The following is a 72,089-nucleotide window of genomic DNA, read 5'->3' as shown; positions in this document are numbered from 1 at the left end:
GTGCATCCAATGTTTATTACTCCTCTCTGAACTTGCCTGGCTTCCAGAGCTCTAACGCTGAAACTTCCACAGCCCTGAGTGAAAGTTATTTTCAATTTTCCAAATTGAAGACCCCTTGGGTCTCCAAAACATTGACTTATGGTGGGCACACAACTCCTGATTGCTCTAGAAAATTGCTCTTCCTTCTTCAACAAGCAAAAGTGTGTTCCTTTGCTATAAAACCATGGGTACAATAATCCTTGGATTCATAATTCTTCTGAGAAATCAATAGGAGTTTAGTGTTTCTAATACAGGTTTAAAGTTGACATTTAGCCCTTCACTTTTAAAACATTTGGTGTTATAAGAGATCTATTTAGGGGCGCCTGGGTGGTGCAGTCGTTAGGCGTCTGCCTTCAGCTCAGGGCGTGATCCCGGCATTATGGGATCGAGCCCCACATCAGGCTCCTCCGCTATGAGCCTGCTTCTCCTCTCCCACTCCCCCTGCTTATGTTCCCTCTCTCGCTGGCTGTCTCTATCTCTGTCAAGTAAATTAATTAATTAATTAATTAATTAATTAAAAAAGCGATCTATTTAGACCTTTTAATGCACCATGGGCTGATCTCAGAATCTTATATGGTTTGTCTCATTTATTTTTGCAAAAGCCATTCTATGAGGACCATAAAATGATAAGCCTCATTCCACATCTGTAGAAATGTGACTTGGAAGGGTTGAGTGATCAACCCAGAATTATGAACTGGGTCATTATGAACTGATGTGCTTTGACTGGAATGCAACAAGATAGGACAGTGGTTCTCAACCAGGGATGATTTTGCCTCCAGAGGACACCTGAAAATATCCAGAGAAATTTTTGACTTCGTAGCTTGGGAAGTGCTACTACTACTATGGCATGTCTAGGGTGGCCCAGAGAGTCTGCATCTGTAACTTGATCCCAGTCATTGATGTTGTCTGTCTTGGTCTGTAGACACTTTTGTACATTAAGGCTGTGGTCCAGTGTCAGAGTCAGATGTGATCTTCTTCTCTCAGAATCCCCTCACCCTCCTCTGATCTGACCTTAGGCAGCCAAACAAGTTTACAGGTGTCACTTTTCCCTCATGACAGGAAATGAACCTTCTAAGCCTTTGTTCCCTTATCTATAAACTGGACAAATTCCATCTAAGGATTCGGTCTGAGAACTTAATAATACTTTAGAGCTCACAGGAAATTCCCTGGCACAGAGCAGGTGCTCCATCCACAGGGACCTCTGTGACCATCTAAGTTCCACATTTCCTAAGCTCAGGATGACATCAGAAAAGGCCTCCTCTAGGACAGGAAGTGAGTCCAGGATTCCTCTGCCTCTGGGACAGTTTTCTGGGTGAGTTGGGAATGAAGTGTGTGTCACTGGCAGCATCCTGCACAGGTGAGGAAATCAGGCGCTCACTCACACACTCACATTCATCCACAGGAGAAGTCTCTGGACAAGAACATCTCCCGTGGCACTGAGTGTGCTGCGCTGGGATGAACGGTATATGGGTAAGGTATAATTGTTCCTCTTACTCTCTTCAGAGTGTTCAATGCTGGCTGTATTTTGCTCCAATTTTAGGCTTGAGTTTCTTCATAGGACCCTTGTACTTCCACAAAAGTACTCTCAACCATGAGTTGTCAAAAGAGGTGCCCTTTGGGAAAAGATGTCAGAAAAATCTTATTTCATCATTTTGAGGATTTTTTTTTCATTAGGAAAATACATGTTTTCCTAGATGCTCCACTAAGAGATTTCAGCTCACATACATTTGGGCATATTTGTGTCACATGGTATATTAGGCAGAATGATGGCCTTCCAAACATGTCCTCATCCCAATCCTCGTAACCTGTGAAAATATTAGGTTACAAGAGAAAGGGAATTAAAGCTGTCAAAGGAATTAGGATTGCTAATCACCCAACCTTAAAATAGAGGTTATCTGGGGTTACCTGCATAAAGTCAGTGGAATCACAAAGATCTGTGGATGGAAAAGGAGGCAGCAATAACAGTCTGATAGATGAGACATGAGAAAGACTCAGCCAGCCACTGCTGGCATTGAAGATGGAGGGTGGGACCATGTGACAAGGGATGGGGGTGGCCTCCAGAAGTTGGAGAAGGCAAGAAAGTGGGTTACCTCTTAGAGTCTCTAGAAAGAAATGTAGTCCTGCAGACAAGCTGATTTTTATCCCAGGGAGACCCATTTTGGACTTCTGATCTCCAAAATGATAAAGTAATACCTTTATGCTCTTTTAAGACACTAAGTCTGGGATCACTGGTTAGCACAATAACGGGAACCCAAGGCACGTGATCACCCCTATATTGATGTTTTAATCTGAATATATGGCCACCCTTATGAAATTAGTGTCCTGCCCCTAGGAAAAGCAGAGAATCAATATTGGAAAGGCCACCTAGTCTCTGTTCATGATTTTAAAAAGTGTAATAAACTTTTGCTTATCAAAGCATTGTGTTTCTTTTTTTTTATGTTGTTAGTCACCATACAGTACATCATTAGTTTTTGATGTAGTGTTCCATGATCCATTGTTTGTATTTCTTCCTGTTTCAGTTTCTGTAGTTTAAATGTTTGCAGGAATGCATCCATTTCTTCAAGATTGCCTAATTTGTTGGCATGTAATAGCTCATAATATTCTCTTACAATTGTTTGTATTTCTTCAGTGTTGGTTGTGATGTCTCCTCTTACACTCATTATTTATTTCTTTGGATTCTTTCTCTTCCCTTTTTGAAAAGTCTGGCTAGGGGTTTATTGACTTACTAATTCTTTCAATGAACCAACTCCTAGTTTTGTTCATATGAACAGACCCATGAGCAGCAAAGAAACTGAAGCAGTAATCAAAAATCTCCCAGCAAACAAGAGTCCAGGGCCAGATGGCCTGCCAGGGGAATTCAACCAAACATTTAAAGAAGAAATATTAACTATTCTTATGAAACTGCTTCAAAAATGGAATAGAAGGAAAATTTCCAAACTCATTGTATGAAACCAGGATTATGTTGATCTCAAAAATAGACAAAGACCCCACCAAAAAGAAGAGTAACTGACAAATATCTGTGAACATAGATGCAAAAATTCTAACCAAGACACTAGCTAATAGGATACAATAGTACATTACAAGGATTATCCATCACAACTGGGTAGGATTTATTCTTGGGATGCAAGGGTAGTTCAACATTCACAAATCAAACAACATGATAGAGCACATTAATAAAAGAAAAGACAAGAACCATATGATCCTCTCTCAATTGATGCAGAAAAAAATTTTTTGACAAAATACAACATCTGTTCCTGATTAAAACTCTTCAAAGTATAGGGATAGAGGGACATACCTCAATATCATAATATCCATATATGACAAACCCACAGTGACTATTACCCTCAACAGGGAAAAACTAAAAGCTTTTCCCCTAAGGTCAGGAACACAACAGAGATGTCCACTCTAAACACTCTTGTTCAACATAGTACTAGAAATCCTAGCCTCATCAATCAGACAACAGAAAGAAATAAAAGGCATCCAAACAGGCAAAAAAAAAAAAAAAAAAAAAAAAAAGGAGTCAAACTCTATTTTCGGAGACAACATGATACACTATGTAGAAAACCCAAAGACGCCCCTAAAAAATTACTACAATTGATACAGTAATTCAGCAAAGTCAAAGGAAATAAAATCAACACACAGAAGTTAGTTGCATTTCTCTACACTAACAATGAGGCAGAAGAAAGAGAAATCAAGGAATCAATCCTATTTAAATTGCCCAAAAGGATAAGATACCTATGAATAAACCTAACCAAAGAGGTAAAGAATCTGTACTTTGAAAACTTACAAAAAATAGAGGATGATAGAAAGAAATGGAAAAACATTCTATGCTCATGGATTGAAAGTACAAATTTTGTTAAAATGTCTATACTACCCAAAGCAATTCTATACATTCAATGCAATCCATATGAAAATACCATCCACATCTTTCACAGAGCTGGAACAAATAATCCTAAAATTTGTATGGAACCAGTAAAGACCCCAAATCACCAAGGGAATGCTGAAAAAGAAAACCAAAGCCAGAAGCGTCACAATACCAGACTTCAATCTGTATTACATAACTACAATCATCAAGACAGTATGGTACTGGCATAAAAAGAGACACATGGATCAATGGAACAGAATAGAAAACCCAGAAGTAGACCCTCAATTCTATGGTCAACTAATCTTTGCAAAGCAGGAAGGAATATTCAAAGGAAAAAGACAGTTTCTTCAACAAATGGTGTTGGGAAAATTGGACAGACACATGCAGAAGAATGAGACTGGATCATTCTCTTACACTGTACACAAAGATCGACTCAAAATGGATGAAAGATTTAAATGTGAGACAGGAATTCATCAAAATCCTCGAGGAGAACACAGGCAGCAACCTCTTTGACCTCAGCCACAGCAACTTCTTGCTATACTTCTCTCCAAAGGCAAGAGAAACTAAACCAAAAATGAACTATTGGGACCTCATCAAAATAAAAGGCTTTTGCACAGCAAAGGAAAGAGTCAAGAAAACTAAAAGACAAACTACAGAATGGGAGAATATGTTTGAAACGTCTTATCAGATAAAGGGGTACCATGCAAAATCTACAAAAAATGTATTAAACTCAACACCCCTCAAAAAAAATTCAGTTAAGAGATGGGAAGAAGACATGAACAGACATTTCTCTGAGGAAAATATACATTGGCAAACAGACACATGAAAAAATGCTCAACATCACTCATCATCAGGGAAATACAAATCAAAACCACAACGAAATTCTTCCCTACACTGGTCAGATGGCTAAAATTAACAACTCAAAAAACAACAGATGTTGGCCCAGATGCAGAGAAAGGGAACCCTCTCACGCTGTTGGTAGGAATGCAAACTGGGGCAGCCACTATGGAAAGCAGTATGCAGGTTCCTCAAAAAGTTAAAAATAGAGCTACCCTATGACCCATCTACTCAGTATTTATCCAAAGGACACAAACAAAGCAATCTGAAGGGGCACTTGTACCCCAATGTAGATAGCAGCAATGTCCACAATAGCCAAACTGTGGAAAGAGCCCAGATGTCCTTCGACAGATAAATGGATAAAGAAGATGTGGTGTATATATATATATATATATATATATATATATATATATATATATATATATACATACACACACACACACAATGGGATATTACACATCCATCAACAAGAACGAAATCTTTCCATTTGCAATGATGTTGATGGAACTATAGGGTATTATGCTAAGTGAAATAAGTCAGTTAGAGAAAGCAAATACCATATGATTTCACTCATATGTGAAATTTAACAAAAGAGATGAATATGGGGGAAGGAAGGAAAAATAAAATAAGACGAAAATTGAGAGGAAGTAAGAGACTCTTAACTATATGGAACAAACTGAGGGTTGCTGGAGGGGAGGTGAATGGGGGAAGGGATAATTGGGTCATTGGCATTAAGGAGGGCACTTGATGTATGAGCCCTGGGAGTTATTTGCAACTGGTGAATCACTGAATTCTACTTCTGAAACCAATTTTTAAAAATTGTGAAATTGGCTTAAGCCTAAACTAGTGTTAAGACAGGAGAATGAGTAAACACAAATCCTATAAAATAAAAAAACTGTTACATTATAAAAGTGGGTATTAAGGAGGGCACATATTGCATGGAGCACTGGGTGTTATACACAAACAATGAATCATGGAACACTACACAAAAAACTAATGATGTACTGTATGGGGACTAACATACCATAATAAAAAATTATTATTAAAAAATTAATAAATACATAAAAATAAATAAAAGTGGAATTGAAACCAATAAGTAGGGGCATCTGGGTGGCTCAGTTGGTTAAGCATCCAACTCTTGATTTCAGCTCAGGACATGATCTTGAGGTTGTGAAATCAAGCCCTTCATGGGTTTTCCTGCTGGGCATGGATCCTTCTGGAGATTCTGTCTCGCCCTCTGCCCCTTCCATCCCTGTACCCCGTTTGCACACTCCCTCTCTCTCTCTATATATATATCTCTGTATCACTCAAAAACAAACAAACAAGCAAACAAACAAACTAAAACCAATGAAGAAAGCAAGCTTTTGATACAAATTATGTTTGGACAGTTTTTATTAGCCAGAAGCAAAATAACATTAAATTTCTATCTTCTTTTCTTTTTGGCATTTTATTTTTTCATTTTGTATTATGTTCAATTAGACAACATATAGTACATCATTAGTTTTTGATGAAATGTTCAACGATTCATTAGTTGTGTATATTAACATGAACCATTTGTTGGCATAAAGTGAGTAAAGTTACAGAAAAATAACGTGACTAAAATAAACTTGTTGAAAAAATATAAAATAGCAGCTGACTTGTGGGAGACAGATTAGATTAATCCACTGATCATAAACCAGATGGAAGACTGAGAACATCATTGATGGATTCCTGTGGGTGAAAACCTAAAGGTCCAACAATAAAAAAGATATAAAAACAAGTGTAAAACTAGGGAAAATATTTATAACACATTGGATATTGCAAAGCAAAAAGTATAGACATGTAAGAAGTTCTTTTAAACCAATTAGAATAAAAATACTTAAGATGAGAAATGATCTAAGGATACAAACCAAAAATATGCAAAGAGTACATGTGAATAAATATATGAACACGAAAATGTGTTAAACTTTATAACAATCAAATGGAGTGAAAATATAATATTAAGGAAATCTTAGTAAATCTCAGTACAAGGTTGGATTTATTTCTAAGACTGCAGCCCCCAGGGACAGAACATTTCTTAGCTGGATAGCTGATTTCTAGAAGCGTGCATTTATGTGTTAGGGGTTAAACTGTTATTATAATAAGATTTTACTGGAGGCAACATAACATGATGCCTGAGAGACCATCTGAATCAGGCAGCCCTCCACATACCTCAGAAGGGGTGAGCCTTTTCACCACAGCCTTGACCTTGAGTGAGTCGGCTAGATTCCATAAGCTTCACATCCTCCATAACATAAGGGAATGATACTAATCATATAAGTATTATTGGAAAACTTAAATGAGATAATGTGTGCAAACACTTAAACAGTGCAGGCAGAGTGTTATTATTATTTTGTGTTATCAAGATCCACATCACTAACCAAATTTCTTAGGGCACCTGGGTGGCTCAGTTAACTGGCTGACTCTTGATCTCAGCTCAGGTGATGATCACCAGGTCCTGAGTTCAGCCCATGAAACCTACTAAAAGCAAACAAACAAAAAACACCAAATTTGTTTTCTAACTCAAAAACTTTCATTAGATCAATACATTTTATTTTCTGGTCCTGACTATATTTAACCACCATTCATCTGTTTTTCACTCAACAAAAATTCGCTGAGTGTAAACACCGTCCTGAGAACTGTAGTAAGCACTGCACTTTCAAAGATAGGTAGGAGACAGTTCTGAAATTCAAGGCCTTGATATTGTGCATGAATAGAAAAATTTAGTGAAGTTGATGTGACTGGATGGAAATTGAATCAGATCAGGAAAAAAGGGGGGGAGAGTCAAATCTTTGAGTTGGTTTTATTCACATGATCTGAGAAAACATCTTTGTAAGTGAATTTTCAGGACATTTCCAAAATAAGCACTCATCCTATCACTTTGAGTATAGATATTAACTACATGAGATTTGACTTATTTTATCAAGAAATCCAAACCATTACCAAAGATTACTGAGAAAATCAGGTTGTAGTCACACCAAGTGAAAATGACTGGTTATAAAGTGAAAGGGGGAACCCAGATTATAACCTGAAGAAAAATAGAGAAGACAAGGAAGACCCAGAGAGAGAACTATTTTAAAATGTGTACACCTGGGGAAAAAATTAAAATAGTGGATGGAGGAAGCCAGGATCTCTAGGCTTCCATATTGTGTGCCCAGCTATTCAGGAGAGTCCTGTGATGGTCCTGACACTGAGAGGCACCACCCTGTGGAGGAGCCTGCTCAGGGCCCCCTTCATGTCCCTGTTCCTCAGGCTGTAGATGAAGGGGTTCAGCATGGGGGTGACAATGGTGTACATCACCGAGGCCACCAGACTCATCCTAGTGGATGAAGTTGCTGCAGAACTGAGGTAGACCTCGAGGCCTGTGTCATAGAACAAGGACACCACCGAGAGGTGAGACCCACACGTAGAAAAGGCTTTGTACTTGCCCACAGCTGATGAAATACTGAGTATGGAGGAAACAATTTGATAGTAAGACAACAGTATTACATGGAGAGGAATCACAGCCAGAAGTCCAGTTGCAGAATACACCACTACGTTATTGATGAAGGTGTCAGAACAGGTGAGCTTCAGGACTTCAGGAAGATCGCAAAAAAAGTGTGGGATTTCCATGTTTGTGCAGAAGGACAGCCTCAAAAGAGTTAAGGTCTCAAGCAGGGAGCCCATGACACTGATGCACCAGGACCCCAGGGCCAGCAATGCACAGAGCTGGGGGTTCATGATGACTGAGTAGTGCAGGGGGTGACAGATGGCCACAAAGCAGTCATAGGACATCACAGTCAGGAGTAAATTGTCCAGGCATCCAAATACAATGAAAAAAAAAATCTGACTGAGGCATCCTTCATATGTTATGGCTTTGCTTTGAGTCTGGATGTTCAGCAGCATCTTGGGGACAGTGGTGGAGGTGAAGCAGATGTCTACAAAGGACAGGTTGGAGAGCAAGAAGTACATGGGGGTGTGGAGGCGGGAGTCTGAGCAGATGGCCAGGATGATGAGCACGTTCCCAGTGAACGTGACCAAGTACATGCACAGGAACAGCCCAAAGAGCATGAACTGAGTCTCCGACTTTGCTGAAAACCCCAGGAGGAGAAATTCTGAGGCATGTGTTTGATTTCCTGATTCCATGTGGATGAAAAAACTAGCAGAAAAGGAAAAAAAAAATCAGCATTCAATGACCATCACAGTGACAGCACAGAAATGTGATTGCCTTTAATTTCAGGTGAGTGGATTAATAAAGCTTCCCTGTTACAATTGCCTTAGTTGGGGAATTGGAGATGCTCCATCCTTCCCTCTGCTGCCACTGCCATTTGGAAATGTAGTCCTAGTTCCAAAGCAGTCGTGCCCTTTATAGCCCGGCTACTCAGAGTGTGGTACCTGGACCAGAAGGTGCAGCATTTCCCAGAGCTGCTTTGAATGCAGAGTCCTAGGCCACTTTCAGAATTGCTGAATCACAATCCACATTGTGACAAGACCATGGTGGTTTCCCCTGCTCGATCATGACTGAGTTGTGCTGGTCTAGAACATCTGTGCCTTTCAGTCCTTCAATTTTTATCTCCTCACTTTTATTTTCCACTACATCTTCCTTCAAACCTCCTTACTTTCTATGTAGGAAAAATAGGAGCTCAATAAATAATAGGAGCTTAATAATTAGCTCAATAGGAGCTCTTTTTTCTGCCATCTGTGTGGAGTCAATAATTTTCATCCATTTGTCTTAACTGTTTCAAAAACTGTGTATGAATCCTATATTTAGTTTTTCAATGCAAATATCTATAATTTTCACAATGATTTGTATTTCTTCTGACCAGATTATACTATTTTGCATGCTCATTTTGTGACACTCTGGTCTATGTCATTTGAAAACCTGCCATTATGCCTTCTTTCTTTTATCCCTGAGTAGAATTCTTTAAGTATCATTTTTAAAAGTAATATAAGCACCACAGTTTAGGCTGATGTTATATTTGGGCATTTTTTGTTTTTAAGGTAAGGATTCAGAGCTTGGTATACATACATATTCATACTTGTACTTTAAAAAGTGTTCTCTGGGTGCCTGGGTGGCACAATCAGTTAAGTATCCAAATCTTGGTTTTGGCTCAGGTTGTGATTTCAGGTGGTGAGATCAAGCCCCAGATCAGTCTGTGCCCTCAGGGCAGAGTCTGGTTAAGATTCTCTCTTCCTGGGGCGCCTGGGTGGCACAGCGGTTAAGCGTCTGCCTTCGGCTCAGGGCGTGATCCCGGAGTTGTGGGATCGAGCCCCACATCAGGCTCCTCTGCTGGGAGCCTGCTTCTTCCTCTCCCACTCCCCCTGCTTGTGTTCCCTCTCTCGCTAGCTGTCTCTATCTCTATCGAATAAATAAATAAAATCTTTGAAAAAAAAAAAAAGATTCTCTCTTCCTCTCCCTCTGCCCCTCCTCCCCCCACTCAAATATATCAATAAATCTTAAGAAAAAGAAAAAAAGGAAAAAGTGCCACAAAATAGTTAGATAGTCAATGACAGAGGAAATGATGAAGTAGGGAATTCCAACTCACAAAAGCATTGAAAATACTGGGGCAAACTAGGCAGTAGCAACATTATCTGGAATCTAAAAAAAAATAGTTGATGGTTTTCAACAAGGAAGTGAACCTTTGGTTCCTCATTAAATTCACTTAAAACATGTGTGAATCCAAAAGCACAGGGATTCTTTCATAGAGGAAGCACTTCCCCCATCAGCTTTGGCCTCCCCTGTGAAGGATGCTCAAAGAAATAGTCCCAGAGTCCCTGAGCCAGGACTTCTCCATACTCAAAGGGAATGATATACACATTGGTTCAAGGCCTATCGAAATTCTGGTACCTTCATTCACGGTTATGGTGATGCCCCCTGAATACACCCAACCTCACCTAAGACAGTGCCAAAAGCATTCCCATGTCTCTGATGTTATCTGAGGGAGGACCCCAAAATGGAAATCATTTCAAAAATAAGAGACAAAGAAAAATGACACCCATCCAGGATCTGATAATAATGTTTTCAGGTTACAAATTGCAGGGCAGAGAGATCTGCCTTGTCAATTCATATAAGATCAGTATTTAAAACTTACAACAGTCAAAAAAACTAAGAGGCAGCCCACGGAATGGAAGAATATATTTGCAAATGACACTACAGATAAAAGACTGGTATCCAAGATCTACAAAGAACTTGTCAAACTCAATACACGAGAAACAAATAATCAAATAAAAAAAATGGGCAGAAGATATGAACAGACTCTTTTCCAATGAAGACATACAAATGACTAACAGACACATGAGAAAATGTTCAAAATCATTAGTCATCAGGGAAATTCAAATCAAAACCACACTGAGATACCACCTTAGGCCAGTTAAAATGGCAAAAATTGACAAGGCAAGAAACAACAATTGTTGGATAGGATGTGGAGAAAGGGGAGCCCCCTTACACTGTTGATGGGAATGCAAGTTGGTACAGCCACTTTGGAAAACAGTGTGGAGGTCCCTCAAAAAGTTAAAAATAGAGCTATCCTATGACCCAGCAACTGCACTACTGTGTATTTACCCCAAAGATACAGACATAGTGAAGAGAAGGGCCATATGCACCCCAGTGTTCATAGCAGCATTGTCCACAATAGCTAAATTGTGGATGGAGCCGAGATGCCCCTCAACAGATTAGTGGATTAAGAAGATGTGGTCCATATATACAATGGAATTTTACTCAGCCATCAGAAAGAACAATTACCCAACATTTGCAGCAACATTAATTGGACTAGAGGAGATTATTCTAAGTGAGATAAGTCAAGCAGAGAAAGACAATTATCGTATGGTTTCACTCATTTATGGATCATAAGAAATAGCAGGGAGATTGGTAGGAGAAGGAAGGGAAGAATGAAGGGGGGGTAAACAGAAGGGGGAATGAACCATGAGAGACTATGGACTCTGGGAAACAAACTGAGGGCTTCAGAGGGGAGGGGGGTGGGGATTGGGATAGGCCGGTGACGGGTTTTAAGGAGGGCACATATTGCATGGAGCACTGGGTGTTATACGCAAACAATGAATCATGGATGCTACATCAAAAACTAATGATGTACTGTATGGTGACTAACATAACATAATAAAAATTTAAAAATTAAAAAAATAAAATAAAACTTACAACAGCTCAAGGAATTATTAATTTGAATATCAAGGTAGGATCAGTTGGTGCCTTGTGATTTGGAGCCACCAAAATTAATGTTCATACAGCTGACCAACATGGAGCCATTAGTCTTTACTACTCAGGAATCTGAATACTCTTGTAGCTCAGATGGGTTAAATGCCTTTAACTTTGGTCAAGGTTTACTGCTGATTTTTTTCAGCACTCTTTAATACCTGAACCATGATAGTAGTGGTCCTGCCTCACCTCTCCTATGGTGTGGCCATTACCATATGTGTGATGCCTCTAGTCTACATTAAGAAACATTTTAAGTACCTTAAAATGTGTTTTGGATTCCTTGAAGGGAATTGGCTGCACACATTTCTCCTTCCCTCACACAGTGTGACTTTCATGAAAATTGGGGAGATCACTGTCTTTTTGCCTTAGTGTCAGGAAAGGCCAAGCTTCTAACAAACAATTGTATGCTTTCATGTTATGGATACTGTGACTCTTGTAATTGATCATTGAGCCAGAGATTGCCTATGTAACATATTCATTCTCCTCTTCCCTGTTCTTGGACCCTGATTATATTTGGATGTGTTCACACACCCAGATAAGATGCTACATTTCCATGAGAGACTATGGACTCTGAGAAACAAACTGAGGGCTTCAGAGGGGAGGGGGGTGGGGGAAGGGGATAGACTGGTGATGGGTAGTAAGGAGGGCACGTATTAAATGGTGCACTGGGTGTTATACGCAACTAATGAATCATCAAACTTTGCATCAGAAGCAGGGGATGTACTGTATGGTGACTAACATAATATAATAAAAAAAAACATTTAAAAAAAAAGGCTTCAGAAAAAAAAAGATGCTACATTTCCCAAGTTCACCTTAAATCATGGACAGTTGGTAGAAAGTATGAGAATTTATTGAGTAGGAATACTTGAATGCTCTTTAGAATTATTTCCCTTTTCTATCTCCTCCTTGCCTAGAATTCACATGTGACACTGGGACTCCCACAGTGGACATATCTTGCAAAACCACACACTATGGATGTGGAAGCAGAGATGGAATGAAGCCTTGTCTCTCATGTTAGCATAGAAACATTATACCCCTTCTTTGACGATGGAGACAAATTACCCCTAATTGAATATGGATAATTTTTCTTCTTAGTTTTTCCATCTACATAGCCAATTTCCTGCTAACAGTACAAACTGCGTCCTTTGTCTTCGCTGGAATTATCAGAGTCCTATCAGATGCCCAATTTTGGCAACAATGTAACATTTCAAGGTAGATTTTTTTGTTTACTCATGTAATTATTCACCTGGTTTTATGTCTCATTTACTTCGACCATAATTTTCTCTCATCATAAACATTTAAGGTGTTTTGGATTGTCCTAAGTATCATGTAGGTTCCTCAAAAGTCTTTTGGAATGTGTCATGTGAATGAGTGAATGAGTAAATAAATGGCGTTTTTCAGATGGTATCATGTCCTGGACTTTCGATCCATCACATCTGCCCTCCCATAAGCATTCTCTGAGACCCCCTAATACTCACTCTGTCCTGATGTGGAAAAGATCCACAGAATAGAAAAAAATATTGCCAAGGTCCATCAGGCACCAGATGGAAAATGGCGATTCAACCTCACATCTGCTTGACTGCAAGTCAAGGTTCTTCTCACTCCGCAGGGCTGCTGCAGTCAATCAGTGCTTCACAAGTTAGAGGAGAAGCTAATGTTGAAATAAAGCAGAACCCTAGAGATAAGCAGATATATGGGAGAGTCAGTTCCAGCTGCCGGAGGAGAGGGGCCCTACAACGACGCGCTAAGAAGAGAAGCAAGAATAGCTGAGAAGGAATGAGGACCAAGAATCCTCTTCAGACAAGAAATGTGCAGGATTTAGAATCAATCTCATTTCACTACCTCATCAACCTGACCGTTTCCCTGGAAGACATGGTTAATAAAAGCTTTCGTTCCCTCCACACCATTTTCCCAGAGTACTTACAGGACTACTCTGGACTCCCCTAATGCCTTATTCAACGTGTTTGGCTCTAATGGTCCTTCCTTCCAAAGACAATTGATGTAGAAAGGACAAAACAATGGGGGTCATGCACTGGTTCCTTGCAGTGGTTGGACATTTCAGAGAGGCACAAAGAGGATGTTCTTAGCCTGCAGCTGATGAGCCTCAGGTGAGCTCTGCAGAGGGCGATGCAGAGGCTGAATTCTCAGAGCTCCCTATTAAATAAATTCCCTCCATGTTGCTCAATTCTCAAAGCAATTCAGCTCTCCTGTAGCTAAGGGATCATAAATAAAGGCAAATTTTCTGCCACACCAGTCCTTATGTGTCCACCTTGAGGACCAGGTGTCTATTTCCTTCTACCAAGGGTCCATCTCCCCTGGAATGGACATCTCTCCAATGTATATAACCACTCATGCAGGCACATCAGAAAGACCACTCTGTGAGCCTCTGAGCTACTGCGAGTGACAGTGTTCAGTGACTGACTCAGAGATATAGCTATGTCACCTTACCACCTCCGTTCCAACTAGGATCTCCTCTTGAACTTTATCCTGACTTCTGTTAGAAAATTTCAGATAGAGTTTGAAGAAAATGCATGAGTCATTGCATTTCGTGGATGGCAAATTCTTTGGCTACAGAGGTAGACTTTTCTTCATACATGTTCCCCAGATCTAGTTACTCAGGTTTTCAACTAGAGTAAATGCATTTACATCTTTAAACATAGATAGGTATTTTTTTCTGGCTGTATACACAAGTAGGCTATTCAGAGCATTCTTTTCCAATGAGAAAGAATACATTGTGTGTTTTCTTGTTGTCATGTTTATTTGAGTATGGTTGACACACAATGATATATTAATTTCAGGTATACAACACAGTGATTTAACAACTTTATACACTATGCTATGTTCACCACAAGCGTAGCTGCCTTCAGTCCTGAAACATTGGTACATCGCTGTTACAATATCATTGACTGTATTCCTTACACTGTGCCTTTTATTCTCGTGACTTATCCATTCCATAACTGGAAGCCTGTATCCTCTCCCCTTCACTCAGTCAGACCATCTGCACACACTCCTTCTCTCTAGAACCATCAGTTTGTCCTCTGTATTTATAGATCTGATTTTGCTTTTTGTGCATTCATTATTTTTTAGTCTCCACTTATGAGTGGAATCATATGATATTTCTTTCTCAGTCTGACTTATTTTGCTTAGCATAATATATTCTAGGTCCATTCATATTGTCTCAAAATGCATGATCTCATCCTTGTTTACGGGTGAGAAATATTCCAGTGTGTGTGTGTGTGTGTGTGTGTGTGTGTACGCCACATTTTTCTTATCCATTTGTCTATTGGAAGACACTGAGATCGCTTCCATGTCTTGAATTATTTCACTTAATACAATACCCTCCAGTTAGATGTGGTTCATATATACATATACATATACATATACATATACATATACATATACATACATATACACACATATATATACACATACATATACATATACATATACATACATATACATATATACACACACACAATAATATTCACCCATCAGAAAAGTTTTGTCTTTAAAACCCTTTGGTGAAATAAGTCAATCAGAGAAAGACTATTATATGATTTCATTCATATATAAAAAACAGCACAAAGGATCATAGGGCAAAGGAGGGAAAACTGAGTGAGAAGTCATTAGAGAGGGAGAAAAACCATTAAATATTCTTAATTATAGGAAACAAACTGAGGGTTGCTGGAAGGGTGGGGGATGGGGTAACTGGGTGATGGGCATTAAGAAGGGCATGTGATATGATGAACGCTGGGTGTTATAAGCAACTGATAAATTATTGAACACTACATCTGAAACTAATGTAGAATATATTGGCTAATTGAATTTAAATTTTAAAAATATTTGGAAAAATCTTTTATTATTTCATCTTCAAAATCCCCTTCTATTGTCATACACTGTATATTTTCTGTTGTAAATTACAGGTTTATTTCCTTTGCACATTTTCCTAGAGGGATATTCAGTCAGTTAAATATCTTGACATCATAAAAATACTACTCAATTCTTGTTCGTTTCCTCCTTTGTGAATTGTTCTGGGCATCAGGGGATGTGGACTGGGGATGGAATGCTTCCAGAACCAGGGAAGATTTCTGCTCATCAGTCTCTCAGGGACTGCCTGAGTATATTATATCTCTTTTTCCCCTTGTGTCCATTTCTTTCCTCTCTCTGTTTTTGGAACCTATTTTTTTATGTTTATTTAAATAAAGGACACAAAGTGATCATATTAAAATAGAGCCCCATGTTTCCATGTCCACGGGAGGCTTACTAACTAGAATTAAAGTACTATTTACAAAGTCTTTGGGGTAAAGGTAATCTCGTGTTGACAGTTTGCCTTGTATCATTTCCTTCAAAATTATTGTGACTGAGGACAAGAAAAGCATGATAGTAACACAGTGCCAGGAGGTCAGAGCGCATTTTGTGCATGTGTGTGTGTGTGTGTGTGTGTGTGTGTGTGTGTGTGTTGTGGGGCATGAGCAGTCCTCAGGACAATGGTACCAGAGTTCATATAGTCCAATATGTGACCCTTAAATGCAGACTGTTAACCAACAGATGGAAATAAGGAAGGGATCCATCTCTATTCACAGATTGCCTTGGAACACAATTAATAAACAGGCAAAGAACACCATGTGAAAGAAAGACTCCCTATGTCTTGAAGTCCCATCAGTGGCAGGAAAGCCACCTCGGTCCTCAACATTCTCTGCCACCACCTCTCCTCTCTCTCCCTCTTGCTCATTCCACACCGCACTGACTTCATTTTGAGATCTGCATATCTGAAGTAAGCGCTTTCCGCAGGGTCTTCGCTCTTTTCTCCCTCCTGGGCAAATACCTAACCCAGATATCCTCCTGCCTCCTGCTTTATCTTTCTGGAACCTCTATTAAAATGTTACCTTCTTTGCAGCTCTTCCTGAACTCCTATTAAACTTAGCATCCTCCCCATCCACTCCTTTTTTTTTTTACCAATTTTTATACCAATTTCTTTCTTCATAACACCTACAGCTGTCTGATATGATGTATAATTTCTTCTATTTTTTTAATTTAAATTGAATTAGCCAATGTATAGTACATCATTAAAGTTCCATATAATGTTCAATGATCCATTAGTTGAATATAATACCCAGTGCTCATCACATCACGTGCCTCCTTAATGCCCATCAACCAGTTACACCATCCACCACCAAGGTCCCTTTCTGCAATCCTGTTTGTTTCCCGGAGTCAAGAGTCTCATATGGTTTGACTCCCTCTCTGATTTCTTCCCACTCAGTTTTCCTTCCCTTCCCATATTGTCCTCTGCACTAATCCTTATATTCCACAAGTTAGTAAACGGTATGATAATTGTCTTTCTCTGCTTGACTTATTTCACTTAACATAATACTGCCCAGTTCCATCCATGTCAATGTAAATGGTAGATATTTATCCTTCTGATGGCTGAGTAATATCCATTGTGTGTATGAACCACATCTTCTTTATCCATTCATCTGTTGAAAGGCATCTTGGCTCCTTCCACAGTTTGGCTATTGTGGACATTGCTGCTATGAACATTGGGGTGCATGTGGCCCTTCTTTTCACTACATCTGTATCTTTGGGGTAAATACCCAGTAGTGCAATTGCTTGATTGTAGGGAGATTTGTTGTGGCATGCACCAGGGAGGCTGCAGTTTTCAGCAATGCATACAGAAGTGGAGACTGTCCTGGAGGTTTGTTAAAGAGGGCAGACTGCAAATTTTCTACTCTGGACCAGGGGTTTGGCTGAGGCCCATTTTGCTCTGATCCCAGGGATCATTTGCTTTGATCCCCCAGGGAACAAAAACCACACAGAGGAACAGTTTCCACCGAGCCCATCCCCCTGATGGGGGGGGTGGGGCAACTCCACCCAGACAGGGTTACCTGAGAAATAGCTTGGCAGGCCCTCCCCCAGAAGATAGGCTGGAAGAACAAGAGGAGGACAGCCCTTTGTAACCCATAAGACTAAAATCCCAACACCAGGGTAAAATAGTATATTGAGGTGCCTCACAGCTTGTTGATTTTTCAGACAAAATTCTCTTTTTCTTTCTTTTCTTTCTCTCATACTTTTTCTCTGTTTTTTCTTTTTACCTTTTTCTCATTTCAACTAGATGTTTATTCTATCAACTTTCTTTTCATAGTAGCTTTTTCACTATTCAATTTTACCTTTATATAGATATATATGTTTTACCCTTCTTGTAGTTTTTGAATATAGTGTCCTCTAACACAGAGACCAAATTACACCCAGAAACAACTGAAACACTCTACTTTGTCCACACTGAGAGATTATAGCCCACTTTCCCCTTACCCATTTTTAAAATTTTTTAAATTTTATAACTTTTACTCTTGTGTCTCATTTTGGCTTTGTTTTTTTGGTTGTGGCTTCTGACCACACCTGATTTTCCTAGGGTGCATCCTGCATGGCTGCTAGTTGATATTTTGGACTAGGCTCATTCACTCAACCATCCCTCAACAAAATGACTAGAAAGAGGAACTCTCAAAAAAGAAAAGATCCTGAGACAATGTCATCTGCCACAGAACTAAAGGATATGGATATAAACAAAATGTCAGAAATAGAATTCAAGATAGCAATCATGAAGTCAATAGCTAGGCTTGAAAAAAGCAGTAGTGACAACATAGAATCACTAAAAGCAGAAATGAGATCTAATCAGGCTGAACTTAAAAAATGCTATGAATAAGATGCAGTCTTTAAATTGGATACTCTAACAGCCAGGGTAATTGAGGCAGAGAGAGAATTCGTGATCTAGAAGACCAACTGATGGAAAAGAGGGAAGTGGAGGAAAACAGAGATAGGTTGCTAGTAGCACATGAGAAAAGGATTACAGAGATTAATGATGCCATGAAAGGTTCCAATGTCAGAATTATTGGGATCCTTGAGGGTGTGGAGAGAAAGCGAGCAATAAAAGGTATATTTGAACAATTCATAGCTGAGAACTTCCCTAATATCGGGTTGTTGATCCATTTTTATTGATTTTGGGAGGGGTCCTCTCTGCCTCTTGGAGTCCCATACTTCTTTCCTTCCCCAGATTAGGGAAGTTCTCAAATATACCTTCTAGCCCTCTCTATATGCTGTCTACAAGAAACTCATTTTGAACATAAAGACCAATCCAGATTGAAAGTAAGGGAATGGAGAACACTGTGCCATACTAATGGACCTCAAAAGAAAGCTGAGGTAGCAATCCTCATGACACAAAAATTAGATTTTAAACCAAAGACCATAAAAAGAGTTGTAGAGGGACACTATATCATACTTAACTGGTCTATCCAACAAGAAGATCTAACAATTGTAAATATCTAGTCTCCCAACATGGAAGCATCCAGTTATATACACCAAATAACCAGAAGCAAGAAACATACTGATAATAATAATTAATAGTAGGAGACCACAACACTACACTCATAACAATGGACATATCATCTAAGCAGAGGATAAGCAAAGAAACAAGAGCTTTGAATGACACATTGGAGCAGATGGACTTCATAGATATATACAGAACATCCCACCATAAAACAATAGCATACTCATTCTTCTAGAATGCATATGGAACTTTCTCCAGAATAGACAACATACTGGGTCACAAATCAGGTCTTAACTGATACCAAAAGATTGAGATTATTCCCTGCATGTTATCAGACCACAATGCTTTGAAACTGGAACTCAATCACAAGAAAAAATTTGGAAGGAATTCAAACACTTGGAAATTAAAGAGCATCCTGCTAAAGGATGATTGGGTCAACCAGGAAATTAAAAAAGAGCTTAAACAATTCATGGAAACTAATGAGAAAGAAGACACATCGGTCCAAAAACCTATGGGATACTGCAAAGGTGGTCCTAAGGGGGAAATACATAGCCATCCAAACCTCTCTCAAAAAAGTAGAAAAATCCCAAATGCACAAGCTAACCCTACACCTAAAGGACCTGAAGAAAGAACAGCAAATAAAACCTAAACCAAGCAGGAGAAGAGAAATAATAAAGATTAGACCACAAATCAACGAAATAGAAGCTAGAAGATCAGTAGAACAGATCAATGAAATTAGAAGCTAATTCGTTGAAAGAATTAATAACATTGATAAACCTCCAGCCAAACTTATCTGAAAGAAAAGGGAAAGAACCCAAATCAATAAAATCATGAATGAAAGGGAAGAGATCATGAATAACACAAAGGAAATAAAAACAATTATTTGAAATTATTACCAGCAACAACATGCCAACAAATTAAGCAATCTGGAAGAAATGGATGCCTTCCTGGAACCTTACAAACTACTAAGACTGAAACAGGAAGAAATAGACAATCTGAATAGATCAAAAACCAGTAACAAAATTTAAGTAGTAATCAAAAATCTCCCTTAAAAAAGTGCCCAGGGCCACATGGCTTCCCAGGGGAATTCTCCCAAACATTTAAAGAAGAATTAATACCTATTCTACTGAGGCTGTTTCAAAAAATAGAAACAGAAGGAAAACTTTCCAATATCCTTCTATAAGACCAGCATAGCCCTGATCCCAAAACCAGGCAAAGACCCATTCAAAAAGCAGAATTACAGACCAATATCCCTGATGAACATGGATGACGAAATACTCAAAAAGATTCTCTCCAATAGGATCAAACAATGCATTAAAAGGATTATCCCTCATGACCAGGTGAGATTTATTCCTGGGACCCAAGAGTGGTTCACCCTTAACAGATCAATCAATGTGATAGAGCACATTCATAAAAGAAAAGACAAGAAACGTATGATCCTCTCAAAGGGTGCAGAAAAAGCATTTAACAAAATACAGCATCCTTTCCTGATTAAAACTCTCCAAACTGTAGGGAGAGAGGGAACATACCTCAATATCATAAAAGACATCTATGAAAAGCCAACAGCAAATATCATTCTCAATGGGGAAAAACAGAAATTTTCCCTTAAGGTCAGGAACACGACAGGGATGCCCATTCTCACCATTATTGTTCAACATTGTGCTAGAGGCCCTAGCCTCAGCAATAAGAAAACAAGATGAAATAAAACATATTCAAATTGGCAAAGAAGAAGTTAAACTCTCTTCATAGATGACAAGATATTCATGATACTTTATGTGGAAAACCAAAAGAGTCCATATGAAAATTACTAGAACTCATACAGCAATTCAGCAACATGGCAAGATACAAAATCAATGCACAGAAATCAGTTGCATTTCTATACACTAACAATGTAACTGAAGAAAGAGAAATTAAGGAATTGATTCCAATTACAATACCACCAAAAACCATAAGATACCTAGGAATAAACCTAACCAAAGAGGTAAATGTTTTATACTCTAGAAACTACAGAACACTTATGAAAGAAATTGAGTTGGACACAAAAAGATGGAAAAGCATTCCATGCTCATGGATCGGAAGAATAAACATTGTTAAAATGTCTATCCTGCCCAGAGTAATTTACACTTTCAATGCCATCCCTATTAAAATACCATTGGCATTTTCAAACTATAGAAATGATCCCTGAAAGTATAGTCTTGGCATTTTCAAAGAGCTGGAACAAAAAATCCTAAAATTTGTATGGAACCAGAAAAGACCCCGAATCACCAAGGGAATGATGAAAAAGAAAAACAAAGTGGGGGTCATCATATTGCCTGACTTCAAGCTATCTTACAAAGCTGTGATCACCAAGACAGCATGGTATTGGCACAAAAACAGACACACAGAACAATGGAAGAGAATAGAGACTCCAGAAAAGGACCCTCAACTCTATGGTCAACTAATCTTTGTCAAATCAGGAAAAATACCCAATGGAAAAAAAGACAGTCTCTTCAATAAGAGGTGCTGGGAAAAATGGACAGCTACATAAAGAAGAATGAAACTGGACCATTCCCTTACACCATACACAAAAATAAACTCAAAATGGAAGAAAGACCTCAATGTGAGACAGAAATTCATCAAAATCTTAGAGGAGAACATAGGCAGTAATTGTTTGAAATCGGCCACAGTAACTTCTTTCAAGACATCTCCAAAGGCAAGGGAAACAAAGTCAAAAATAAACTTTTGGGACTTCAAAAGATTAAGAGCTTCTGCACAGCAAAGGAAACAGTCAACAAAACTAAGCGGGAACCCACAGAATGGGGGAAGATATTTGCAAATGACACTACAGATAAAGGGCTAGTATCCAAGATCTATAAAGAACTTCTCAAATTCAACACCCAAAAATCAAACAATCCAGTCAAGAAATGGGCAGAAGACATGAACAGACACTTCTCCAAAGAAGACATCAAACGGCTAACAGACACATGAAAGATGCCCAACATCACTAGCCATCTGGGAAACTCAAATCAAAACCACATTGAGATACCACCTTACACCAGTTAGAATGGCCAAAATTAACAAAACAGGAAACAAGAAATGTTGGAGAGGTTGTGGAGAAAGGGGAACTCTCTTACACTGTTGGTGGGAATGCAAGCTTGTACAGCTACTCTGGAAAACAGTACAGAGGTTCCTAAAGATGTTAAGAATAGAGCTACCTGGGGCGCCTGGGTGGCTCAGTCATTAAGCGTCTTACCATCGGCATTATCCCAGGGTCCTGAGATCGAGCCCCACACTGGGCTCCCTGTTCTGCTGGGAGCCTGCTTCTTCCTCTCCCATTCCCCCTGCTTGTGTTCCCTCTCTCCCTGGCTGTCTCTCTCCATGTCAAATAAATAAATAAAATCTTAAAAAAAAAAAAAAGAATATAGCTACCCTACGACCCAGCAATTACACTACTAGGTATTTAACCCCAAAATACAGATGTAGTGAAAAGAAGGGCCACATGCACCCGAATGTTCATAGCAGCAACATCCGCAATAGCCAAACTGTGGAAGGAGCCAAGATGCCCTTCAACAGATGAATGGAAAAAGATGCGATGCATATATACAATGGAATATTACTCAGCCATCGGAAAGGATGAATAGCCACCATTTGCATCAACATGGATGGAACTGGAGGGGATTATGCTAAGTGAAGTAAGTCAAGCAGAGAAAGACAATTATCATATGGTTTCACTCATATGTGGAACATAAGGAATAGCACAGAGGACTCCAGGGGAAGGGAGGGAAATCAGAAAGGGGAGAAATCAGAGAGGCAGATGAACTGTGAAAGACTATGGACCCTGTGAAATGAACTGAGGGTTTCAGAAGGGAGGGGGGTTGGGGGAGAGGGCAACAGGGTGATGGGTATTAAGGAGGGCATGTGTTGTGATGTACACTGGGTGTTATACGTAACTAATGAATCATTGAACATTAGTGGCTAACTGAACATAATAATAATAAATAAATAGAATTTTAAAAAATTAAATGAAAATTTTTCTGAAGTAAAGTAATCATACAAAAATTAAGAGTATGTTTTCATGTATTTTTCCACACTTAAATACATTACTTACATACTTTTCAAAAAAGTGCACAAAAGCTTTAAATATTTGTTATATAACTGTAAATACTACAATCAACCTGAAACTTCTGCTTCCTTATATCTAATTCAGATGGGTATTGCTAAGAATAAATACTGTGTTTAGAAAAATTTGGTGAGTCCACATGACTTTCATGGGAAGGAGCATATATACATATATGTATGTGTGCATTTGTACTTCATACAAAACACTCTTACACATGTATGTACAACACAGATTCAATAATCCCATCTTTTGTGTTGAACAGAAATTTGAAAAAAAATTAGGAGAGGATAGAAATCATATGAGAGCATGTTTGAATAAGCATGAAATTAAAAATATAGATATTTAGAAAGAAAGATTTAAAGTAGAATGGGCGCTCGGGAGGAGTTAAGATAGCAGAGGAGTAGGAGACACCTTTTTCAGCCGGTCCCCCAAGTCGAGCTGGATAGGTACCAGACCAGCCTAAACAACCACAGAACCAGCCTGAGACGCAGGAAGATGCATCTGGATCTCTACAAATGAACATCTCCAGCGCTGAGTATTGAGGTACGAAGCGGGGAGCCATGAAACCATGCACAGATATCGGAAGATAAATGGAAGGGGAGGGAGCCTCCACGTTCGGGCCAGGAAGCAGTAGCCACTTGCACGGGAGAGCGGGCGGGGCTCGCGGACGGCACCCGCAAAACAGCAGACAGACCGGAGCACCGGAATCCCGGTGTGCTCACTTGATCCAGACTGAGACCAGGAGCTTCCGGAGCACACGGGGCGGCTGGCGGCTGGCGGCGTTAGAAACACAAAGGACAGAGACACCGGCCCTGGAAGTGAGGGCTGGGCCGCCAGGTGTGGGGCGCACATCCCGGGACGCTGCAGGGTTGAGCAGCACCAACAGAAACAGAGTTAAAGTGGCCAGAACATTAGTAGAGAACGGGCCGCAATCCCTCTGTTCTGTGACAGAGGCTGAAATTCGGCCGCTGCTGCTCTGACTTTCAGAAGAGGCACAGCAAACCACCAGGGAAAGTCGCCAGAGAACAAAAGCCTGGAAATACCGGCTCAGAGAGTGCCCATCCCCATCCCCCCTCGCAGGGGACAGGAGACTCTACCCAAACAGCATTGCCTGAGTATCAGAGCAGCAGGCCCCTCCCCCAGAACACAGAAGGCAGGCTGAAAAATCAAGAAGCCCACAACCCGGGTGCCTGGGTGGCGCAGTCATTGAGCGCCTGACTTCAGCTTAGGGCATGATCCCGGCGTTCTGGAAAGGAGTTCTTCATCGGGCTCCTCCACTGGGAGCCTGCTTCTTCCTCTCCCACTTCCCTGCTTCTCTTCCCTCTCTCGCTGGTAGGCTGCCACATAAATAAATAAATAAAATCTTTAAAGAAGAAGCCCACATCCCTAAGATCCCTGAAAAACAAGGGGCACGGCCTGGGACCCAGTCAATAATTTGGGCTCTGGACAACCCCGCAACCTCTCCTCATCAGAATGACAAGAAGGAGAAGCCCCCCCCCCCAGCAAAAAAAAGACAGTGAGTCTGTGGCCTCTACGACAGAAATAATGGATATGGATGTAACCAAAGTATCAGAAATGGAATTCAGAGTAATGATGGTCAAAATGATGAGTAGAATTGAAAAAAGTATTAACGAAAAGGTTACTGAGAATATAGAATCCCTAAGGACAGAAATGAGAGCAAATCTGACAGAAATTAAAAACTCTATGAGCCAAATGCAGGCAAAACTAGAGGCTCTGACGGCCAGGGTCACCAAAGCAGAGGAAAGGGTTACTGAATTGGAGGATGGGTTAATAGAGGAAAAAACCAAAATAGAAGCTGCTCTTAAAAAAATCCAAGCCCACGAATGTAGGTTACGGGAGATTACTGACTCAACAAAACGATCCAATGTTAGAATCATCAGCATCCCCGAGAGGGTGGAGAAAATCAGAGGTCTAGAAGAGATATTTGAACAAATTGTAGCTGAAAACTTCCCTAATCTAGCGAGGGAAACAAACATTCGTGTCCAAGAGGCAGAGAGGACCCCTCCCAAGCTCAACCACGACAAACCTACGCCACGTCACGTCATAGTGTAATTCGCAAATATTAGATCCAAGGATACAGTATTGAAAGCGGCCAGGGCAAAGAAATTTCTCACATACCAAGGCAAAGGCATCAGAATTACGTCAGACCTGTCTACACAGACCTGGAATGAGAGAAAGGGTTGGGGGAGCATATTTAAAGCTCTTTCAGAGAAAAACATGCAGCCAAGGATCCTTTAGCCAGCAAGGCTGTCATTCAGAATTGATGGAGAAATAAAGACATTTCAGAATTGCCAGTCACTAACCAATTTCGTAACCATGAAACCAGCCCTACAGGAGATATTATGGGGGGTTCTATACAAGTAAAAAGGCCCCAAGAGTGATAGAGAACAGAAAGTCAAAGCCAATAAAAACGAAGACTTACTGGCAACATGGCATCATTAAAATCACATCTCTCAGTACTCAGTCTTAATGTGAATGGCATTAATGCTCCCATAAAGTGCCACAGGGTTGCAGATTGGATAAAAAGAAATGACCCATCCATTTGCTGTCTACAAGAGACTCATTTCGAACCCAAAGATGCATTCAGACTGAGAGTAAGGGGATGGAGTACCATCTTTCACACAAATGGACCTCAAAAGAAAGTCGGGGTAGCAATTTTCATATCAGATAAATTGGATTTTAAACTACAGACTATAGTTAGAGACACAGAAGGGCACTATATTATTCTTAAAGGAAATATTCAACAAGTAAATATGACAATTATAAATATATATGCCCCCAACAGGGGAGCAGCAAGATACACAAGCCAACTCTTAACCAGAATAAAGAGACATATAGATAAAAATACATTAATAGTAGGGGACCTCAACACTCCACTATCAGAAATAGGCAGAACACCCTGTCAAAAACTAAGCAAAGAATCAAAGTCTTGAATGCCATACTCGACGAGTTAGACCTCATAGATATATATAGAACACTACACCCCAGAACCAAAGAATACTCATTCTATTCTAATGCCCATGGAACATTCTCAAGAATAGACCATGTTCTGGGACACAAAACAGGTCTCAACCAATACCAAAAGATTGAAATTATCCCCTGCATGTTCTCAGACCACAACACTCTGAAATTGGAACTCAACCACAAGGAAAAATTTGGAAGAAACTCAAACACTTGGAGACTAAGAACCATCTTACTCAGGAATGGCTCGATAAACCAGGAAATCAAAAATCAAATTAAACAATTTAGGGAGACCAATGAGAATGAAAATAAAACAGTCCAAAACCTATGGGATACTGCAAAGGCAGTCCTAACGGGGAAATACATAGCCATCCATGCCTCACTCAAAAGAATAGAAAAATCTAAAATGCAGTTTTTATATTCTCACCTCAAGAAGCTGGAACAGCAACAGAGGGACAGGCCTAATCCACGCACGAGGAAGCAGTTGACCAAAATTAGAGCTGAAATCAATCAAGCAGAAACCAGAAGTAGAGTAGAGCAGATCAACAGGACTAGAAGCTGGTTCTTTGAGAGAATCAATAAAATTGACAGACCACTGGCAACACTTATCCAAAAGAAAAGAGAAAGGATCCAGATTATTAAAATTACGAATGAAAAAGGAGAGGTCACGACGAACACCATGGAAATTGGAAGGATTATTAGAAATTTTTATCAACAGCTATATGCCAATAAACTAAGCAATCTGGAAGAGATGGAATCCATCCTGTAAACCTATAAACTACCAAGATTGAAACAGGAAGAAATTGATTTCTTAAAAAGGCCAATTAATTATGAAGAAATTGAGTCAGTGATAAACAACCTTCCAAAGAACAAAACTCCAGACCCGGTCAGTTTTCCTGGGGAATTCTACCAAACATTCAAAGAAGAAATAATACCTATTCTCCTAAAGCTATTTCAAAAAATGGAAACAGAAGGAAAGCTACCAAACTCATTCTATTAGGCCAATATTGCCTTGATCCCCAAACCAGCATAGACCCCCTCAAAAAGGAGAATTACAGACCGGTCTCCCTAATGAATATGGATGCCAAAATCCTCAACAAGATACTTGCTAATAGAATCCAACAGTACATTAAAAGGATTATCCATCACGATCAAGTGGGATTTATACCTGGGATGCAAGCGTAGTTCAATAATCGCAAATCAATCAGCGTGATACATCATATCAACAAGAAAAGACTCAGGAACCATATGATCCTCTCAATCGATGCCGAAAAAGCATTTGACAAAATACAGCATCCTTTCCTGATTAAAACCCTTCAGAGTGTAGGAATAGAAGGTACATTTCTCAATCTCATAAAAGCCATCTATGAAAAGCCTACTGCAAATATTATTCTCAATGGGGAAAAGCTGGAAGCCTTTTCCTTAAGATCAGGAACTCGACAAGGATGCCCACTCTCGCCACTATTATTCTACATAGTACTACAAGTCCTTGCAACAGCAGTCAGACGACAAAAAGGGATCAATGGTATCCAAATCGGCAAAGAAGAAGTCAAACTGTCTCTCTTCACAGATGACATGATACTCTATATGGAAAACCCAAAAGAAGCCACTCCCAAACTATTAGAAGTTATAGAGCAATTCAGTAACGTGGCGGGATACAAAATCAATCCTCAGAAATCAGTTTCATTTCTATACACGAATAACGAGACCAAAGAAAGAGAAATTAGGGAATCCATCCCATTTACAATAGCACCAAAAACCATACGTTACCTTGGAATTAACTTAACCAGAGACGTAAAGGACCTATATTCTAGAAACTATAAATCACTCTTGAAAGACATTGAGGAAGACATAAAAAGATGGAAAGATATTCCATGCTCATGGATCGGAAGAATTAACATAGTTAAAATGTCCATGCTACCCAGAGCAATCTACACTTTCAATGCTATCCCGATCAAAATATCGAGGACATTTTTCAAAGAACTGGAACAAACAGTCCTTAAATTTGTATGGAAACAGAAAAGGCCCCGAATCTCCAAGGAACTGTTGACAAGGAAAAACGAAGCTGGGGGCATCACAATGCTGGATTTTGAGCTGTACTACAAAGCTGTGATCACAAAGACAGCATGGTACTGGCACAAAAACAGACACATAGACCAATGGAACAGAATAGAGAGCCCAAAAATGGACCCTCGGCTCTTTGCGCAACTAATCTTTGATAAAGCAGGAAAAAACATCTGGTGGGAAAAAGACAGTCTCTTCAATAAATGGTGCTGGGAAAATTGGACAGCTACATGCAAAAGAATGAAACTTGACCACTATCTCACACCATACACAAAAATAAACTCCAAATGGATGAAAGACCTCGATGTGAGACAGGAATCCATCAAAATTCTAGAGGAGAACATAGGCAGCAACCTCTAAGACATCGGCCAAAGCAACCTTTTTCATGATACATCCCCAAAGGCAAGAGAAACAAAAGATAAAATGAATTTATGGCAATTTATCAAGATTAAAAAATTCTGCACAGCCAAGGAAACAGTCAGAAAAACTAAGAGGCAGCCCACGGAATGGGAGAAGATATTTGCAAATGACACTACAGATATAGGACTGGTATCCAAGATCTACAAAGAACTTCTCAAACTCAATACACGAGAAACAAATAAACAAATCAAAAAATGGGCAGAAGATATGAACAGACACTTTTCCAATGAAGACATACAAATGGCTAACAGACACATGAAAAAATGTTCAAAATTATTAGCCATCAAGGAAATTCAAATCAAAACCACACTGAGATACCACCTTACACCAGTTAGAATGGCAAAAATTGACAAGGCAAGCAACAACAATTGTTGGAGAGGATGTGGAGAAAGGGGGTCCCTCCTACATTGTTGGTGGGAATGCAAGTTGGTACAGCCACTCTGGAAAACAGTGGGTAGGTCCCTTAAAAAGTTAAAAATTGAGCTACCCTATGATCCAGCCATTGCACTACTGGGTGTTTACCCCAAAGATACAGATGTAGTAAAGAGAAGGGCCATATGCACCCCAATGTTCATAGCAGCAATGTCCACAATAGCTAAATTGTGGAAGGAGCCGAGTTGCCCTTCAACAGATGACTGGATTAAGAAGTTGTGGTCCATATATACAATGGAATATTACTCAGCTATCAGAAAGAATGAGTTCTCAACATTTGCTACAACATGGACGGCACTGGAGGAGTCAATGCTGAGTGAAATAAGTCAAACAGAGAAAGACAACTATCATATGATTTCTCTCATCTATGGAACATAAGAACTAGGATGATCAGTAGGGAAAGAAAGGGATAAAGAAAGGGGTTGTAATCAGAAGGGGGAATGAAACATGAGAGACTATGGACTATGAGAAACAAACTGAGGGTCTCAGAGGGGAGGGGGGTGGGGGAATGGGATAGACCAGTGATGGGTAGTAAGGAGGGCACGTATTGCATGGTGCACTGGGTGTTATACACAACTAATGAATCATCGAGCCTTACATCGGAAACCGTGGATGTACTGTATGGTGACTAACATAATAAAAAAAAAAGGAAAAAAGAATAAAGTAGAATGGGCATCAGAAACCAGGGATGTACTGTATGGTGACTAACATAATATAATAAAAAAACATTTAAAAAATATAAATAAATAAAGTCGAATGGGCACACTTAATTGTAGTAATGAATTATTTTTTTAATCTTAATTCACAAAGGGCTCAACGTCAGAATTTATACTTTTTTAAAAAAGAGTTAATATTTAAATCTAAAGTCACAAGTCACCTGGCTCACTCAGTCAGTGAAGCAAGCAACTCCTTTTTTTTTTTAAGATTTTATTTTTAAGTAAACTCTATTTCCAACGTGGGGCTCAAACCCACAATTCTGAGATCAAGAGTCATGCATTCCACCACCTGAGCCAGCCAGGCAGCCTGAGTATGCCTAAAATATCTCAATATATATCTTATAATTAACAAAATTTTATAACGACATTTTAATAGCTCTGCACTTGTGATAGAACTGTGAAATTCCTAATTGTTTTGGCAAAATTGTCATGAAGCCCAGAGAGTGTAGTGCCTCAGGGGTTTATATTAAAAGAACAAACTTATTATCTTTGTTGAAAAAGGGAAAAGTAACCTTCTAAAGATATCAGGGGTATCATCCACCCCAAGTCAAAGCTTTGAAGGACCCAATGGACCCAGTCAGGATCAATTCCTCAGTCTTAAACAGAAGAAAATGTTCACTCAGGAGTGAGATAAGGGGCTGGGATGTGAGATCTCAGAAAGGCAGAAGAAGTCATAGAAAAAGAGTAAACAAACAAACAAACAAACAAACCTGACTTCACCTGGTTTATCATCCGGTCTCCTAGCAACAAAATTTTAACAGGAAAACTCTCCTTTCTGTCCACACTAGTGTCCCGCAGGGAAATCATGTGCCTACAGGTGGGAGGAACAGAGGGAAATGTGCCTAATGAGCAGACCGAACCGGCTGTAAATACTTCCTATGTTGCAGTCCCGCAGCACAGGCAACCTCGGACTGGACAGGACCTGGTCGTCTCTTGTGCAGTCCTGATTCTGGATGGGGCACTGAAGTCTGACCCATTCCTGCTCTCTTGTCTGGGGACAGAGCTCCGTCCTCCATCATCTACCAACCAGACAGGTAGTTTGATTTCCATGTAGAGACCTTCCTTGCAGAGACCCCATCTAGATGAGTTTTACTGCCCAGTAGGGACTGCAGTTGGTCTGAGAATGAAAGTCAAGAGCATTTACCTGAGGTCACCTGGGGGCCAATTCAGCCCAGACCTGAGGTTTTGCTGTGGCTGTTTGCCACCTTGATTAAGAAATTTATTGATGGGTATTAAGGAGGGCACGTATTGCATGGTGCATTGGGTGTTATATGCAAGTCATGAATCATGGAACTTTATGTCAAAAACTAGGGATGTTCTGTATGGAGACTAACAAAATATAATAAAAAATTATTATAAAAAATTCCCTTGGACCAAATAAAAAAAAGAAATTTATTAATGGACTCATTTATGAATTTCTTATGCTAACAATAGAAGTGAATATTGAACTCAGAAAGGCAAGATTCAATGTTAACAAGTAAATAATAATAACAGAAGCCCAATCTTATTAGAGATGGGAAGTGGAAAAGTAGAACATGAGACCAAGGATCTTTGCAATTAACCAGAGTAGAAAAGTCAAGTATTAGCTGTGGAGGGATATACAGTGAAGTGAGGACATGTCTTTTCATGTTTAAATTGGGACATATTAGACTACATTTCCATACCAAGCAGAAAAATCCAGACGAAAGAATTCTTGCAGGTCCATCTATGCAAGAACAGTTTATCATGTTGATCATTTTGCAATATACACAAGTATCCTATTACCATGCTGTACATCTGTAACTAACATAGTATTTCATTTCAATTATATCTCAATGAAAATATGCAATACACCATCAACTGAACATGAAAAAAAGAACAGTTTATGAAGCATACATATCACAGTACCTCCTGTCTCGAATATTCAAATGAAATTTTTTACACGTATTATGTGAAAAAGAGTCAGCTAACGAGCTTCTTTTACAATTACCTCATTACCTGTGAGCCTGAACATGGTCTGGGTTAGCTCGCCACCCACTTTCTCTGTTGAAAATGGTCTGTGGGAGTCCTTGGTGTTTGCATAGTGGGGTCGGAGGGGTTTTATTCCTTTTTTTTATTATGTTTTTCAAGCAAAGGATTGCTGTTTATTTCACCAATTTAGCTACTTGCCATTTTGCTTTTTTAAGTATGTGTAGATGTATTTGTGCAGAATGTGCGAGAGTGTATAAACGTTGTCTGATAAAGTCGGAGTTGCTCATAATATATTCCCTCCACCGATTTTCTACTTTTTTTGGTTTGTTTGTTTGTTTTGCTAGAATTGGTCTGTCACCTTAATATTCTTCATTTGTTCATACTTGTTTTCCAAACACTGAAAGTGCATGTCCTTCTGCACACTTATTACTCACAAATCACCCTTTATACATATATTCCAACTAGTGTTCATGTCTCTGTATTCCTTACTGTTCCTTTTGGCCTTTTATTATTGGATATCTTTCTAAAATAGAAATGCCATCACTTGGAAGGGATTCTTCTTGTTATGTTTGACCACGAAACACCTATACCTTCCATAAGCACACTTCTCCCACATCTCTTTATGTGAGATAAACTAAAACTTCAGACACTGCTTCTCTCCACATTAAAAGACTTTTTCAAATTATTTTATTCATGAGTCCTTGGCAATCTAATTTATATTTGAATAGGCCCAGGAAAAGCAATCTTCTGCTGTCTGCTATCTGGTGATAAAAATGCCCAAATTTTGTGAAATTTTGGTTTATTCTTTTTACTCATTTTTCCCTTGTGATGTTCATTCTGTAAGGTGTTTCACACCATAAAGATGTCACTACCTTGTGTTGTGGACAAATTTAATTTTGCTCTTTTATTATTTTTGCTGGGTATAAATGGGATGTAACCAGGACTGGATGCCACTAGTTCCAAGGAAACTTTCCTTCCTCACAGTCTCTCAGGACAACTGAGCTTATTAGATCATTTTACTTTTTATGTCCATCTCATTTCTCCTTCCCTCTGTCTGTCTGTCTCTCTCTCTGTCTATTGAACAGAATATTTTTGCTGCTGTTATTTTTGTAATTTCTTATTTAAATTCAATTTAATTAACATATAGTGTATTGTTAGATTCAGAGGTAGAATTTAGTGATTCGTCAGTTGCATATAACACCCAGTGCTCATTCCATCAAGTGCCCTCCTTAATGACCATCACCCGATTACCCCATCCCCCCCAACCTCCCCTCCAGCAAACCTCAGTTTCTGTCCTACAACCAACATCTCTTATGGTTTTTCTCCCTCTCTGATTTTATTTTATTTTATTTTATTTTATTTATTTTATGTTTCCTTCTTTTCCATTATGTTCATCAGTTTTCTTTCTTAAATTCCACACATGAATGAAATCATATGGTGTTTGTCTTTCTCTGATTAATTTTGCTTTGCATAAAACATGGTAACTACAACCACATCATTGCAAATGTCAAGATTTGATCCTTTAATGGCTGAGTAATATTGCACCGTGTATATATACCACATCTTCTTTGTCCATTCATCTGTGGGTGGCATTCCACAGCTTGGTTACTGTGGACATTGCTGCTATAAACATTGAGGTGCATGTGCCCCTTTGAATCACTATATATCCTTTGAATAAATAGCAAGCAGTGAAATTGCTGGTCATAGGGTAGCTCTATTTAAACTTTTTGAGGAACCTGTATGCTGTTTTCAGAGTGGCTGCACCAGTTTGCATTTCCACCAACAGTGTGAGAGGGTTCCCCTTTCTCTGCATCTGAGTCAACATCTATTGTTTCCGGAGATCTTAATTTTAGCCATTCTGATTGTGTGAGGTGGTATCTCACTGTGGTTTTGATTTGTATCTTCCAGATGTTGAGTGATGTAACCATTTTTCTATGTGTTTCTTAGATGTTTACAATTGTACCAAAAACCATGAGATATACAGGAAGAAACTAACCAAAGAGGTGAAAGATCTGTACTCTGAAAATTGTGGAACACTTACGAATGAAATTGACGAAGACACAAAGAAATGGAAAAACATTCCATGCTCATGGATTGGAAGAACAAATATTATTAAAAATGTCTATGCTACCCAAAGCAATCTACACATTCAAAGTAATCCTAATCAAAATACCGCAAGCATTTTTCACAAAGATGGAACAAATAATCTAAAATGTGTATGGAACCAGAAAAGACCCCAAATGTTGAACACAATTTTTTAATGTTTCTTTACACACAGGTCAGAAAGTGGCCATTGCAAAATGGAACCCCGAGAGGACTTGTCTCTGGGAAGCTATGAATAGACATATCTGGGTACTATTTCTGCATTCCTTATGGAAAAGGTAATATGATGTGTATGCATTCATATCCTAAACAGTGTGTTGTAGAGGGTCGGAGAGAAATGAGAAGGACATAGAAGTAACACACCAGGAGGACATGGTGTGCTGTGTTGTGTGTGTGTGTGACAGTGTGTGTGTGTGTGTGTGTACATGGGTGCATGCACCTTGATGAGTGAGTGCAGTCCTCAGAGCAGTGATACACAGGCTCCTCTATTTCAAGGTGACCCTTATAATAAACACTCCAAACTCAATCAACAGATATTATTAAGAAGGGATGTTCAATAGACAGGACCCTATTGCAACCATCATAAAGTGTAAGACGTACATAGTGTGGACAAGAAACTCCCTGTGTCTTGAACTTTAAGCAGCTATGAAGTCACATCATTCTACAAAATTCACTGCCACCACCTCTCATCACTATCACTCTTGTCCTTTCCCCTCAACATAGTGGCTTCCTTCTAACCCTTGATTTACTCACAGAACCACTTCCTTAGGGCCTTTGCACCAACCAGTCTCTCTACCAGGAAGACCTCCCTTCTTCCACCCTTTCTTCCATGAGGTCTCTGTTTGAATGCCACCTTAGCCAAATTTGACTGAATACCCAACATAACACCTCACTCATTATCTCCCTTAACCTGCTTCTGTTTTGTTCTTAGCGTCTGTCACCATCTCATGATCATTTAATTTTTATATACGCATCTACTCTATCACCAATATAGAATTGTAGGGATTTTTCTTCTCAGAACTCTCTACTTTATGATAGAATTTCCAAAATATGGTCAACACTCTATATATTCCTCAAATGCATGAAATAATTTCTTACTAAAACTGTACAATACCCAACCTTTTCAGGAACATCTGATGTTGTGAGGAACTAAGAATCCTTTCAAGGGGACCAAATCCATTCACAAAATATTGCAATTAGTTTCTTGACTGGAAAATATAAATTGTGCTTATCCACAAAGAGAGCAATGACCACCAATGTCATTGTAAGCAATGTGTGAAAATTAGTCATGTTATTTTCCCCTGTGCCAGTAGTCACCTCCACCACATGGACCCAGGAAACAATACGGGAATTTCAGAGTTTCAGCTTTGGGGATTTTCAGAGGACCCAGAACTGCAGCCCCTCTTATTTGGGCTTTTCCTTTCCATGTACCTGATCACTGTGTTTGGAAACCTGCTCATCGTCCTGGCTGTCAGCTCAGAATCCCACCTCCACACCCCCATGTACTTCTTCCTGGCCAACCTGTCCTTTGCTGACATCTGTTTCACCTCCACCACCGTCCCCAAGATGCTGCTGAACATCCAGACTCAGAGCAAAGTCATAACCTTTGTAGGCTGCATCACGCAGATGTACTTTTTCATGCTGTTTACAGGAGTAGACATGTTCCTCCTGACTGTGATGGCTTATGATCGCTTTGTGGCCATCTGTCACCCCCTGCACTACATGGTCATCATGAACCCCTGGCTTTGTGGACTGCTTGTCCTGGTATGCTGGGTTCTGAGTGTCTTTAATTCCTTATTACATACTTGCATGGTGTTGCGGCTGTCCTTCTGTACAGAGGTGGAAATCCCCCACTTTTTCTGTGAACTCAATCAAATGATACAACTTGCATGTTCTGACACGTTTCTCAATAATATTGTGATGTATTTTGCAGCTATGTTGCTGGCTGTTGGTCCGTTCATTGGGATCCTTTACTCTTACTCTAAGATAGGTTCCTCCATACTTCGTATCTCAACAGCTCAGGGCAAGTATAAAGCATTTTCCACCTGTGCATCTCACCTCTCGGTTATCTCCTTATTCTATTGTACCAGCCTAGGAGTGTACCTTAGCTCTGCTGCTCCCCAGAGCTCCCACACAAGTACAGTGGCCTCGGTGATGTACACGGTGGTCACCCCCATGCTGAACCCCTTCATCTACAGCCTGAGGAACAGAGATATAAAGGGGGCTCTGATGAGATTCTCTGTGATGGCAGCTCTGAAAGGGACAATCATCCTGGAGCTGAAGAAGTGCCCATGACGGCAGCGCCCAAAGCCTGAGCCGAATATTGGGATACTTTGATCAGATTGTGAAAGTGGAACATGCTTCTTTTATTTTTTTTCCTAGAATTTCTATTTTTACCTGTCTGAATAATTTACATAACATACTTTATTAAGTTTTGGGATAACTCTGATACCCAAGAGATTTTCTCTTTGTCATCTTCATACTCTCTCAATGCCATTGCTAACCTAAGATGTGAAATATAAAGACGTTCTCACTTATCTAAAAGACTATATAAATCTGCTAAGAATAATTTTCTCAAATAAAATATATCACAGTGAGTATTTTTTTTCTTTTGTTTGACTGAATACTACTCCTATGGAAAATCTACTCTTGGCCACCACAGCTGTTTATGTAAGTTCATAACAGAGAACAATCTGAGACCATGTGCTTCACCTCTGTGAACAGCATTCCTTTGTATCTCACTACCTTCCCTGCTCTTCCTGGGAATGCAGACTTTGACGTACTGGTAGTTATAGATAATCAAGGGATTTTTCTGCACATTAGGATTGTGTCCTGTTACACATACGTATCTGCCATGCCTACCATAGTCACTGGCAAAAAAATGCTAATAAATACATGTCTCCAAGTGGAATCTACACAGAGAAGCAAATATGGAAAAAATACGTTGACATAATGTAGCCTTAGAATTGAACTTGGCTTTAAGAATGATAAGAAATATATTAAAGTGCACATTTATTGCTGTGAAAAAATTTTTCTTCATCAGACACTTCATCTATTCATTGAATTTTGGTATATCAAATATGGTATGTATATGATATATATATATATGACATATATATACCATATCAAATGGTATATATACCATTTGTAAAGTGTATTCATTAAGATGAAAGACCGGTGGCATGTTTGGGGTTTACTAAATTGTTTTCTGGATTCCGGTTGAAATTTTCCTGTGCTACATATGAATGTGATTCCTTCCATTTCTCCAAATGAACTATCCCCCACTATTCAAAATTTTGTCATAACTTCTAAAGTGGCAGTGAGTGAACAACATCAGTATCACCCATTATATATGATCCTCATAACCACAGGAGGACTCACCAGCAAGCTTGGGCTCCTGTCCAGGATGTGAATCAGAGTCATAAGTTTGGTGCACACATGCATGTCCTTCCAACCTTTCCATGTTACCTCAAAGGGGCCTCAATGGAGTCATTTTTATAATACAATCACATGCGATAAACTTGAAGAATAAGGTAATCTTGAAAGTTAGTTTCAAGTATCAGAACAAATGCCTAGGATAAAAAGAATCAGATTACGACAAATGCCCTTGAGCTCTGTCTTATTTGATTATTATATCAGTTAGCAATGCTGCATACAAAGCATCCTAAAATAAAATGGCTTAGTATAGGGGCCACGGGGTGGCTCAGTTGGTTAAGTGTCTGCCTTCAGCTCAGATCATGATTCTGTGGTCGTGGGATCAAGCCCCCCAGCAGGCTCCCTGCTCAGTGGGGAGTCTGCTTCTTCCTCTCCTTCTGTCCCTTCCCCGCCCGCCACTCATGCTCTCTCTCTAGCTTGCTCTCTCTTGCTCTTATGTAAATAAATAATTTAAAAATGGCTTATTATAATGTCTTTATTATTGAAGGAAGTTCTAGGGTCAGGAATTGTTCTGATCTCTGCAGGGCTCCTCAAGAGTCTGAAGTCAGGTGGGAATTTCTACGTTGTGATTCTAAGGCTCATCCATGAAGTGTGTGGCTGCAGTGCTCTTCTGTCTTGAGTCAACTTATATCATTTTACCCATTTCATATATGTAGGAAATCTTCTAGTTACAAAATAAATGAGTTTATCAAATGTGAATTGTCTTAGTTTAATTCCTCTGTTTTTAAAGATTTTATTTTATTTATTTATTTATTTGACAAAGAGAGGTTGAGCACAAGCACAGGGAGCAGAAGGCAGAGGGAGAGGGAGAAGTAGGCTCCCCACTGAGCAGAGAGGCCAACTCAGGGCTCAGTCCCAGGCCCCTGAGATCAAGATCTGAACTGAAGGCAGACGCTAACCAATTGAGCCACCCAGGCATCCCTAATTCCTCGATTTTAACACCCACATGTGAACCGATGCTTTCCACAGTTGGACGAGAGCTCTCCCACCCCAATAGGTGTGACCCAGCTACCTGTGCTCCAGATCTGACCCTGAGTCATGCACCACTAGAATTTTAAAATTCTAATTAATTTACTGGGGCATTATTACATGTGATAAACTGTACATATTTAAAGTGTGCAACTTTAGGAATTGAAAAAGTCATTGAAAAATCATGGGTACATACTGCATGATTCCATTTCCACAGAATTCAAGGAGGTGCACTGTAAGCTCTCACTACTTCATTGTGCAATTATTAGGGGGTAATCCCTCCAACCTTCGTTTTCTTCCGAAGGCAATGTGGAATCATAAACATAACTTCAAGGGATGTTTTAAAGCAAGATGTAATGTGTGAAAATACTTTGTTGGGGATGAAGAATGTTCAAGACTAAGAGTGGGTGTATGTAAATGTATGTATATTCACATACATTTTTATTTCAAGAAAACATACTGACATGCAAGGATGTACATGCACAAGGCTCCTAACCCTCATTATAACTCATTATAAACACTCTATTGTGTTGAAAGAAAGCTTTAAATGGTGTTATAAGAAATAAAAACGATACCAAGGAACCGCATCTTACCCTTTTTCATTAGAGATACATCCCTGCATTTACTGAGGCTGAAAATTATGACAAAGACAGGAAAGAAAAGGTAGCGTAACATGGAGTTCCTTTTCCTTGTGGTCCTTACTCATTCATCAGGAAGCTGGAGGGAGAGAGCATTGGTGGACCATGCACATGTCAAGAAAGAATATAAAAAGTGAGTTTGTTTTGTATGGCATTTTTCTACTGTCCTGGGAGAATGAAATGCATGTGCATACATGAATTACAAAAAACAAAAAGAAAGAAAACTTTAGAGAAACTTAATGGGTAAAGAAGTGAAAAGTATGAATGTTTGCTTTCACGTATGCTAGGAGTGTAGAAATTTAGAAAAACAAAATCTAGAGAACAGGTGGCCTTAAAGTTTTCACAACGGATCACTTTTCCTACCTAAGTGCCCAGAGGCCTCAAAGACAGAACCACATTGAAATTTATGCAAGGAAAACTCCTCCGTACCAGCTAATAGGACTGAAAATCTCCAAACTGACTAGATTTTTCTTGTACTTAAGATACGGTTTCAACACACAATGCCCTGACCCATAGAAGCTAAGTGAATGATTTGAGAGGCTTAAATCTAGTTTCTTCAAAGAAAATTTTACTGGGGAAATGTCTTTGTCACTTTCTTATTGCTGCTATCACCAAGTACCACAATGATGGTTTAACAGAAACAAATTTATATTCTTCCAGTCCTGGAAGTCAATGCCAAAAATGAGTCTCTTTGGGCTAAAATCAAGATGTCTCTGCAGGACACAGAGAGAGCGAATTCCTTCCTACTTACGTGATTCTGGGTCATTATTTATTCTCCACAAAAATGCATGGTATTCCAAACTCTTCTTGGTACCTGAAAAATATCCTCATTAGAGTTACTCTTTTTGTTTCAGATTTATTTATTTATTTATTTATTGGAGAGAGAGTGAGAGAGAGACCAAGAAAGGGGGATGGGGCAGAAAGAGAAGGAGAGAGAATTTCGAGCAGACTTCTAGCTGCCTAACTGAGCATGGAGCCCAAAGTCGGGCTTCATCCCAGGAGCTGGAGATCATGACCTAATCTGACACTAAGTTGGAAGTTCAACTGACTGAGCCACCCAGATGTCCCTAATGTCACTTTTTAACAGTTATCCAAAATAAACTTGATTAACAGAATGATCGTGAATGTTGCTGCATAACAAGCCATCCTGAAAGCAAATGGATTGCTATAATGCCTTTAGTATCAAGTGGAATTGTGTGGTCATGAGTTGTTATAATCTGTTGATTTCTTCAAGAGTCTTGAGTCGGCTGTGTGTCGGCTGGAGGAGCTCTGCTGATCTCTCCAGTGCATTCCAATATAACTGGGGCTTGGATAGCTAGCTTGGCTATCTAGCCAGGGTGGCCTTGGCTTGGACAACGGGGGTCTGCTCCACATATCCTCACTTTATCTGGTAGCACACCCAGGTTAATTCACTTTTTGGAATCAGAGTTCCAAGACAGAGCAGCAGAAATGCACCAAGGCTCTAAGGTCCACTGTCACCAAATCATATTCTCCTGGTCACAGCACATAAAATATTCTAATCCAGCCCAGATCAAAGGTGGAGGAAGAGTCTCCACCACTTGAGGTAAAGTCCTTCCCACATTGCCAAAGACAAGGCTACAGAGAAAGACAGGGATGTGGGACCATCTCGGCAAATAGTCTACCACTGGAGTACATTTCAATTTGAAAGGTTGCATTTCCACTTTCACTTCCAGCAGTGGAATGATCTCAGAGAAGACAGTGGGAATGAATTATGTGTCTACTGAGCAGTTATGGAAATTCTACTCCACAAGGTCAGGCTTTCCTCCAAAAGTAAATATTTCCTCTCACACTTTGCCTAGCAATCACCATTCCTGGTCTCATAAAAGATCAAAGAAGTGAAAGATTTATTTTCCAGATGTCTCAGAGAGCAGGGACCTTGTATGTAACTCACTGATTAATGGAGATAAGAACTGTTGTATCACTGATGCCATATTCATGGCATCCTTATGTATATACTGTTGACTGACACTGACATATTTATAATGGTTTTCATCCTGATACTATGTTTTATTTTTTATGGGGAGGGTTCCACTGGAAGGAGGTGACATTTAAAAAGCAAGTAGAAGACAGAGACATAGGAATATTTTTTCCCATTTTTTCCAGATTCATTAAATATAATTGACATATAAAATTCTGGAAATTTAGGCATACAAATTTGTGATTTCATATACATATACATTGTGAAATTATCACCATGATACGTTAGTGAATACATCCATCACTTCACAAAGTTATCATTTTTTTGTTGTAAGAATATTTACTATGTACACTGTTAGCAATATTCAAGTATACAACACAATAGAATTCACCATAATTACCATGTTGTATGTAAGTTCCTAGAACTCATTGATCTTATATCTGAAGTTTTGTAGGCTATCACCAGCATCTTCTCATTTCCCCACCCCAGCCACAGGCAAACATCAACCTAGTCTCTGTTTCTATGAGTTCAGCTTTTTGTATTTTACATTATAAGTAAGATCACACAGTAATTGTTTTTTGTCTGATTATTTCACTTAGCATAATGCCCTCAGGGTCCATTAATGTTTTAGCAAAGGACAGGATGTTTTCCTTTTTTATTTGTTGAGTTCCATTTTACAGACATGCCATCATTATTCATTCATCTGTTGAAGGATTCTGGGCTGTTTCTATGTCTTGGCTATTGTGAATAATGCTGCAATGAATAGAAGGGCACAGATATCTGATATATTCAGATATGTGGGACTTAAACCACTCTAGCCAAACAATAAATGTGATACACCCCATTCATAGAAGGAAATACAACAATCATATGATCATCTCAATACATGCAGAAAAAGATTTGACAAAATACAACACCCTTTCATGAATTAAAAAAAAAAAAAGCTCCAACAAACTGGGTATAGGAGGAATATACCTCAACATAAAATGAGACCGTATATGACAAATCCACAATAACATCATAATGTTGAAAGGTTAGAAAACATTTTCTTTGTGATCAGGAGCGAGACAAGGGTGTCCACTCTCACAACTCTTATTCAACATAATACTGCATGTCCTAGCTAGAACAATCAGGTAAGATAAAGAAATAAATGGCATCCAAATCAGGAAGAAAGAAAGAAGTGAAAGTGTTTATTTATTTACAGATGATGTATTTTCTCCAGTTCTTTAAGGTGCAAAGTTAGTTTACGTATTCCGGATTTTTTTATTTTTTTGAGTGATGCTTAGATGACTATGTATTTCCCCCTCAGGACCGCCTTTGCAGTATCCCATAGGTTTTGGACTGATGAATTTTCATTCTTATTGGGTTCCATGCATTCTTTAAGTTCTTCTTAGATTTCCTGGTTGACCCAAACATTGTTTAGCAGGATGGTCTTTAGCTTCCAACTGTTTGAATTTCCTCCAAATTTTTTCTTGTGATTGAGTTCCAGTTTCAAAACACTGTAGTCTGAGAATATGCAGGGAATAATCTCAATCTTTTGGTAACAGTTGAGACCTGATTTGTGACCCAGTCTATGGACTATTCTGGAGAAAGTTCCATGTGAACTTGAGAAGAATGAGTATCCTATCGTTTTAGGGTGGAACGTTCTGTATTTATCTATGAGGTCTGTCTGGTCCAGTGTGTCATTCAAAGCTCTTGCTTCTTTGTTGATTTTCTGTTTAGATGATCCTTCTATTGCTGAGAGTGGAGTGTTGTCGTCCTCTACTATTGACATATTATTATCAATATGTCTCTTTATTTTGGTTAACAAAGGCTTATGTAGTTGGCTGCTCCCGTGTTGGGGGCATAGATATTTATAATGATTAGATCCTCTTGTTGGACAGACCCTCTAAAATGATAGTGTCCTTCTGTATCTCTTACTACAGTCTTTAGCTTAAAATCTAATTTGTCAAATATGAGAATTGCTATCCCAGCTCTCTTTTGAGGTCCGTTGGCATGAAAAAGTGAGGTTCTCCATTTCCTCATTTTCAGTCTGGATGTATCTTTATGTTCAAAATGAGTCTCTTGTAGAAAGCATATGGATGGGTCCTGTCTTTTTATCCAATCTGCAACCCTGTGCTGTTCCATGGGGGCTTTTAAGCCATTCATGTTGAGAGTGATTATTGAAAGATGTGATTTTATTCTCAGCATGTTACCTGTGAAGTCCTTGTTTCTATAGATTATCTCTGTAAATTTCTGTTCTGTATTACTCGTGGAGTCCGTCTCCTTTTATAGAACTCCCCTTAATATTTCTTGCAAGTCTGGCTTGATGGTCACATATTCTTTCAGTTTCTGCCTGTCTCAGAAGCTCCTTGTTTCTCCATCCATTCTGAATGACAGTCTTGCTGGATAAAGCATCCTTGGCTGCATGTTCTTCTCATTTAGTACCCTAAATATGTCTTTCCAGCCCTTTCTGACTTGCCAGGTCTCTGTGGACAGGTCTGACATTAATCTGATAATATGAACTAAATATAGAAAATCCTGCAAACACAACCCTTATGAGCACACTCACCATGATGAGCCCCAAGTCATGTGTAGAATTATTGAACCACTATATTGTACTCTACTATATCATTCTCTATGTTGACATTATGTCCTGCACCAATAAAACCTTATTAAATTGAAAAATTTTACTCGTGGTAGACCTTTTGCAGAGATGGCCTTAATTCACCACTTATCTCTGTATCCATGTACTTGGCAATGTGACTGTGAAGCTCCTCCCATTGAAAGGTGGAGTCTATTTCTCCAATGTTGAATCTGGACTGAACTTACTGTTTTATTTGCCTTGACTACTAGTGTATGCTGAAAATGACAGTGTGCCTCAAGGGGCCATTGTGTGTTTCTGCTGCTCTCTTGTAACCCTGCCTCTGCCATGGATAAAAGTCCAGTCTAGCTTGCTGTAGGAGGAAACTGACCATAGCTCAGTTGCTCATGGCCAACCTAGAACAGCTTAGCACCAGCAAGACCACAAATGTGAGAATACAGGATTAGCAGAGCACTTCCAGCTGACCCACAGCTGACTGCAGCCTCATGAGGAGACCAGCACTGACCAGAAATCTTCCCCAACATAGACCCCTATGTGATTTTAAGAGAAACATTGTCTTATATAATTTACATTTAGCATGGCTTGTCATGCAGCAATAGCTGACTTATTCAATAATAATCAGTGTAAACACAACTGAAAATATTAAGAATAAAATACTGGCTCTTATATTTGACATTTGTTCTGATATTTGAAAGGACTATTCATAATGGTCTGGTTATTCACATTTATTTCAGTTAACTGTACTAAAAAGTTACCACCATATTGAGACTCCCATCCAGGTAACTGGTAGAGGTTGGAAAGACCTGTATATTTTTGCAGGTATAATTTGTGGAACCCTCAATCACAATTTTCCATTCCCAGAGCATTACTGGACAGGAATTCAAGCCCTTGTCTGTGTCATCCTTTGATCATATGATGGAAGAGAGTTTAGAGCATAAAAAGGGTAAAGAAATTAATGACAGAGTGAACACACCAACTGTTCACTTATTCACACTATAATGTTTATGACAACATTTTTAAAGGGGGAGAGTTTAAGGCAATGGAAGGAGTTATATTTGTAGGCAGGACTCGAGACTTTCAAATAGAAATAGTAAATCATCCAATTAAGTAATACAAAATCTGCTACTAATTCTTCACTCCAATTAATAAAACACTTTAAACATGGTCACCAAATATCCCACACTTCACTGAGTAGATGTTCATCATCAAAAACACATTATCCATGATAAAATATGGTGTGATAGAAAGTTTTACTTTATCATATTTCAGGTCTTCTCTGATACCAAGCCCAACTTAAGTCAATTAGCCTATGTAAATCTGTCCTACTTTTATTTATACTTGGAGAGTGATTTTCATAGGGAATCTTTCCCTTACTATTCTGTGCCAATGATACTGCAACTGCTGGGCTGATGAGGGAATGGGATCCTAATGAGGACTGTAAGTTCCTACAAAACAAACTAGCATAGGTTAAAGTGTACATAATCGAGAACATTTAAGGTATTAACATACAAAGGAATGACAGACACAGAGTGAAAAACTGTGATCTCAGAATTTCTTCCACAATAAAATTATAAAAATGACCGCAGATGCCAATGTCATTTATTTCATAAAACTAGGACCATTCATCGCTATATGAGGCAAATGGGAATCTACAAATGGTTTTTGATTCAAGTTTGGGACTAACTTTGGAAATTAAGAAAACAAAAGGAAAATTGTTGGCTATCAGAAGGACCAGAAAATTCAACAAATGGACTTATTTAAATTCAAAAAAGCAGTTGAACTTTAGATTAATACCCAGTAGTGCAATTGCAGGATCATAGGGTAGCTCAATTTTTAACTTTTTTAAGGGACCTCTACACTGTTTTCCAGAATGGCTCTACCAACTTGCATTCCCACCAACAATGTAGGAAGGATCCCCTTTCTCCACATCCTCTCCAACAATTGTTGTTTCTTGCCTTGTCAATTTTTGCCATTCTAACTGGTGTAAGCTGGTATCTCAGCGTGGTTTTGACTTGAATTTCCCTGATGGCTAATGATTTTGAACATTTTTTTCATGTGTCTGTTAGCCATTTGTATGTCTTCATTGGAAAGTGTCTGTTCATGCCTTCTGCCCATTTTATGATTTGTTTATTTGTTTCTTGTGTATTGAGTTTGAGAAGTTCTTTGTAGATCTTGGATACCAGTCTTTTCTCTGTAGTGTCATTTGCAAATATCTTCTCCCATTCCGTGGGCTGCCTCTTAGTTTTTTTTGACTGTTTCCTTGGCTGTGCAGAAGCTTCTTATCTTGATGAAGTCCCACAAGTTCACTTTATCTTTTGTTTCTCTTGCCTTTGGAGATGTGTCATGAAAAAGGTTGCCGTGGCTGATGTCGTAGAGGTTGCTGCCTATGCTCTCCTCTAGGATTTTGATGGATTCCTGTCTCACATCATTAGTCATTGTGTTCCTTTTGCCCTAGACCTCCCCAATATTTTTTCATGATGGACAATCAAGATTTTTTTAGCATTGAACTTTTATATTAGGGGGATAGGGGATTGGGATAGGCCAGTGATAGGTATTGCATGGTGCACTGGGTGTTATACGCAAGTTATGAATCATGGAACTTTACATCAAAAACTAGGGATGTACTGTATGGTGACTAACATAACATAATAAAAAATTATTATTAAAAAAAAAAAGCAGTTCTCGGGGCGCCTGGGTGGCACAGCGGTTAAGCGTCTGCCTTCGGCTCAGGGCGTGATCCCGGCGTTACAGGATCGAGCCCCACGTCAGGCTTCTCCACTATGAGCCTGCTTCTTCCTCTCCCACTCCCCCTGCTTGTGTTCCCTCTCTCGCTGGCTGTCTCTATCTCTGTCAAATAAATAAATAAAATCTTTAAAAAAAAAAGCAGTTGAACTTTAGAAATATTGAAACTCCAGGATATACAATAGGGATTAAGATCTTCTTTCATGATCTGATTAAAGAATATCAATTCCTGGCTATTAGGCATTAAGCCTGCAATCACAGCTACTTGTGAAAAATGGCACCTTTATGGCTGCTCTGAAAAATACATTCAGAGCCCCGTTTATATCTTTGTTCCTCAGACTGTAGATGAAGGGGTTCACCATGGGAGTGACCACCGTGTACATGACCGAGGCCACTGCACTTGCGTGGGAGCTCTGGGTAGCAGCAGAGCTAAGGTAAACTCCTAGGCTTGTACAATAAAATAAGGAGACAACAGAGAGGTGTGACACACAGGTGGAAAATGCTTTATATTTGCCCTGAGCTGATGAGATCCCAAGTATGGAGGAAACTATCTTAGAGTAAGAGTAAGGATCCAAGCCAAGGGAGCACCAGCCAGCAGCATAGCTGAAAAGTACATCACCATGCTATTAAGAAAGGTATCAGAACAGGCAAGTTGGATCATCTGATTGAGTTCACAGAAAAAGTGGGGGATTTCCACCTCTGTACAGAAGGACAGCCGCAACAGCATTAAGGTTTGTAACAAAGAATGCAGGATGCTCATGATCCAGGACATCAGAACGAGCAGTCCACAGAGCCGGGGGTTCATGATGACCGTGTAGTGCAGGGGGTGACAGATGGCCACAAAGCAGTCGTAAGCCATCACAGTCAGGAGGAAATTGTCCAAACTTGCAAAAAGTATGAAAAAGTACATCTGCATGATGCAGCTGTCATAAGTTATGACTTTTCTCTGTGTTTGTATATTCACCAGCATCTTGGGGACTGTGGTGGAGGTGAAACAGTTGTCTACAAAGGACAGGTTGGCCAGGAAGAAGTACATGGGGGTGTGGAGGTGGGAGTCAGAGCTGACGGCCAGGATGATGAGCAGGTTCCCAAGTATGGTGACCAGGTACATGGACAGGAACAGCCCAAAGAGGAAGGGTTCCAATTCTGGTTCCTCAGAAAATCCCAGAAGAAGAAATTCTGAAATTTGTGTATCATTCTTTAGTTCCATGGAGTCGATGTGACTACCAAAATAAGAGAAAAAGTGCATAACACAATCATGCATTACTAACCTGGCAGACACATTACCCTTTATATTCTGCACTCAAGAAATTAATGTTTATATCTGTGCATGGAACATGATAAAAACACTGAGAACTAGGAATAGAAGAAAACTATCTCAACATAAACCCATTTATAAAAAACCCACAGCAAGCATGATATTCAATGGGGATACAATCAACATTTTTTTCTTTATGATCAGGAACAAGACAGGGATCCCCACTTTCTTGATATCTACTCAGCATAACACTGCAACTTCTAGCCAAGCTATTAAACAAAGAAAAGAAAAGACAAGTCATCCAAACAGGAAAGGAAGAAATAAATTTATGAACACAAACAATGTGGTCTTATGTGTAGAAAATCCTAAAGATGCCACAAAAACACTAATGGAACTAATAAATTAATTCATCCAAGTAACTGGATACAAAGCCAACCCTCAAAAAATCATTGCACTTCTACATACAAACAGTGAACAATCTGAGAAGGGAATAAAATAATTCCATTTGTGTGACATCCAAAAGAGTAAGACTATCACCTCACACCAGTCGGAATGGCTAGTTTAAAATGACGAGAAATAACAAGTGTTAGTGCAGGGGTGGTCAAGAGGGAACCCTCATGCACTGTTGGTGGGAATGCAATCTGGTTCAGCTACTGTGGAAACAGTATGGAGATTCCTCAAAATACCAAACATAGAAATACCACATGATCGAGTAATCCCGCTACTGGGTATTTACCCAAAGAAGACGAAAACACTAATTCAAAAATATATATGCATCCCACATTTAGCAACATTATTTACAAGCAGTCAGAGTGTCCATCAATAGATGAATGGATGAAGAAGATGGACATTTCTCAGGCATAAAATGAATGAGGTCTTGCCATTTGCAACAACATGGGTGGTTCTAGAGAGTATAGACTTTTTGCAAGTTTCGCTATACTCAGTGAAATAAGTCAGACAAAGACAAATACCATATGATCTCACTTATATATGAATCTAAAAAACAGAACAAATGAACAAAAAACTGCCCAGGCTGTTGAATATAGAGAACAAACTGGTATTTGCCAGAGGGTAGGTTAGTGGGTAGATAAAGGATATCAACAGTTATACATGAGATCTTGCCATTTGCAAAAACATGGATGAATCTAGAGGATATAAAGCTAAATCAAAAAAGTCAGTCAGAGAAAGAAAAATACCATATGCTTTTACTCATATATGGAATTTAAGAAACAAAACAAATGAACAAAGAAAAAAGAGACTAACCAAACAGAAAAAAAAGACTCTTCAATATGGAGAACAAATTGTTGGTTACCAGAGGGGAAGTGTGTGGGGGGGAGGGTGAAATGGATGAAGGGGATAAAAAGTAGGCTATCACGATGAGCGCTGAGTAATGTATACAATTGTTGAATCACTATACTGTACACCCAAAACTAATATAACACTTCATGTTAATTACACAGAGGTTAAAAATAAATTTTAAAAATACCAAAGATCCCCCAAAGTCTTTAAAATTACCCAAATTACCCAAAATAAAAAAAAAATAAAAGAAAACAAAATCTACACATAAAACCATCTTATATAACCATGAAACTAAGAAGGAAGAAATTTTATATTAACTCATAGAAATTAAAATATTTTTATTGTCCAAATATTGTCACAGAATTCAACATAGAAACAATAATCTGTAAAAATCATTTGAAATGCTGAAAACTGTAGAAAATGGACATATAATGTATGGGCATATATTAATAATGGGCAGATAAATATGGTGACCAATTATAGAAAGAAGGACATCGCAGGCAACATGCTGAGAATAAAATCACATCTTTCAAGAATCACTTTCAACATGAATGGCTTAAAAGCCCCCATGGAACAGCACAGGGTTGCAGATTGGATAAAAAGACAGGACCCATCCATATGCTTTCTACAAGAGACTCATTTTGAACATAAAGATACATCCAGACTGAAAATGAGGAAATGGAGAACCTCACTTTTTCATGCCAACGGACCTCAAAAGAGAGCTGGGATAGCAATTCTCATATTTGACAAATTAGATTTTAAGCTAAAGACTGTAGTAAGAGATACAGAAGGACAGTATATCATTCTTAAAGGGTCTGTCTAACAAGAGGATCTAACCATTATAATTATCTACGCCCCCAACACAGGAGCAGCCAACTACATAAGCCTTTGTTAACCAAAATAAAGAGACATATTGATAATAATATGTCAATAGTAGAGGACGACAACACTCCACTCTCAGCAATAGAAGGATCATCTAAACAGAAAATCAACAAAGAAGCAAGAGCTTTGAATGACACACTGGATCAGACGGACCTCATAGATAAATACAGAATGTTCCACCCTAAAATGATAGGACACTCATTCTTCTCAAGTTCACATGGAACTTTCTCCAGAATAGTCCACAGACTGGGTCACAAATCAGGTCTCAACTGTTACCAAAAGATTGAGATTATTCCCTGCATATTCTCAGACTACAGTGCTTTGAAACCGGAACTCAATCACAAGAAAAAATTTGGAAGAAATTCAAACAGTTGGAAGCTAAAGACCATCCTGCTAAACAATGTTTGGGTCAACCAGGAAATCTAAGAAGAACTTAAAGAATGCATGGAACCCAATGAGAATGAAAATTCATCAGTCCAAAACCTATGGGATACTGCAAAGGCGGTCCTGAAGAGGAAATACATAGTCATCCAAGCATCACTCAGAAAGAAAGAAAGAAAAGAAAGAAAGAAAGAAAGAAAGAAAGAAAGAAAGAAAGAAAGAAAAAGAAAAATCTCAAATAAATAAATTAACTTTACACCTTAAAGAACTGGAGAAGGAACAACAAATAAAGCCTAAGCCATGCATCAAAAGAGAAATAATAAAGATTAGAGCAGAGATCAATGAATTAGAAACCAGAAACACAATAGAAGAGATCAGCAAAACTAGAAGCTGATTCTTTGAAAGAATTACTGAGATCTATACACCACCGGCAAGACTTATCCAAAAGAAAAGGGAAAGGACACAAATTAATAAAATTATGAGCAAAAGGGAAGTGATCATGACTAACCCCTTTGAAATAGAAACAATTATTAGAAATTATTATCAACAACCATATGCCAATAAATTAAGCAACCTGGAAGAAACGGATGCCTTCCTGGAAACCAGTCAAAAAATATCAAGTCAGAAACAGGAAGAAATTGACAACCTAAATAGACCAATAACCGGTAACATGATTGAATCAGGGATCAAAAACCTCCCAAAAAGCAAGAGTCCAGGGCCTGATGGATTCCCTGGGAAAGTCTATCAAGCATTCAAAGAAGAAATAATACCTATTCTCCTGAAGCTATTTCAAAAAATAGAAACAGAAGGAAAACTTCAAAACTCATTCTCTGAGGCCAGCATTATCTTGATCCCAAAACCAGAAAAATACCCCATCAAAAAAGAGAATTACAGACCAATATCCCTGACGAATATGGATGCCACGATTCTCAACAAGACCCTACCTAATAGGATCCAACAGTACATTAAAAGGATTATCCATCACGACAAGGTAGGATTTATCCCTGTGATGCAAGGGTGGTTCAACATTTGCAAATCAATCAGTGTGACAGAACACATTAATAACAGAAGAAACAAGAACCATATGATCCTCTCAATTGATGCAGAAAAAGCATTTGACAAAATACAGCATCCTTACCTGATTAAAACACTTCAGAGTGTAGGGATAGATGGTACATTCCTCAATTTCATAAAAAACATCTATGAAAAGCCTATGGTGGATATCATTCTCAATGGGGAAAAGCTGAGATCCTTTCCCTTAAGATCAGGAACACCACAGGGATGACCACTCTCGCCACTATTGTTCAACACAGTAATAGAAGTCCTAGAAACAGCAATCAGACAACAAAAAGAAATAAGAGGCATCCAAATTGGCAAAGAAGAAGTCAAACTCTCTCTCTTTTCACAGACGACATGATACTTTATGTGGAAAACCCTAAAGACTCCACCCCCAAATTGCTAGAACTCATACAGCAATTCAGTAATGTGGCGGGATACAAAATCAATGCACAGAAATCAGTTGCTTTCCTATACACTAAAAATGTAACTGTAGAAAGAGAAACTATGGAATCGATTCCATTCACAATAGCACCAAAAACCCTAAGATTCCTTGGAATAAACCTAACCAAAGAGGTAAAAGATCTATACTCTAGAAACTACAGAACACTTATGAAAGAAACTAAAGAAGACACAAAAAGATGGAAAAAACTTTCTGCACTCATGGATTGGAAAAATAAACATTGTGAAAATGTCTATGCTGCCCAGAGCAAACTATACTTTCAACACCATCCTGATCAAAATATCAATGACATTTTTCAAAGTGCTGAAACAAACAATCCTAAAATTCGTATGGAACCAGAAAAGACACTGAATCATCAAAGAAATGTTGAAAAAGAAAAGCAAAGCTGGGGGCATCACATTGCCTGATTTCAAGCTATAATGCAAAGCTGTGATCACCAAGACAGCATGGTACTGGCACAAAAACAGGAACATAGACCAATGGAAGATAATAGAGAGCCCAGATATGGACCCTCAACTCTATGGTCAACTCATCTTCGACAAAGCAGGAAAAATATCCAATGGAAAAAAGACAGTCTCTTCAATAAATGGTGCTGGGAAAATTGGACAGCTATACACAGAAGAATGAGACTGCATCATTCTCTTACACCATACACAAAGATTTAAAAAAATGAATGAAAGACCACAATGTGAGACAGGAATCCATCAAAATCCTAGAGGAGAACATATGCAGTAACCTCTTTCACATCACCCACAGCAACTTCTTTCGAGATAAGTCTCCAAAGGTAAAAAGCGAAAATGAACTTTTGGGACTTCATCAAGATAAAAAGCTTCTGCACAGCAAAGGAAACTGTCAACAAAACTAAGAGGCAACTCACAGAATGGGAGAAGATATTTTCAAATGACACTACAGATAAAGGGGTGATATCCAAGATCCGTAAGAGCTTCTCCAACTCAACACCCAAAAACCAAATAATCCAGTCAAAAAATGGACAGAAGACATGAACAGACACTTGTCCAAAGAGAACATATGAATGGCTAAGAGATACATGAAAAAATGTTCAACATTATTAGCCATCAGGGAAATTCAAATTAAAACCACATTGAGATACCCCCTTACACCAGATAGAATGGCAGAAATTGACAAGAGGATGTGGAGAAAGGGAAACCTTCTTACACTGTTGGTAGGAATGCAAGTAGGTACAGCCACTTTTGAAAACAGTATGGAGATTCCTCAAAAAGTTAAAAATACAGGTACCCTATAATCCAGCAATTGCACTACTGGGTGTTTACCCCAAAAATACAGATGTAGTGAAAAGAAGAGCCATGTGCACCCCAATGTTCATAGTAGCAATGTCCACAATAATCAAACTGTGGAAGGAACCAAGATGCCCTTCAACAGACAAATGGATAAAGATGTGGTCCATATATACAATGGAATATTACTCAGCCATCAGAAAGAACAATTACCCAACATTTGCACCAACATGGATGGAACTGGAGGACATTATGCCAAGTGAAATAAGTCAAGCAGAGAAAGGCAATTATCATATGGTTTCACTTGTTTGTGGAACTTAAGGAATAGCATGGAGGACATTAGGAGAAGGAAGGGAAGAGTAAAGGGGGGCAGAGGAATTAAAGGGGGAAACAAACCATGAGACACTATAGACTCCAGGAACCAAACTGAGGGTTTCATAGGGGAGGGGGGTGGGGGATTGGGATAGGCCGGTGATGGGTATTAAGGAAGGTATGTATTGCATGGAGCACTGGGTGTTATACACAAACAATGAATCATGGAACACTACATCAAAAATTAATGATGTGCTGTATGGTGACTAATACAATACACTAAAAAAAATGGTGATCAAATATATGAATTTGCTCAAACTCACTAATTGTTTATGAAAATAGCAAGGCATCCCTTCCACACCCATTAGCCCCTCAAAAACCTTAAAATACTATCACATTAATTGGGATTAGAACTCTTAAACAGGTAGCGAAGTTCTTGTCTTTAATTTTCATCACAGGAATGTGAGGTGCTATCACATTTGGGGGAAATAATCTGAAAATAGCTGTAAATTGTATTTACCTCGGGGTTTCTCATCTCAGCACTATTGACATCCTGGCCCAGATCAATCTCTGTGCTGGGGTTTGTCCTGGGCAATGTAGGATGTTTAGAGCATCTCTGGCCTCTAGTGACACCTCCCCAGTCTGACAGCCTAAATTGCCTCAGAACATTGCTGAGTGTCATGTTTTAACTCAATCTCAAAATATTTGTGTGTGATTGAGAAAATAGCAACTTAATGAGAAAGAATATGAAAAACGCTCAAAAGTGTCAATGACCCAGCCGCACCCTGAAATATTCTGTGATCACTGAAGTAATGAATTAGCATTATACTAGTTGATGGAGGCAAGTCTGTAAGGTACAATCCAGGGGGACAAGATTAAAAAAAAAAAAAGCACTGCGCCAGAGCCTAAAGACAATTTACAATGTGCATAAGATTCTATTCCTGAATATGTATGAAAGTGTATGAATAGGAGCACACGGGTAGCTCAGCCAGTTAAGCGTCTGTTTCAGGCTCAGGTCAGGATCCGGGGTGCTGATATCCAGCACCCTGTCTGGCTCCCTGGTTCTCCCTCTCCCTCCACCCCTCCACTCTGCTTGTGCTCTCTCACATGTTCTCTGTCTCTCTGTCTATCTCTCAAATAAATACATAATAAATACATACACTTTTTAAGTGTACAAATATTTGTCTGTGCATAATAGAGAAACATAATATTTTTGAGAGAGAGAGAGAGCACAGAAGCTGGGTGGAAGAGGGACAGAGGGAGAGGCGGAGAGACAAACTCAAGCAGGCTCCACAATCAGCCCAGAGCCCAACTCAGGGCTCCATCTCATGACCCTGACATCACGGCCTGAGCTGAAATAAGAGGTCACAGGCTTAACCAACTGAGCCACCAGGCACGCCTAGAAATGTAAATTTTAGAAGACACTAAGAGCTTATGGAGCTGATGGGTAGTAAGGAGGGCACATATTGCATGGTGCACTGGGTGTATATGCAACTAATGAATCATCGAACTTTACATCAAAAACCAGGGATGTACTATATGGTGACTAACATAATATAATAAAAAATATTATTATTTAAAAAAGAGCTTATGGAACAAAGGATAGCAGTAGGAGTGAGAGTAGGTTAGGCATGGAGCTATCTCAAACAACAGTCTGAAACACAATGACAATCTAAAATTAACTTTCTAGACAGGCAAAAAACAGTATCACTGTAATGACGTCAACATGGGTCACTAACTCAAGATTAAAGTGCTAAAGACTTGGGAACAGGGGCACTTGGCTGACTCAGTAGAGAGTACAGCTCCTGTTCTTGGGCTTGTGAGATTGAGCCCCCCACTGGGTGTACCAATTATGTTTAAAAAACATAAAAATTGGAAATAAAAGAATAGAACAAAAAAGTGAAGAGACAGCATTGTCTAAAGTGAAGCTTTCATCTCAGGTAGAGATATACTACTGCATATTTGTTTAGGAAGAAAAGGTGAATGTTAGTCAAACGATAAAGAAGCATCCTTCCATATGAGGGCTGCAGGTGCCATGACTTTGAGAAATAGATCTAATCACAAAAGGCCAAATGGTACAATAAGGAATACCAGAAAAGTGAACACAGGTTGGAAATATGTATAAAAGACAATGTATTACTTCAAATGTTGCAGAAGAACTTTCTACACTTAAACAAGCAAGAGGAGGGTGGAAAATATGACCGAATGATAGGTTTGAGCACACAAAATCTATTAACTTCCCTACTCCCCTCGAATACATCTACACAGACATAAAGGAACTGAAGGTCAAATAGCAAAGTTGATGGAAAATCTCCAATTCCTATGTTTGAAAAAATGCAATCAACAGCAGGAATATAAACACTCTGAACCCACCACACAAAAGCACAGAACTTACACAATCCGCCATAGAGAAAGCAAACATCTAAGAAACCCAGAGATATACTCATTATTGCCACTAAGGATATAATTGCTTTTTTCGTATACCCCTTTCACATATTAATTGTTAAAAAATTGTTTGGAATGCCCAGCAAGGAAAAGGACACTGTGAAATGTACGTCTAGTGATCCCTTGGACTGGATCATTCTCATCAATTTGGGAACATACTCAAATACCCCTGGCTTACAAGAATAAAAAGAATACCCTCACTTGACTGCTTAACCCTCTAGCTAATACCCTATATCTCTATTCCCCTTAATTACAAAAATTCTTGGACTAGTGTTCTACTCTTATTGGGACCACTTGCTGCCACCCGTCACCGCTCTTCCACCAGCAGTAGTTAATCCTCAACAATCTCTCCTGCATGGCTGCTTTCAACGTTTACTTTTCTTTCTAGGATCGTAAGTAAATGTATTCATTAGTTAATCAGTCAAGCCAACAACCACAGTGATGTCCCAGTGTTGGACTAGGCTGGGTTAGATCTCAGGGGGCGTCAGGTAAATGTTCTCACCATTCTATTCTCTCTCACCCTTTCCTGCAATACCTGCTGGGATTTTGGACTCACCTGCATGGGGGTCTCTGTGAGCTGAATTCCTCCCTCTATGGTTAATGGTGGACACTGAAGCTCTGTTCTCAAACAATACAGCAGGAGTCTCCCAGCCAGACCTAGGACTCCAGAAGAAATACCCGTGTCCCATTCCACCCAAGGTTGCACCTGCTGAGGGACAACAGCAGAAGAGTTATTTACAGCTCACTATCTGCTCCTTAAGCATCTTTCCCTCCTGTTTTTCCAACCTTTGAGCACATCATCCCCCATGGGACACTGCCCTGGACAGATAGGACTTTTTTCTGCAGTTTCCTGGTCCCAAGAGACCAGATTACAAGTCAGTTGAATCCAGTTATTACTCCTCCCTGAACTCACCTGCCTCCCACAGACCTAACCTCCTAGCACCTTATCCAAACCTGAATTAAAGATTTCTCCAAATCTAAGAGTGAATAATTTTTCTTTACTAGGCTCTTTGAGCCCCCCAATTATTGACTTGTCGTGGGACACAACACTGATATCTTCAGAAGGTTGCTATTTCCCCCTTCAAAAAGGTGAAGAACTGTATTGCTTTGATATAAAACCACAGGACTACAGTCCTTGGCTTCCATTACACTTTTGCTGAATCAGTTAAGAGTTTAATGTTTCATTCCCCCTTCTGATTACCCCCCTTTCTTTATCCTTTTCTTCCCCTACCGATCATCAGAGACTATGGACTATGAGAAACAAACTGAGGGCCTCAGAGGGGAGGGGGGTGGGGGAATGGGATAGACCGGTGATGGGTAGTAAGGAGGGCATGTATTGCATGGTGCACTGGGTGTTATACGCAACTAAAGAATCATCCAACCTTACATTGGAAACCGGGGATGTACTGTATGGTGACTAACATAATATAATAAAGAAATCATTTAAAAAAAGAGTTTAATGTTTTAAGATAAATTAAGAGCTGTTGTTTCTTCCAAAATTATAAAATATTTTGGTAATTAAAAAATATATATCTAGGTGTAGAGCTTCAAGTTCAACAGATGAAAAGAGTTCTGGAGATGGATGGTGGTGCCAACTGCACAACAATGGGAATGTATTTCATCCTGTTGAGCTGTGCAGTTACAAATGGTTAAGGGGCACCTGGGTGGCTCAGTCATCCATCCTCTTATTCTTGATCTCAGCTCGGGTCTTGATCTCAGGGTCCTGAGTTCAAGCCCCACGTTGGACTCTCCACCAGGCATGGAGCCTACTTAAAAATAAAATAAAATAAAAATAAAAATAAATGGTTAAGAGGTGGTGAAAGAGGTCATTGGGATTGAGGAACACATTTGCCCTGAGGAGCACAGGGCGTTGTATGGAGGTGTTGAACCACTAAATTGTACACCTGAAACTAATATTATCCTGCATGTTAACTAAATAGAATTTAAATAAAAACTTTGAAAAAGAGTATACTTAATAAGTGCTAGGAAATGTATAGAATTGTTGAATCATTATATTGTAGCCCCGAAACTAATAAAGCACTATATGTTAATGATACTTTAATTTTTAAAAAAAGTTAAAGAAAAAATAAAAAATAAATTCAAAAAAGACGAAAGGATAAAAAGATTAGCCATGATTGTCCAAGTGGGATGAATGTAATCACAACAACCCTCCAAATGTTGAGGAGGGAGACAAGAGAGTTGCTGTCCGAGTTGTTGCCCTGCTGACTCTGCGGGTGGAGGAAGAGCCAGGAGCCCAGGAATGCAGGCGGCCAGCAAGAGAGACTGGAATTGGAAAGAAAACAATCCCCCCCTAAGCCTCTAGGAGCTCCACCCTGCAGACATCTTGCTATTAGCCCGATGAGACTCCTTCCAAGCTTCTGATTCCAGAACTGTAAGAGCACATGTGTGTTTGTTTTAAGTAACCAGGGTGGGGATATTTTATAACAGCAGGAGGAATCTTATATGGGCATAGGCAATAAAATTATTTGAACCAACGGAGTTTAAACCTCTCAAGTCACTTATCAGCTTCCCTTGGATAAGGGAAATTTATATTAAAATCCTACAGTAGTTACAAAGGAAAATTTAAATCGATGTGGTTATATTCTACCCCATCGAACTATACAGTGAATTCCTCATGACATTAATGTGCATGTGGTTTGATTCTGAGGCCTTCAAGGCAGTGACATGGGAAAGGAACTCATGATCAAAATTAAGGTCACTCATTGCAATTTAAATATTTTATTTCTGCATCCTTTTATATCACATAAATTCAAAACTTCATTCTTTTTTTAGTGCTATCCTTTCCAGCTTTCTCAAGATCCCTATCAACACAAGAGATGAAATCATGAATATGTCTGTGTGTGAACACATGTGAGTGAGCTTATTTGAAAGAAAATGTACGCAAACACACACATACACAAGACACAACCATTACCCTCAAATGTTTTCTTTGAGGTGAAAAAGGAAGTTCCACACATTTTATTCATTCCCCACAATGTCCATATGAAGTCATGTTTAGATTCCCACGTTACCTTCAGAAATAGGGAATATGATGCTTGGTATGCTTAAATTTTTAGTAATTACCTAACAAAACTGTTAAAACTTATGTACAGTCTAAAGTCATACACAAATAGAAACTTGCAACATTTACTCTTCATTTTTGTGTAGGTCCTTTAATTCACCAAAGTGGATACAGGTTACATATGCAGGTTATTGTGTATAATTTTACATTAATGATTTAATTCAGTGGAACAGATCTAATGGTGCATGGCTACGGGTAGGATCTAGAGCACAGGCAGCTGACTCTCACTTAAGAGGGGTGGGAGATAACACTTCTAATGGGGAAGAAAGCCAAGTGTTAATATGGATGTATGAAAATGGAATTAAATTTAGGTAATTCGCATGAATCACCAATTTTTTTATAAGTAGAAGATTAGCCTACATATGGAAATGTAGTAACAAGAGCCCATAAAGTGGCTGGGACAGAAGAGCATTACAGCCACACACGACACCATGGATGAGCCTTAGAAAAAATATGTAGAGATTCACTCCTGACTCCACACCCATGAGGACCCAGTAGAGATTAGAAACATTCCCCAGCATATAATTCTGTTTGATTGTAAAGGTGTTATGCTATCCCATTTGACAAAGACAGCCTGTTACACAGCAAGAGCTGACTGACACAGTCATCCAAGTGAACAGACCTGAGACAATTACAACATGTGCTCCTCTTTACTTGTTGCATATCTGACCTTAAGGAGAGCAGGCATGATCATTCTGTTATTCAAGTTTACTTCCAATGACTTTATGAACAAGTGACCATATGTGGAATCCTTTCTGGGTCACTGGGAGAGTGAAGGACATACACCTTTGTGCAGAAGAACTGGTGACCCTGAACCACACGACCAGCAGAACATCCAGCTCTCCTGTGATGCATCCTCTGTTCACGTGTGTGGAAGAGACTTCTGAGCAGGAAGGAGGTATGAAATGGATGATATTGTTCTTTTGCTATTTGGGTCTTTGTGATTCCATAAAAACTCCAGAAGTGGTGGCACCTGGGTGGCTCAGTCAGTCAAGGATCTGCCTTCAGCTCAGGTCCTGATCCCAGTGTCCTGGGATTGAGCCCCACCTTGGGTTCCCTGCTCAGTGGGGAGTCTGCTTCTCCCTCTGCCCTTCCCCCCGCTCGTGCACTCTCTCTCTCTGAAAAAAATAAATAAAATCTTTTTTAAAATTGTAGGAATATTTGTTCCATTTCTATAAAATATGCCATTGGTAATTTTGAACAGGGATTACACCGAGTCCACAAATTTCCTTGCGTAGTATGGACATTTTAATAGTATTAATTCTTCCAACCAATGAACATGGAATATCTTTTCATTTCTTTTTGTTGTCTGCAATTTCTTTCAGCAATGTCATAGTTTTCAGTGTACAGGTGTTTCACCTCCTTGTTTAAATTTATTCTTGGGTATTTTATTCTTGTTGATGCGGTTGTAAATAGGATTGTTTTCTTAATTTCACTTTCTGAGAGTTTCTTATTAGTGTACAGAGTGATGGCCAATTTTTGTATATTGACTTTATATCCTTCTCAATTCATTGATTAGTTATAAAGATTTTTTTCTTTTAAACAATTCAATGAATTACAATGACATACAATAAACAGATTTAAAATGCAAAATTTCCTGAAGTAATGATACAAAAATTAAGAGTACATACTGCATGAGTCCATTTTTTATAGTAGTTTTTTATTATGTTATGGGTAAGGTTTGTTATACAACAGCAAAAAATGTAATCAACCTGAAACTTCTGTTTCCTTATATTTAATTCAGGTGGATGTTGTTAAGAATAAATACAATGTTAGGAAATATTTGGTGAGTCCAGAAAGTCATTCATGGGTAAGGAGCGTATGCACTTAATGTGTACGTGTGCATTTGTACATTACTTCACACTAAAACACTCCTACACATGTGTGAAAAACACTGACTCAATAATCCCATCTTTTATGTTGAAAGTAAATTTGAAAGAAATTAGGAGAGGATAGAAATTGAAACAGTAAATGTTTGAAAAACAATGAAATTAAAAGAATATACATATTTAGACAAAAATATTTCAAATGGAATGGGCGAAATTAATTTTAGTAATGAATCACTGTTTTTAATCTTAATTCACAAAGGACTCAAAGTCAGAACTTATATTTTTTATTTTTTTTTTAGGATTTTATTTATTTATTTGACAGAGAGAGACAGCGAGAGAGGGAACACAAGCAAGGGGAGTGGGGGAGGGAGAAGCAGGCTTCCCCCGAGCAAGGGAGCCCAATGCAGGGCTCAATCCCAGGACCCTGGGATCATGACCTAAGCCGAAGGCAGACGCTTAACAGCTGAGCCACCCAGGTGCCCCTGAATTTATATTTTTTAAAAAAGAATTTATATTTAAATCTAAAGTCATGGGACACCTGGCTGTCTCCGTGGAGCCAGCAGCTCCTTTATCTTTTTTTTTAAGATTTTATTTTTAAGTAATCTTTACTTCCAATATGGGGCTCAAACCCACAATCCTGAGCTCAAGAGTCATGCATTCCACCAACTGAGCCAGCCAGGCAGCCTAGGCATGCAACTCTTAATCTCAGGGTCATGAATTCAATCCCACATTGGGTGTAGAGATTTCTTTAAAAATAAATAAATAACCAGCTCCTAGGTTTGCTGGTCTGTTCTACTGGTTTTTTAAATTTATATATCACTGATTTCTGCTCTAATCTTTATTATTTCTCTTCTCCTGATGGATTTATGCTTTATTTGCTGTTCTTTTTTGATCCCTCTTAGGTCTAAAGTTAGATTGTGTCATGGCTTGGAAGAACAAAGAGTGTTAAATGTCTATGCTACGCAAAGCAATCTACGCATTCCATGGAATCTCTATTTAAAAAATAACAATAAAAAATTAAATAAATAAATAAGTAACTCACATTTATATTTTAGAAATGGAGAATTAACCTTTTGCATCCCATTTCAACAATGGAGGAGAAGCTCCACTTTAATATTTTTTTAAAGTTGAAATTGGATTTAAACACAAAATGCCCTTACCCAAAAGAAGAGAAATGAATTAGTTAAGAGACTAAAATTCACTTTCGCCAAAACAGTGTTACTGAATAAAATGGCTATATTACATTCTTATTTCTGCTGTAACAAATTAGCACAGTAGAGACTTCAAAAAACAAATCTATGCTCTGACTGTTTTGGAGGTCAGAAGCCTGAAATAAGTCTCAGTGGGCTAAAATCAAGATGTCTGCAGGGCCTGGTTCCTTCTCGATGCTCCAGGAGAAAATCTTTTCTTTCCTATTGCAGTTTCTAGTGACCACAAGCATTTTTTGGCTCATTGTCCTTTCTCCATCTTGAAAGTCAGTCACGTGGCATCTTCACATCTCTCTGATCCAAGAATTCTGCCCTCCTTTCCCACATTCAGAGGACAATGGTGATTGTGTTAGTTCCACTTCCATGACCTTGGCCAAGATTAGCTTAAGGTCAGCTGATTAGCCGCCTTATTCCATTTGCTACCTTAAGCTCCCTCTTCCTATACAAAATACCATAGTCAAATTTCCATGGATTAGAATGTGTACAACTTCAGGAAGCTCTTATTCTGCCTACCAGAGCATCTTTTACAAAATAATTTTATTTGGTGCCAATCAAGGGTCCATATATAAAAGAAATAAACACAGGGTTTATCACAGCCCCGAGAATGATGGACACACCAGTTATTCAAAATTTAATGCAAACATGACTTTTTTTCTGAGGAAGACGTACAGCCACCTGCCCCTTCCTCTATCACAGGACCTCAGCCTTGCTACTCAGAGAGTGGTCCACAGACCACGACCTACAGCATCAACGTCACTCAGGAGCTTGTTAGAAACGCTGAACTCCTGGGCCCACCAGCACCTGCTAAAGCAGAATCTGCATTTAAGCCAGAATCCTAGGTGATTCCTATGCAACTTGAAGTTGGAGAAGAGCTGGTCTAGATTGTTTTCTCACACTCTCAATCTGATCTTTGGGGCAGGGTCATTATTTGTGTTGGGAGCTGTCCTGCTCAGTGGAGGTGTTTAGCAGTGTCCCTCAGACATTGCCAGATGTGCCCCGGGGGAAAAGGACCACCTCTGGTTGGGACCACTGGCACAGAGGTTGAAACCTGGGAGCATCCTGAGAGAATACAATCAGCACCCACCCCTTTCTGCAATGATAACTTTGAGAAGCTCACTAAATTCTTCAAGCCGCATTTCTTCATAGGGAATGGAGTTCACGCGACTGCTTCCTCACAGAATGGACTTTTATAAAAATTAAATCAGGCAACTCCTATAAGGTGCTAAACTCAGAGTATAGTGCATAAAATATCTCAGTATATATCTTACAATTAACAAACATTTTATAATGACATTTTAATAGCTCTGAACTTGTGATAGAACTGTGAAATTCCTAAATGTTTTGGCAAAATTGTCATGAAGCCCAGAGAGTGCAGTGCCCAGGGGTTTATACTAAAAGAACAAACTTATTATCTTTCTTGAAAAAGGGAGAAATAACCTTCTAGAGACATCATCCACCCCAAGTCAAAGCTTTGAAGGACGCAATGGACTCAGTCAGGATCAATTCCTCAGTCTTAAATAGAAGAAAATGTTCACTCAGGAGTGGGATAAGGGGCTGGGAGGTGAGATCTCTGAAAGGCAGAAGTCATAGAAAAAGAGTAAAAAAACAAAGCAAAACAAAACAAACAAACAAGCAAACAAAAAAACCTGACTTCACCTGCTTATCACCAGTCTCCTAGTAACAGAAATTCAACAGGAAAAGTTTCCTTTCTGTCCACACTAGTGTCCCGCAGGGAAATCATGTGCCTACAGGTGGGAGGAACAGAGGGAAATGTGCCTAATGAGCAGACCGAACCAGCTGTAAATACTCCTCTGTTGCAGTCCCACAGCACAGGCAACCTCGGGCTGGACAGGACCTGGTCGTCTCTTGTGCAGTCCTGAGTCTGGATGGGGCACTGGAGTCTGACCCATTCCTGCTCTCTTGTCTGGGGACAGAGCTTCGTCCTCCATCATCTACCAACCAGACAGGTATTTTGATGTCCATGTAGAGACCTTCCTCTCTGAAACCCCATGTAGATGAGTTTTACTGCCCAGTAGGGACTGCAGTTGGTCTGAGAATGAAAGTCAAGAGCATTTACCTGAGGTCACCTGAGGACCAATCAAGCCCAATCCAGAGCTGAGAGTTTGCTGTGGCTCTTTGCTGCCTTGATTAAGAAATGTATTGATGGATTCATTTATCTATTTATTATGCTAAAAATAGAAGTGAACATGGAACTCAGGAAGTCAAGATTCAATGTTAACAAGTAAATAATAATAATGGAAGCCCAATCCTATGAGAGAGGGGGAGTGGAAAAGTAGAACATGAGACCAAGTATTTTTGCAATTAACCAGAGTAGAAAAGCCAAGTATTAGCTGTGGAGGGACATACAGTGAAGTGAGGACATGTCTTTCATGTTTAAGATGGGACATATTAGACTCCATTTCCATACTGAGCAGAAAAATATAATAGACGAAAGAATTCTTGCAGGTCCATCTATCCAAGAGCAGTACATGAAACATATCACAGTACCTCCTCTCTCAGTATTCAAATGAAATTTTTTGCTTGTATTATGTGGGAAAGGGCCTGCTAATGAGCTTCCTTTACAATTAACTTCATTACCTGTGAGCCTGAATATGGGCTGGCAGAGCTCGCCACACACTTTCTCTGTTGAAAATGGTCTGTGGAAGTCTTGGTGCTTGCATAGTGGGGTCGGAGTGGTTTTATTCCTGTTTTTTATTACATTCTTTCAATGAAAGAATTGCTGTTTATTTCACTAATTTAGCTACTTGCCATTTTGCTTTTTTATGTATGTGTAGATGTATTTGTGCAGAATGTGTGAGAGCGTATAAACTTTGTGTAGTAAAGACTTCAGAGTTAGTCATAAGATATTCCCTCCGCTGATTTTCTATTTTGTTTGTTTGCTTGTTTTGCTGGAAGAATTGGTCTGTCACCTTAATATTCTTCACTTGTTGAAATCTTTTTTCCAAACACTGAAAGTGCATGTCCTTCTGCACACTTATGACTCACATATCACCCTCTATACATATATTCCAAGTAGTGTTCACGTCTCTGTATTGCTTACTGTTCCTTTTGGCCTTTTATTATTGGTTATCTTTCTAAAATAGAAATGCCATCACTTGACACAGATTCTTCTTCTTAAGTTTGACCACGGATCACCATTACCCTCCATAAGCACACTTGTCCCACACCTCTTTATGTGAGATGAAACTTAAACTTTAGACACTGCTTCTCTCCACATGAAAAGACTTTTTCAAATTTTTTTATTCATGAGTCCTTGGAAATCTAATTTATGTTTGAATAGGTACAGGAAAGCAAGTCTTCTGCTGTGTGCTATCTGGTAATAAAAATGCCCAAATTTTGTGAAATTTTGGTTTATTCTTTTTACTCATTTTCCCCTTGTGATGTTCATTCTGTAAGGTGTTTCACACCATAAAGATGTCACTACCTTGTGTTGTGGACAAATTTAATTTTGCTCTTTTATTATATTTGGGGGGTATAAATGGGATGTAACCAGGACTGGGGGACACCAGCACCAAGGAAGCTTTCTTTCCTCGCAGTCTCTCAGGACAACTGACCTCATTAGATCATTTTCTTCTTTATGTCCATCTCATTTCTCCCTCCCTCTGTCTGTCTCTCTCTATCTCTTTTTTTTTTTTTGCTGCTGTTATTTTTGTAATTTCTCATTTAAATTAAATTTAATTAATATAGAGTGTACTCTTAGTTTCAGAGGTAGAATTTAGTGATTCATCAGTTGCATATAACACCCAGGGCTCATTCCATCAAGTGCCCTCCTTGATGACCATCACCCAATTACCCCAACCCCCCTCCGACCTCTCCTCCAGCAACACTCAGTTTCTGTCCTATAATCAAGCATCTCTTATGGTTTTTCTCCCTCTCTGTTTTTATTTTATTTTATTTTTTCTTTCCTTTCCCCTATGTTCATCAGTTTTGTTTCTTAAATTCCACATATGAATGAAATCATACTGTATTGTCTTTCTCTGACTTATTTTGCTTAGCATAATACACTCTAGCTCCATCCACATCATTGCAAATGGCAAGATTTGATTCTTTATTGGCTGAGTAATATTACATTGTGTATATATACTGCATCTTCTTTATCCATTCATCTGTGGACGGATATCTGGACTCTTTCCATAGTTTGGCTATTGTGTGCATTGCTGCTATAAACATTGAGGTGCAGGTGCCCCTTTGAAATACTATCTTTGTATCATTTGGATAAATACTGAGTAGTGCAATTGATGGGTCATAGGGTAGCACTATTTCTAACTTTTTGAGGAACCTGTGTACTGTTTTCCAGAGTGGCTGCACCAGTTTGCATTTCCGCCAACAGTGTGAGAGGGTTCCCCTTTCTCTGCATCTGGGTCAACATTTGTTGTTTCCTGAGATCTTAGTTTTAGCCATTCTGACCAGTGTGAGGTGGTATCTCATTGTGGTTTTGATTTGTATCTTCCGGATGTTGAGTGATGTAACCATTGTTCTCTGTGTCTCCTAGCTGTTTACAATTGTACCAAAAACCATAAGATATCTAGGAAGGAACCTAACCAAAGAGGTAAAAGATCTATCTATACTCTGAATATTGTGGAACACTTATGAAAGAAATTGAGGAAGGCACAAAAAATGGGAAACCATTCCATGCTCATGGATTAGAAGAACAAATATTATTAAAATGTCTATGCTACCCAAAGCAGTCTACACATTCAAAGTAATCCTTACCAAAATACCACCAGCATTCTTCCCAGAGCTGGAACAAATAATCTAAAATGTGTATGGAACCAGAAAAGACCCCAAATGTTGAACACAATGTTTTATGTTTCTTTACACACAGGTCAGAAAGTGGACATTCTGAAATGGAGCCCCAAGATGATTTGTCCCTGGGAAGCTATGAATAGAAATTTCTGGGTACTATTTCTGCATTCCTTATGGAAAAGGTAATACGATGTGTATGCATTCACATCCTAAACACTGTGTTGGAGTGGTTGGGGGAGAGATGAGAAGGACATATAAGTAACACACACCAGGAGGACATGGTGTGTATGTGACAGTGTGTGTGTGTGTGTGTGTGTGTGTGTGTGTGTACACATGGGTGCATGCACCTTCATGAATGAAAGCAGTCCTCAGAGCAGTGATACACAGGCTCCTCTACTTGAAATTGAACCTTAAAATAAACACTCCAAACTCAATCAACAGATGATACTAAGGAGGGAGGGCCAATTGACAGGACTTTACTGCAACCATCATAAAGTGCAAGACGTACATAGTGTGGACAAGGAACTCCCAGTGTCTTAAATTTTAAGCAGCTATGAGGCCACACGATTATGTGAAATTCATTACCACCACCTCTCTTCACTCTCCCTCTGTCCATTTCCCTCAACATACTGACGTCCTTCTAACCCTTGATTTTCTGACAGAACCACTTCCTCAGGGTGGTTTGCACCAGCCAGTCCCTCTACCAGGAAGACCTCCCTTCTTCCACCCTCTCTTCCATGAGGTCTCTGTTCAAATGCCACCTTAGCCAACTTTGACTGAATACCCAACATAACACCTCACTCATTATCTCCCTTAACCTGCTTCTGTTTTGTTCTTAGCGTCTGTCACCATCTCACAATCATTTAATTTTTATATATGCATCTACTCTATCACCAATATAGAATTGTATGGATTTTTGCTTCTCAGAACTCTCTGCTTTATGATAGAATTTCCAAAATAGGGTCAAAACTCTATATATTCCTCAAATGCATGAAATAATTTCTAACTAAAACTGTACAATAACCAACCTTTTGGGGAACATTTGATGTTGTGATAAAAATTCCTAATCAGAGAGGAACTCGGAATTCTTTCAAGGGGACCAAATCCACTCACAAAATATTACAATTAGTATCTTGGCTGGAAAATATAAATTGTGCTTTTCCACAAAGTGAGCAATGACTACCAATGTCATTGTAAGCAATGTGTGAAAATTAGTCATGTTGTTTTCCCCTGTGCTAGTAGTCACCTCCACCACATGGGCCCAAGAAACTATACAGGAATCTCAGAGTTCCAGCTTCTGGGATTTTCAGAGGAACCAGAACTGCAGCCCCTCATATTCGGGCTTTTCCTCTCCATGTACCTGATCACTGTGTGTGGAAACCTGCTCCTCATCCTGGCCGTCAGCTCTGACTCCCACCTCCACACCCCCATGTACTTCTTCCTGGCCAACCTGTCCTTTGTAGACATCTGCTTCACCTCCACCACCATCCCCAAGATGCTGCTGAACATCCAGACTCAGAGTAAAGCCATAACCTTTGCAGGCTGCATCACACAGATGTATTTTTTCATACTGTTTACAGGATTAGACATGTTCCTCCTCACTGTGATGGCTTATGACCGCTTTGTGGCCATCTGTCACCCCCTGCACTACATGGTCATCATGAACCCCTGGCTTTGTGGACTGCTGGTCCTGGTGTCCTGGATCCTGAGTGTCTTGCATTCCTTGTTACACACTTCCATGGTGTTGCGGCTGTCGTTCTGCACAGAGGTGGAAATCACCCACTTTTTCTGTGAAATCAATCAGATAATACAACTTGCGTGTTCTGATACCTTTCTCAATAACATGGTGATATATTTTACAGGTATGTTGCTGGCTGGTGGTCCCTTCATTGGGATCCTTTACACTTACTCTAAGATAGTTACCTCCATACATGGGATCTCATCAGCTCAGGGCAAGCATAAAGCATTTTCCACCTGTGCATCTCACCTCTCCATTCTCTCCTTATTTTATTGTACAAGCTTAGGAGTGTACCTTAGCTCTGCTGCTCCCCAGAGCTCCCACGCAAGTGCAGTGGCCTCGGTGACGTACACGGTGGTCACCCCCATGCTGAATCCCTTCATCTACAGCCTGAGGAACAGAGACATAAAGGAGGCTCTGATGAGGTTCTCTGGGATGGTAGCTCTGAAAGGGTCAATAGTCCTGGGTTGAAGACATGCCCATGATGGCAGGGCCCAAAGCCTGAGCCGAATATTGGGATACTTTGATCAGATTGTGGAAGTGGAACATGCCTCTTTTATTTTTTTTCCCAGAATTTCTATTTTTACCTGTCTGAAAAATTTACATAACATACTTTTTAAAGCTCTGATATCCAAGAGATTTTCTCTTTGTCATCTTCGTACTCTCTCAATGCCATTGCTAACCTAAGATGTGAAATATTAAGACGTCTCACTTATCCAAAAGACTATATAAATCTGCTAAGAATAATTTTCTCAAATAAAATATATCACAGTGAGTATTTTTTTCTTTTGTTTGACTGAACACTACTCCCATGGAACATCTACTCTTGGCCACCACAGCTGTTTATGTAAGTTCATAACAGAAAAATCTGAGACCATGTGCTTCACTCTTGTGAACAGCTTCCTTTGTATATCACAACCTTCACTGCTCTTCCTGGGAATGCAGACTTTGACATACGGGTGGTTATAGGTAATCATGGGATTTTTCTACACATTAGGATTGTGTCCTGTTACACAGATGTGTCGCCATGCCTACCACAGTCACTGGCAAAAAAAAAAATGCTAATAAATACATGTCTCCAAGTGGAATCTACACAGAGAAACAAATATGGAAAAAATACATTGACATAATGTAGCCTTGGAACTGAACCATTTCTTTAAGAATGATAAGAAATATATTAAAGCGCACATTTATTGCTGTGAAAAAATGTTTCTTCATCAGACACTTCATCTATTCATTGAATTATGGTATATCAGAGTCCATTTGTAAAGTGTATTCATTAAGGTGAAAGACCGGTGGCATGTTTGGGGTTTACTAAATTGTTTTCTGGATTCCAGTTGAAATTTTCCTGTGCTACGTATGAATGTGATTCCTTCCATTTCTCCAAATGAACTATCCCCCGCTATTCAAAATTTTGTCATAACTTCTAAAATGGCAGTGGTTGAACAACATCAGTATTATCCATTATTTATGATCCTCATAACCACAGGAGCACTCACCAGCAAGCTTGGGTTCCTGTCCAGGATGTGAATCAGAGTCATAAGTTTGGTGCACACATGCATGTCCTTCCAACCTTTCCATGTTACCTCAAAGGGGCCTCAATGGAGTCATTTTTATAATGCAATCACATACAATAAACTTGAAGAACAAGGTAATCTTGAAAGTTAGTTTTAAGTATCAGAACAAATGCCTAGGATAAAAAGATTCAGATTACTACAAATGCCCTTGACCTCTGTCTGAGTTGATTATTATATCAGTTAGCAATGCTGCATACAAAGCATTCTAAAATAAAATGGCTTAGTATAGGGGCCACGAGGTGGCTCAGTTGGTTAAGTGTCTGCCTTCAGCTCAGATCATGATTCTGGGGTCCTGAGATCGAGCCCCCCAGTAGCCTACTCAGTGCTAGGCCCCCCTGCTCAGTGGGGAGTCCACTTCTTCCTCTCCTTCTGTCCCTTCCTTGCCCGCCACTCATGCTCTCTCTCTAGATTGCTCTCTCTTGCTCTTATGTAAATGGTGAAAGTAAAAAAAAAAAAAACAATAAAAAGGACAGAATAGGTATTAAATTATCTGTTGCCTTATCAACTGGTGTATATTTTGGAACTTACCTAATTTCATTAAAAACATATGTGGAGCCTAGAACATAACATATAACACTTGGCTTGCATTGTCCCAGCTGAGAATGGCAAAAATGTCTTTCAGAGCTCATAAACGAAGAATAACAATAAAGAAGTGAGCCTGATTTTTTAGTAAACACAACTTTTAGATCAAGTGTGTTATATTCTTCAACGGAATTTTTGGGAAGCCAGTGGTGCCATTCCTCAACATAATTTTTGAAATTGTCTTTAAATTTTCCTTTAGAGACAATTTTCAAATGCCTTCTCTTTTTTCCTGCTAAACTACATATCCTCTAATGTACAAAATTAATACACACACACACACACACACACACACACACATTTCCTTTTTGAACAAACAACAGCATTACTGAATCTGAACACCCATCTGTTCACCAAACTGATATTATAATTATGTTTGGCTGCCTCCAAAAGCCAAATCCATTCCACAAAGATAATATTTGAAATAGTGTTGAAATAACCTCCCAAAGAAAAATACCTCAAATATTTTAGGTAATTGTAGTTGCACTGGGATAAGTTGAATTGGAAACCAGGAGCCTTGCTTATAAAATGATGGATTCATTTGAAAGTATGAATTGAGCTGTGTTTGTTCAAACATTTAGTTGCATTATTTAATAATAATTAAAACCAATATTCGTGCAGTGTTTTTCTATTTAATAAATAAATAAATAAATAAACAAATAAAAGTTTTAAAAATGGCTTCTTATAATGTCTTTATTAATGAAGGAGGTTCTAGGGTCAGGAATTTTTCTGATCTCTGCAGGGCTCCTCAAGAGTCTGAAGTCAGGTGGGAATCTCTACGTTGTGATTCTAAGGCTCATCCATGAAGTGTGTGGCTGCAGTGCTCTTCTGTCTTGAGTCAACTTATATCATTTTACCCATTTCATATATGTAGGAAATCTTCCAGTTACAAAATAAATGAGTTTATCAAATGTGAATTGTCTTAGTTTAATTCCTCTGTTTTTAAAGATTTTATTTTATTTTATTTATTTTTTTATTTGACAAAGAGAGATTGAGCACAAGCACAGGGAGCAGAAGGCAGAGGGAGAGGGAGAAGTAGGCTCCCCACTGAGCAGAGAGGCCAACTCAGGGCCCAGTCCCAGGCCCCTGAGATCAAGATCTGAACTGAAGGCAGACGCTAACCAACTGAGCCACCCAGGCATCCCTAATTCCTCAATTTTAACACCCACATGTGAACCGATGCTTTTCACAGTTGGACGAGAGCTCTCCCACCCCGATAGGTGTGACCCAGCTACCTGTGCTCCAGATCTGACCCTGAGTCATGCACCACTAGAATTTTAAAATTCTAATTAATTTACTGGGGCATTATTACATGTGATAAACTGTACACATTTAACGTGTGCAACTTTAGGAATTGAAGGAGTCATTGAAAAATCTTGGGTACATACTGCATGATTCCATTTCCATAGAATTCAAGGAGGTGCACTGTAAGCTCTCACTACTTCATTGTGCAATTGTTAGGGGGTAATCCCTCCAACCTTCGTTTTCTTCCGAAGGCAATGTGGAATCATAAACATAACTTCAAGGGATGTTTTAAGGCAAGATGCAATGAGTGGAAATACTTTGTTGGGGACAAAGAATGTTCAAGACTAAGAGTGGGTGTATGTAAATGTATGTA

At 39.1% G+C, this 72,089-nt stretch overlaps 2 protein-coding genes and 3 pseudogenes across 2 annotated transcripts; 2 read left to right on the top strand and 3 right to left on the bottom strand.

The window, feature by feature from the left end:
- Window positions 1–7,892: 7,892 nt before the first annotated feature.
- LOC123796672 (olfactory receptor 7C1-like) lies at window positions 7,893–8,884 on the bottom strand (annotated as a pseudogene).
- Window positions 8,885–21,333: 12,449 nt separating this feature from the next.
- On the bottom strand, window positions 21,334–21,463 carry LOC148108961 (small nucleolar RNA U3; annotated as a pseudogene).
- Window positions 21,464–35,349: 13,886 nt separating this feature from the next.
- LOC123796666 (olfactory receptor-like protein OLF4) lies at window positions 35,350–36,327 on the top strand. Its single transcript, XM_045804188.2, has one exon. The coding sequence runs from the start codon at window positions 35,359–35,361 to the stop codon at window positions 36,325–36,327; it is 969 nt and encodes a 322-aa protein (XP_045660144.1). The 5' UTR covers window positions 35,350–35,358.
- A 10,248-nt stretch (window positions 36,328–46,575) lies between these two features.
- Window positions 46,576–47,603, bottom strand: LOC123796665 (olfactory receptor-like protein OLF4; annotated as a pseudogene).
- A 20,229-nt stretch (window positions 47,604–67,832) lies between these two features.
- On the top strand, window positions 67,833–68,786 carry LOC123796664 (olfactory receptor-like protein OLF4). Its single transcript, XM_045804186.2, has one exon. It carries the CDS (start codon window positions 67,833–67,835, stop codon window positions 68,784–68,786), a length of 954 nt encoding a protein of 317 aa, XP_045660142.2.
- Window positions 68,787–72,089: the final 3,303 nt, after the last annotated feature.

Source organism: Ursus americanus, chromosome 14 (genome assembly GCF_024610735.1).
Source record: "Ursus americanus isolate L20-20 chromosome 14, mUrsAme1.1.p, whole genome shotgun sequence".
NCBI classification, from domain to species: Eukaryota; Metazoa; Chordata; class Mammalia; order Carnivora; family Ursidae; genus Ursus; species Ursus americanus.
This window is presented reverse-complemented; position numbering and strand designations above follow the sequence as displayed.

Bases quoted from the DNA above. Each gene is read 5' to 3' on its own strand.
- LOC123796664 (XM_045804186.2), top strand. From the start codon at position 67,833: ATGGGCCCAAGAAACTATACAGGAATCTCAGAGTTCCAGCTTCTGGGA.
- LOC123796666 (XM_045804188.2), top strand. From the start codon at position 35,359: ATGGACCCAGGAAACAATACGGGAATTTCAGAGTTTCAGCTTTGGGGA.